The sequence below is a fragment of the Saimiri boliviensis genome, chromosome 1 (assembly GCF_048565385.1).
Source record: "Saimiri boliviensis isolate mSaiBol1 chromosome 1, mSaiBol1.pri, whole genome shotgun sequence".
Taxonomy (NCBI): domain Eukaryota; kingdom Metazoa; phylum Chordata; class Mammalia; order Primates; family Cebidae; genus Saimiri; species Saimiri boliviensis.
The window spans coordinates 120,484,449-120,556,537 of record NC_133449.1 but is presented as its reverse complement, the minus strand read 5'-3'; positions in this window follow the sequence as shown (position 1 = coordinate 120,556,537).

The following is a 72,089-nucleotide window of genomic DNA, read 5'->3' as shown; positions in this document are numbered from 1 at the left end:
AAGATAAGCTGTGAAAAGTTGCAGTGAGGCCCTTTGTGTTAGAGCTTCCCTTTCATATGAAAACAACACAAATCTCCCCAAAGGAATAAAATAACAACTGAGACTATGTATCCAGGCAGGTCAAGATCTCAAGGGACTGGGAGGAGCCACCGAAGCTTTGCAGAGAAGGCAGAATGTAAAATAAGCATCCTGTTATCAGGATGGCCTCTGGCTGGGGCTCTTGGTTCCTTCTCCTGGAGTCTCTCAACTTTCAGATGAATACATACAAACACCCTCATACACATACACACACTCAAATACAGATAGAGCTTAAGTGAAGCCTGGGGTGTGTGCAGTGCATCTAAATTCCAAAGTGTGTTGTGTCTGTAAATTCTAGTTTTAAAAATTTGGTCACCAGAAACTGTCATATTTTTTTTTCAGCTTGAGTTATAATTGACAAATAAAACTATATATTTAAGTACAACCTGATATTTTGATAACATTGTGCATCTTATCTAAATATAGTTCAGCTTAATACTAATTTAATTCAGATAAAACATGGAAATTTTGCTTTAATAAAGCTCAATTTTCTTCCATTTTTGTATGATCATATGTATTACATGTATATATCCTATAAGCCCAACAACACAATGTTATGATTATTTCTTTAGATAATATTACGTCTTCTTTAAAAGTTAAGAAGAGAGGCCAGGCATGGTGGCTCATGCCTGTAATCCCAGCACTTTGGGAGGTCGAGGCAGGCAGATCACCTGAAGTTGAGAGTTCGAGACCAGCCTGATGAACATGGAGAAATCCTGCCTCTACTGAAAACACAAAAAATTAGCTGAGCATGATGGCAGGTGCCTATAATCCTAGCTACTCAGGAGGCTGAGGCAAAAGACTCACTCGAACCTGGGAGGCAGACATTGCAGTGAGCTGAGATCAAGCCATTGCATTCCAGCCTGGACGACAGCATGAGACTCCATCTCAAAAAAAAAAAAAAAAAAAAAAAAAAGCCAGGTGTTATGGTGCGCCCCTGTAATCCCAGCTACTGAGGAGGATAAGGTGGGAGAATTGCTTGAACCCATGAGGTGGAGGATGCAGTGAACCAAGACCATGTCACTGCACTCTAGCCTGGGTGACAGAATGAGACCCCTTCTCAAAAGCAAACAAACCAAAGATATATAAGGCCAGGGATAATAGTCGATGCCTGTAATCCCAGCACTTTGGGAGGCCGAGGCAGGCAGATCACCTGAGGCCAGGAGTTTGAGATCAGCCTGGCCAATACAGCGGAACCCTGTCTCCGCTAAAACATAACAAAAATTATCTGAGCATGGTGGCAAGCACCTGTAGTACCAACTACTCAGGAAGCTGAGGCAGGAGGAACACTTGAACCCAGGAGACAGAAGTTGCAGTGAGTCGAGATACTGTCACTGCACTCCAGCCTGGGTGACAGAACAAGACTGTCTCAAAAAAAAAAAAAAAAAAAAAAAAAAAAAAAAAAAAAAAGATACTCGAAAAGAAGAATTGGTCTCATTTCTTCTCCTGGGTATCTAGAGTAATCATCTTGCAGACTTAATAAAAGTTAGACTGCATAAAAGAAGCCAGGCCAGGCACGGTGGCTCACGCCCAAGCACTTTGGGAGGCCGAGGCAGGCAGATCGTCTGAGGTCGGGAGTTCAAAACCAGCCTAAACAACATGGTGAAATCCCATCTCTACTGAAAATACAAAATTAGCTGGACATGATGGACATGCCTGTAATCTCAGCTACTTGGGAGGCTGAGGCAGGAGAATCACTTGAACTCGGGAGGTAGAGGTTGCAGTGAGCCAAGATTGTGCCATTGCACTCCAGTCTGGGCTACAGAGTAAGACTACATCTCAAAAATAAATAAATAAATAAATAAAAATAAAAAGCAAGCCAAAGGTAGTAGAGCTAACAGACATCATCTTCCAGCCATGTATTCATTAACACAAAACCACACTTTCTCTGGATTTCTTCTTCTGTGAGATAAGACGCCTCTACACTGGTTAAGCCATTTTGAGATGGAGTTTCTTCCCTTGCAGGGGCAAGGCCAAAACGGGAGGATTATCCTGAACATTTAACTAGATAAACTGAAGAGGATTTCATTTTATGCCACACATGGTGCTGCTGGGACCAAGCTCCAGTGCCGAATGCAGCCTTCTAGGGCCACCTCTTCTCAGTGGCTTCTCTGTATTCTAGCAGATCCCGAATGTCATGAGGGGTAACCCTGACTGTAAACTTATCTCTTCACCTTTTCCCATGTCAACGTCTGCCTTCCAGCCCTTCCTGAATTTGCCTGGAAAACTCAGCCATTTTGAGAAATTTCTAGAGAAGCAAAAGTTGACCTCATCACCCTTAACCACATCTGTCGTGCCATGAGGATCCGTGCTTGCAACAGCTGCATTTGGAGTCTGTTCTCAGAGAGTCGGTGAAAGGCAAGGCTGCCTCTGGTCCCCAAAACTTAGCACATGAATAGAAAATAGGCTAGAGACAGACAGATGGACAAGAAGGCAATGGAATGGATGAGCCAACAAATGAGAGATTAAACTTCCCTTCCAAGTAAGAGATTCAATTCAGAAGTCTAATTCATGGACAGTTGTTGCTATTCTTGTAAAAGAGGAGCCATTTTCCGGGCCGGGTGCGGTGGCTCACGCCTATAATCCCAGCACTTTGGGAGGCCGAGGCGGGTGGATCACGAAGTCAAGTGATCGAGACCATCCTGGTCAACATGATGAAACCCGATCTCTACTGAAAATACAAAACAGCTGGGCATGGTGGCGCGTGCCTGTAATCCCAGCTACTCAGGAGGCTGAGGCAGGAGAATTGCCTGAACCCAGGAGGCGGAGGTTGCGGTGAGCCGAGATCGCGCCATTGCACTCCAGCCTGGGTAACAAGAGCGAAACCCCGTCTCAAAAAAAAAAAAGAGAGAGAGAGAGAGGGAGAAGCCATTTTCCATAGACGTTACTATTAGGGAAGGCATGGTAAAAATTTTTGCCGCTACTTTTAATGGCAAAAACTGCAATTACTTTTGCAACAACCTAATTGTTGTAAAGAAGACATAATCCCAGAATGTGTGAGGGCCACCCATGGGAAAGCCTGCCTGAGCCAAGAAATAGAGGAAAGGAAGGAAGAAGAAAAGGAGAGAGAGAAAGAGAGAGGAGGAGGAGGAGGAGGAGGAGGAGGAGGAGAAAGAGAAAGTGGGTCCCTAACCACCTGCTTCAGCTCAACGCAAGCCCATGATATCCCTGGCATTTTCTGGCATATGAACCAGTAAATTTTATTTCTTCCTTAAGCCTTTTTTTTTCATTTACAAACAATAGTCTTAATACAATAATGGGGTGGGCTTTATGCCTGATTTTCTTTTGGAAATACAGCAGAAGATGACTCAGAGAAAAGGTAGGGAAACTGTTTTTATGGCATTTCCACAGCAGTTTATATTCCGCAGTAGTTTTTAAAGGCTTGGGGAGGTAAACAATAGGCGAACAATAGTCCTGCCTTAAATTAGATTAAGCTGCTTTAAATAAGGTGCTCACCCTGGCTCTACTGAAAGTCATCACAGTGGGGAAGGGTAAGGTTATTTGGGAAGGGGCAGCACTAGGGTACAGAAGTGTAATTCTGATTTTCTTTTGTTGGGAGAAGAGGTAGGCTATATTTTAATCCCTAATTAAGCAAATTGGTCAATTGATATCTTTCTTTCTTCTAAATTCATTCACTCTGAAATTCATATCCGTCTCTCCTTGATTTAGTTACTGGGAAAATCCTCTTCTGGCTAAAAGTGAACTAAGATGGAGTATTAGAATGTCTTCCCCAAATCATACCGAAAATATTTCTCCAAGTGGGAAAAAGTGAATTTTAAACAGCTCTGATATTTTCCCCTTTGTTTTATCAATACTGCCTCATTTCAGCGTGGGGAGGCCAAACGGCTCTTGCTTCATCCCATGAATTAATGATTCTTCAAATCAATTTAATCTGGAGCCTAATAAATTTTCTTAATGACAAATCAATGTCAAAAATAATGAAAGAAGGAGTGATTCAATGTGTTTGCCCCCCAATTTCTACTTTCGTAAGCAGAGATGTATTACCTGAAGGGCAGATTTAGCATTTTCTCTTTGTACAATGCATGGCACTCTTTCCTGTGCAGGGTGAATTGTCAACAGCAAGAGTACAGATTTCTTGCACCCCCTACAATCAGACGCTAGTATCTACAACATTTTTCTTTCTCATGCTTTTTAAAGCCTGGTGGGGAGAGTGAGCAACAGAGAATCAACTTCTTAGGCATTATCTGCTTGGGCAAACAAACAAAAGGATGATGAGTGTGTCAGAGTGTGTGTGTGTGTAGTACATATGTCGCTGGAAAGTGTTTTAAACAGTGATGATATGTTAATAGGCGAAGGTGTTTAATCTATTAATATAGTGGAGTATGTAATAAAGAAGATGGCAAGAGGATGAGAAAGATAGCTCCGTGGTTTCTTCCTTCTAACCTGAGTTCTATTGCTAGAGATAAATAAATAGTGACACTATTAAATTAGCAATGTTTCCATCTTTAAATGTTTGGCTGGTAATCACCCCCCTCTAACTTAACTAATGTTTGGTAGGAGGCTGCTAACTATATGTCCATGACTGAGTCAGATACTATTTGGTGGTTAAAGAAATTAAGTTGCAACTTCAGGAAACTCACACCTAAGCTTAGGGATGCAAATCTAATACATGCATGGCAATGAGAAGAAAAGATCTGTGCAGATAATGATGACAGGGCTGCTCCAGCTCAGGGTGAGGTGAAAGGCCAGCTGTGAAGGAAAGTAGAGTGGGGAAAGTCGTCTTTGGGAGGCTGGAATGCAAGACTTGGAAGACAGGGCATTCCTTGTGGAATTGAGTGTAAGCTAAGTGAAGATAAGACCCTGAAGACAAGAAGGTGAGCTCTTTGTCGGTTCTTCCCTATTCTAATTTTGAAGGGGGTCCACTCACACAATGATTTATTTCTTTTTTCTTTTTTCTTTTTTTGTTTATATTTCTTTTCCATGCTGACTCCCGAAGGTGTGCTGGAATGGTAACTTTGTGAGGTCTTGCTTCAAGGTACTCTATTTGTAAAGAGCAGTGGAAATAAATACTTTTTATGCATTTATCTTAATTCTCTAAACTACCTTCAAGTTGGACTGAAAGGTATGGAAACAGAAAAGACAGACCTTATCATCTCAGGAAGATTTCCAGAGGAAATAATTCCAGAAGTCTCACAGGCTTGAACTCAGGCCTTCTCTTCCAGGATCTCCAAGCACAGATCGTATGTCCACAGTAACGGATGTGTTTAATAACACTCATTGTCCTTCTGGGAGCAAGGCTCAAAACAGCTCTACCTTTTTCTTCTTAGAGATGAACATGATCAAATATTTAAGGCTAATACTTGCCTTTGTCCTTGGTCATTGTTTAATATCAGGAGAGAGGAGAAATCCCAGATCAACCCAGGCCACTGTGAGAACTTATTTGCAGGCTGTAGGGGAGTGCAGCTACTTGCATTTGCTTGACCAAAGACTGGTGCTTCTCCATTGGAGTGGTCATTCTCTTCGACCAAGCTCACAGCTGCTGGAAGGACACACATCAAATGTTGAGGGAAGGAGGGGACACCAGCCTAGCTAGCCAGATCAGCCAAATTAACCCTAATGATCAATGGGATGACAGATGTCACAGCCAGATTGCCCTCACTTCCAACCTTGGCCACTTTGAGATGCTGATTTTTCTCTTAGACATTTAAGTAGAAAAGCCAAGTGTTGTGGCTCACATCTGTAATCCCAACACTTTAGAAGGCCAAGTTGGGAGAATCACTTGATCCTTTCCTAAGGCCCAGGAGTTCAAGACCAGCCTGGGAAATATGGTGAGATTCCATCTCTACAAACAACTTAAAAAATAGCCCAGTGCGGAGGCACGTGACTGTAGTCCCAGCTACTTGAGAGGCTAAGACAAGAGGATTCTTTGAGCTCAAGAGGGTTCAAACCCAGAGGGTTCAAGGCTAAAGTGAGCTGTGCTTGCATCACTGCACTCTAGCCTAGGCAACAGAGCAAGACCCTGTTTCAAAAAACCAAAAAGGTATTTAAGTAGGAACAAGTAGGAACCAGGTGGATTTATGACAAATTATAGCAAGGTACCGGGGCATGGGAACTGAACTTGGCAGCCAACCCCTCTTTTATGTAGCCTGACTTACTGAAGAAGAAGACCCACATTGTATAATCCCTTTGATGGCTGACTTTTCCTTCTCAAGACAGTCAAGCAATGTTGCTGGCAACTCTACTGACTGTTTCTGGCAAGAGTGGTCAGTTTGCACAAGTTGAAGGCAGGGCTAACAACACAAATGGGAAATAAAAACCAGAAAAGACCCACATGGACGATTTCCCCTACATCATCAAGTCCCAGAGTGCCATTTTCAGCATTCTCATTGCTTTTCAGATAAATACTCAAAACTAGGATTTGATAAAAGAAGCATATGTCTTTCTCTTTTCTAAATTAAATTCAATTATAATTTATTTTTATTTAAAATATTTGGATGTTTCTTAGATAAGCGTTACTGAGGTGAAATGAATTGAGAATTGAGGCTTACTGGTAAAGAGAAGAGGATTACTCTGGCTGTTGAAAGGTCAATGCCTCTAAGTCAAGCATCCCATTGCCCACAGCCCAATGTAGATTAGCCCGGTACAGGTTTTGAGAAGTCTTGCGGTAAAGAATTCTAGTTTTCCAGCACATCATACATTATGTGACAATGGGACATGTGTATTCAGGCAACATCTCTTCATTCTCTATAGAGTGCACTTTGAGAAATGTGCAATGAGCTACAGCATAATTCTTTGAATTCAACCCCACTCATTCTTAGCACCTTGCACAGTGCTCAGCCTATAATGGGTGCTCATCATATATTTAGAAGTCCCTTTTCAAGGTGCTTTAGCACTCACGACTTTATTTGATTCTTGAAACATAAATTTGTCCTCTTTTTTTTTTTCCTTTTTGAGATGAAGTTTCGCTCTTGTTGCCCAGGCTGGAGTGCAATGGCTCGATCTCAACTCACTGCAACCTCTGCCTCCCAGGTTCAAGCAATCCTCCTGCCTCAGCCTCCCGAGTAGCTGGGATTGCAGGGATCTGCCACCATGTCTGGCTAATTTTGTATTTTTAGTAGAGACGGGGTTTCTCCATGTTGGTCAGGATGGTCTAGAACTCTTGAGCTCAGGTGATCTGTCCACCTTGGCCTCCCAAATCCTCCTGGGATTACAGGAATGAGCCACCGTGCCTGGCCAAAGTTGTGCCCTTATAGACAAGGAAAATAAGGGACAAAGAAGTTCAGTGACCTGGCCAGGGATAACACCACTAGAAGTGGTAGAATAAGGATTCTAACTGATGTCTGCTCTCTCTAAAGCATGTGTGTTTTTCATTACACTGCCTCAGGAAGCATCAGGGCAAGATGTAGAAAGTCATTGCAATTCCCTAAGAATGAATGCCACCCGATGCTATAGTCTTCTCTGCATCCCCATCCTCTTCTAAGACCAGAATGAATGTTTCTGTGTCAGGCTTAGTCTCATTATGCTTTGCTCAAGTCTGTAATCTAAATAATGGCTAAATGGGGCATGTGGTTTCCAGTCTAATCTTTCTTACTTCACCTCCTTATTTTTCTGAAAGTCTTGGCTAATTAACAGCTTGGGCTTTCATAGCAGGCTTGAGCTGCATTGAAGCTGGGTTACACCTGGCTGGAATGCGATGATGTCAGGACAGATACACTGGGATGTATGTGCCCTGGCCAAGGACAGTAGGGTCTACAAGAAATTCATGGAAATAAAACATGATTTGGTACCTACCAAAGAGAGAGATCTTAAAGATTCATGGGCTGGGAAGGCTGGATGGAGCCTTGGTCAGGCAGAAAGGCCAGAAGATTCCAGGAGAATACCAGTTTTTAGTCTTTTCTAGTCCTCTTCATGTTGTCTTTGCATGTGAGCTTCCTCAAGTACCCTTGTATCATGGTCCTCCCTAGCACCGTAACCCGTATTCTTCATAACCCAGGGGGCACACTGGACCTACGCCTGATCTTCAAGGCCTCCCGGAATATAGCACCCTGCCCTCTGCACCCCTATCTGCCTGTCATTTCTCTATCCCAACTGGTATTCTCACTACCCACCTTCCTCTCTGGCCCTAGCTCACCCCAACTGTGTCCTTGTTTACACTGTCTCCTGGAACACTCTACCGGGGCCACTCTGTCTTTCTTACTCCTACCCATCCTTCAAAACCCAGATCTGGTCCCACTTTTCTGAAGTGATCTCTAACAATTCTAGACCTCATTGACTCTGAGTCTGACTTAGGGGGTCTCCTCTTTGGCTATATCAGGTGATAGAGCCCTGAACTAACACTTGACCCTGGGTCACACAAGTTTCTTGATTGTTATCACATATCTTCAAGGTGGTGTGCCACCACTTCCTCGCCACCCTGGTGGTCAGCAGGGTCTGAGGATGTGCTCTAATTCCCCTTCAATCCTTGTTTATTGCATGATGTTCTCCAGATAACCCTGAGGGGAAAGCATTTCTATAAATGAATGTACAAGAGCAGATGATTTCGTGAGCAATTTTTAAGGACTGGTTATTACTATCTTTTTTTTTAAAGGTGCTCACTAAATATCAGCTATTTATACTCAGTACTTCACATAAATTATCTCTTAACAATTTCATGATATCAGGGAATTGAGGGAGGCTCAGAGAGGTTAAACACGCCCAAGCTCACACTGAAACTCGTAAAAATGGGATTCAAATCCTATGAAGAGCATTTCATTGGTGGCAGCTGCCACTCCAGATAGGCAGTTATTCTTTTCCATTCCAGCATCCTGATGCTTCAGTTAAAATCTAATTTTTCCATGTTCCCCTAGCAGCTATTAAATGGACTCTGCTTGTTCTGTGCCAGCCACTTTGAGGCAGAGGAGCCCGGCTTTGACAAAGGACGCTTGGAAGAGTGGCTTCAGTTTGTGCCGCACCACCTCTACCCACCTATGGTCTGGAACCACTGTGATCGCTGCCCTTCCTCCTGCCTCTTCCAGCTCCCACCTCGTCCTCAGCCCCCAACCCCGCCATTAATGAGAATCAGAAGGAGGGAGAGTGAGGACTTGAAAGAATAATTCCTTTCTTATTTATAGGTCTCCACTGGAGGACTAGAGGCGAGGAGTGTGGTCTCTACCCTGAAGCGAGGAGCAAAGTCCTTGCAGGGGGGCTGGGTCCTGGCTGGGCTTGGCCTGTGACCCTTCGTGCCTTAATCTCCCCAGCTGTACAATTAGGTAAAAGTTGGTCTACAATGAAAGCCAGATGTTCCATCAGGAGCGAAGTCTCCTGGGCAAACAAATTAAATAATAAATAAATGCTTTCAGTTTTACTAGCAACTGGCCATTCTGTGCCTCCTCCCAGGCTCCAATTAGAGTACTCCTGTTGTCTTGTGGGGTTTTAAAATCCAAACATGAATAAGAAAGAGTCCTGGAAAGCCAGAAATGTTTGCTAGTTTTGATTTTGTTTTTCTTTGACTGTTGGCGTGGGTTTGGTTTCATGCAATGTTGCAAGCCTGTTTTTCGCAAATCATCGTGAGTTTTAATTTCACATTCTGGTTTGAGGGAGAGGGGGTGGTTAACAAGGTGGTCACCTTTTTTGAGTAATTGGGGAGACTTTGACCCAGGAACATCGAATGTGTGAAGAACTCTGGGGGGATCACAGAGACAGAGTACGTATTTCTCTCGGTCTGCCTGAAATCCAACTCAAACCCAAGCCAGAAGGATTCAAACTCCAGGAAAAGCACTCCTGAGCTTGGATTTTCAACAGCAGCTATTCATTTGAGAATCTCTTTAAAATGTTTATATCTGCCTCTCTGCCTTAGCATCATGTTTGTAAGTAATCATATGTGCCTGAGTGAAGAACTTGAAAGGCCTCAGACACATTACTGTCATTCAGTCTTTTATTAGCAACCTCATTCATTCATTCAACAAATCTTTATGGAGCACCTGTTATGTGCGCCACACTATTCCCGGCATGGAGGGAGCAGCTGCAACTAAGAACACTGAAGTTCCTGCCCCCTATCAATGGAAAACGGAAAAAAATAAAATTACAGTTTCATAAACTGTTGGCATTTAGGGCTCCAGTCATTTCCATGTAAGCCTTTTAAAATTTTCAGGAAAACATGCATTGCCTGATTTAAAAAAATGGTACAATTAGTGCCTATCCTATGGCCAGCCACATTTGGCCAAAAGGGAGCTGAGCTTCCAATCAGTCATTGCAGTTGTGGCTCTCATTTAGTCGGTGCCTACTGTATACCAAACATGGAGGTAAGCATTCCACATAAAATAAGTTACCTCATTTTATTCTCACTGCTTTATAGTCAAGAAGACTGAGCCAGCAAGCCCCTTACCTTGTAAAAGATCTCTCATTTCTGCTAGCTTCTAGGAAACACGAAGAAATGTCTGGGAAAAGTGATCATAATATCTGTGTATTTATTCAAAATCTGCAATTTGGATGACGTCGAACTGGCAACCCTCCATATGTTATCTTGTTCCACCCTCACAACACTTTTGTAAGGTTGATATTGTGACCCCTTTTTTACAGCAGAGGAAGTAGAGGCTCATCAGAGTGAACTTACTTGCCCCATGTCACACAGCTAGTTAAGTATCCAAGCCAGAATTCATACCCAGATCTTTCTGATCCCTAAGTCAGCATTCTATCAGTTTCTTCTAAGCGTCACGTTTTATAAGCAAAAGAGTGAAGACTGGAACTAAGAAAACAAGTCTCGATGGATTTATTTAGCTCTCCTTGACTTTGTAAGGGTCTGACCTCTCGAGATATGCTGTTGAGGTTCCCACGTTTATCCCTGGAAGACGATGACTTTCTCAGTGAGCAGAAGAGTATACTAAAGCCTGGAATGATTGTGCTGTTTCCCTAAGGGCTCCTGGACATTTCAAAGGCAGAGGGATTTCCTGGCTGTGTCCTTGGTGGATTTCCATCTGAGACACTGAGTAGACACATGCTCTGGTACAGCATTTTTCTGGGTGGGACGTGGATAGGGAAGGAGCTGAAGGAAAGTGACGTTAGGGGATTGCCTATGCATCCATCCTTCTGTGTCCTTCTGCACAGCTCAAATTCAGACAGACCTCTGGGTCCAAGAAGGATATGCCTGATTAGCCTATGGGACATTTCGTTCTTCATATCTGTCTTGTTTTTTTGTTTTGTCTAAATGAACACCTCCTAATGCACGTCAATAACTTTTTGGCAAATGTATACACCCATGTAACTACTACCATGAAGACAGACAGAGACAATTTCCATCTCCTCAGAAAGTTCCTTTGTGTCTCCTTGCAGTCAAACTCCACCCTTACCTGCCCCAGATTACAGCCCATATAATTGATATCTTTCCTTTCCTCTCTTCTCCTCTTCCTCTCTTTTATTTCCTTCTCCTGGGATGATTGTGTGTGTGTGTGTGTGTGTGTGTGTGTGTGTGTGTGTGTGTGTGTGTGTTTGTATGAAAGCTGGTGATCACAAATTGTGCACATTCTTGGGTGGTTTTCCTTTTGCTTGTTGTTTGTTCAATGTCCTTACTTAGCAAAATAAAAAGTTCACAACCCTAGGTCTGCAAATTTTACTAGTCTATGAAATCTAGAGAGCTATTTCCAGAAGACGAGAAAGAGTTTGCTTGGTTGGGAACATCAGAGAATGTATGATGAAAAGGATATGGTACTGTGGATAAGGACTCAACATTTTGATAACAAGATGACAGACTCTGAACAAATAAAGTGGACCCAAGGCAGGATCTGAACACCACTGTCTGCCTAAGGAGAGTTCAGGCAGCTAGTTCCCAGATTCTTCCCAGTTCCACCTCTGAGTTCCCAGGTGACTTTAGAAGTGGCTACCCCTCTCTAAGCTCATCTGTAAAGTAGAACTGGTTGGTTAAATTATGTCTGTGGCTTGACTTTTCCTCTGGTAAGATTTGGATTAATTGGCATTGATTTCCCTAGGGCAGTTCAAGGTCTGAACTCTAGGCTAACATTTCCAGCCCAAAACAAACACAGTTCTAAACATCGGGCTTCGAACAAGTTCTGTCTAAAGTTTCCCTCCACCTCTTTCTGGGAAGTAATCAAGGGGTCCCTTTTCTAGGAGACTGTAATTTGTTGAAAAGCATTTGATTGTTGTATTGAAAGGTTACACTGTACGTGTAAAAAGGTGTTTATGAGGCTTCGTACAGTATAGTTAATAACCAACCAAGACCAGAGCCTTTTTAACCGGGACCCTGGCTGCGAGCATCTACACCATGCCTTGTGGAAGCCTGCGAATGTATAATTACAGTGGCTGGTGGTCTGGAATATTAACCTAGGGTGTTTGCTGCAGGCCTGGAGGGCAACCTTCTCCTCTATCAACCGTAGCACTTTCTGTACCTTTTTCAGGGCAGGCAGAATGATGCATCCTTACTCTTTCATTCCAGCTCATTGAACACCTGCAAATTCTAAACAGCAGGTTACAAAGTTGGCGAAGCAAGGTGCATTTTGAGATGCATTGGTAACCAAGAGCCAGGCAACAACCAGTCACAAAACCGGTTCTGGTGTTTACTTACTCTTACAGGAAAACTTATAGCCGAAGGACTGAGTAGAGTTCAAGACCATTTCTTGCCAGGAAGAGGGAAATAGCTTCTTATGGGATCTGATTTCTAGTTTGCCCTTACTCCCCATTCCATGCCCCATACTGAAGGGAGAGCACTCTCTAAAATACATAAGTCTGACCAAGACTTTCCCTCCTTAAAACCTAATGGCATTCCCATTGTTCTGTAAGACAAAGTCCAGCCTCCGAGTGATGGACTCAGGGCCCTGCACCATCTTTTCGTCACTGACTTCCCTGGCTCCCCTGCACCACACTGTCCCTTGTTTTAGCCTCTTTTTTTAAAATTGCATTTTAGGTTTTGGGGTACTTGTAAAAAACATGCAAGGTTGTTGCATAGGTACACACATGGCAGTGTGATTTGCTGCCTTCCTCCCCTTCACCTATATCTGGCATTTCTCCCCGTGCTCTCTCTCCCCAACTCCCCAACCCCCCCCGTCCCTCCCTTATTTCACCCCAACAGACCCCAGTGTGTGATTCTCCCCTTCCTGTGTCCATGTGTTCTCATTGTTCAACACCCGCCTATGAGTGAGAACATGCGGTGTTTGATTTTCTGTTGTTGTGTCAGTTTGCTGAGAATGATGGTTTCCAGGTTCATCCATGTCCCTACAAAGGACACGAACTCATCGTTTTTGATGGCTGCATAATATTCCATGGTGTATATGTGCCACATTTTCCCTGTCCAGTCTATCATCGATGGGCATTTGGGTTGGTTCCAGGTCTTTGCTATTGTAAACAGTGCTGCAATGAACATTCGTGTGCATGTGTCCTTATAGTAGAACGATTTATTTTCTCACTGACCTTCTTTTGCTTCCCTTCTGCCTCTGATTCTCCGTTTGAATTAGGACAGATGCTATCCTCTTGATCTGCATGATCCCTCTTCTCTCCCACCCTCCCCTAATATCTGGTCCCCTTCTCAGCTTGGCAAATTCCTCCTTATACTTTAAATCCCAGATCAAATGGCACTTTTCCCAAGAAGCTTTCCCTGATCTTTTGGACCACGTCAAGTTCCTTTACTCGATTCATTTATTCTTTATTCCAAAATCTTACTTCTAGAGTGCCTACTATATGTCTGGAATTGAGTTTGCGATTTACATGCAACAACTCACTTATGACACAGGTACTAAGAATATGGTCATTTAGCAAATGAGAAACCTGAAACTCAGAGAGAGACAGTTCTCGGCCCAGGCTGTGGAAAATCTGGCAAGCAACTGCACTGAAATCACATGACTCCAAACACAAGCTCTTCTTCATGACATTTTACTCCTGAGTGGAGGGGAAAAAAGGTCGAAATGACAGGTATAAAACTCAAAGATGTAAAATACCTCCTCCTAAAATATAACATTTAAAAATGTAGGAAGACTCCAATGAAAGACACAGCCTATTAACAGCAATTGTTGACTGGTGATGGCTCTTGGAGAGCACTAATTTCACCTTTCAGTTATGCTGTAGTTTCCTAATTTTCTGTCACGAGAGCCTATGTCTCTAATGATGCAAAGAAACTCAACTTTAAGAGAGATTTAAGTATGCAAAAGGTCTATGGCCTGAAATGTTACAACAGCTCAAGAATTTAAAAAAAAAAAGTTACCTATAATAATAAATAAACCAACTCTCCTCAACATTGTGTTTGCCTTCCAGGGCTCCTCTCTTTAAAAATATTTTATTTATGCATAATCATAATCATAGTGTACATTCTGTTTTAGCAGTTTGTTCTTTTCACTTCATAGTTCATCGTGATGATCATGTAAATAGCAGTGCAATATTCCATCAAGGTAAACCTCAGTCTGGAGTCATTAGCGGAATTCTGAATTTAACAAAGCCTCCAAGACTAGCACTGTGTCTTCTACTAATAGAGTCTGCTTGACTTTCGTTCTATTCAATGATTTAGTTGTTCATTCCGGAAGTATTGTTTTGAGTGCTTACTCTGCACCAGGCATTTGCTAGATATGCTTTCACTTACCCATGCTATGTGGTAGCTAGCTTTCAGCAGAAAGCAAAGCAATTTATTTCTTAAGAAATCTTTAAGTGACAGTAGGAAATTTCCAACATTTAAGAGATATCCTACATGAAGCCAATAATTTTGGCCTTCAAGATTTTTCCCTCTCATTAGATACATTTTAAATGGTGGAATTAGGTAGAACTTTACAGTGTATAGAATTCTTTTGATTCCATTATGACTTTTAATTCCCTGACATCTGGAAAGTCGGAGGAATTCTCCACAAATGAGGAGATGGAAATCCCAAGAAGTCATTTGGTTTGCTCAAAGACTTCATCCATGAAAACTAGGACCACACCATACACATTGTATTTTGACTTGATGTTTTCACCTATTAATAGGTCTTTGGAATATTTCTAGGCCAGACACACCTCACTCAGTTTTTTAAATAGTTTCACATTCTTCTACAGAATGGATGAAACATAATTTGTTCAATTTGTTTTCTATTGATAGAAATTCATGTTGTCTCAACTTTTTTATTATTCTAATTCCACAATAAAAATTCTCATAATCCATCTTTGAGTAAACTGGAGTATATTTCTTTAAAACATGTTTTGAAATGTACACGGATCGGGGTATGCACATGATAAATTTTGACAGACAGTCCAAGTAAGGCCTCCCCTCTTATTGTACAATGACACTTATTTGCCAGCAATGGTGTCAGCTCATAAAACTATTAATTTTTAAAATTTTACCAGTATTATGAGACCAAGTTGATAACTTACTGTGACTTCCATCTACATTTTCCTGATAGTCAGTGAGTTAGCTTGAGCAATTTTTCATAAACATAAGCGTCTTTCATGTTTCATCTAGGAAAATTTTCCTAAGGTTTCTGGAAAACCTCTCTATGGAGAGGGCCCTGGGGCTGCAGAAAGCTAGGACAGGCTTTACTCAGGGAGCTCACGGTCTATGCAGTCAATCTAAAGAATAAATTGAAGTCAAAAAAGAAGAAGAAATTTTAAGATCAGTAGATTAAAAATGGAGACAGAGAATGAGAGATGGGGAGAGGTTAACATCTAGGATGTATCAAGCAGTTCATGAAATAATCCATAAAGGCAAAGAAGGCTCTGAACACTCCCTTTCTGTGGTTCATTCTCAGTATGCACCCTACGATCAGTTCTTCAAAGAGCCATACCAGCTTGGGTATGAAGCTTTAAGATGAAAGTCTGAGCCAGGGAGCCCGAGCAGATTCAGATTCTCCAGGAAGTTAATGGAGCTTCGTTCTCAGGGCCTCTTGTTTCCTCAATAGGCCCCTTCTCAGGCCCAGAGATGGGCCCTAGTAGTGAATTCACATAGTCTCATGTTTCTGAAAAAACTTGCAAATTAGGTATTCGAACTTCAATAGGTTAAGACTTGTCTTTTGCCGTTCCAGCTTTCTCTCTAATATACTCTGCGTATATTGAATGGCGATGGACATTTTTAGAATCTGATCAAAGAAACATTGATTTGTGGATATATTTAATTTGTATTTAATAAAATATAGTTGAGGCAGTATGGTCTGGAGGCAGGGAACCTGAGGCTGATTCATGCTGACTTCCTAAAACTAACTAAACAGGAAAATTGTAACTTTCCACACAAAAGCAGCAAAAGGACCAGAGGCTGCTCCCTTTGCAACGCTCTTCACTTTTTCTGTGTCAGAGATGAAAAATGGAAAGTACCTCTAATCCAAAGTCTAAGCAAACCATCAGGCTTATCTCAGTCCAAATCTTTATATGCACGGGATTATAACTTTGCAATTTCACTACAATTCCTGACTGGTCTCTTTCTGCAACCAATCAGGCTGATAGTGGGCCACCACTTCATTTACATAAGACGTACTCCAAGTAACCAATGGGAAATCTTTAGAAGGTATTTAAACCCCAGAAAATTCTGTAAACAGAGCTCCTGGGCACTTGCTCAAGCTGCTCCCACCTTATTAAGCATACTTTAGTTTTCGATAAATCTCTGCTTTTGTTGTTTCATTCTTTCCTTTGTTTGTGCGTTTTGTTCAATTATTTGTTAAAATGCCAAGAAGCTGGACAACTTGCAGTCAAGCCCCTCTATGGGTAACTCCATGGGTAACGGAGTTACCTATGTCCTAATGTCTATGGACAGTGAGCTGTTGCTAGTTGCCTCTGTGTGTGGCTTCAAGAACACTCCTCCTACCCACATGGCCAGCTCACCTGCATAAAGATATGAAGGCATGAGTACAGAGACTGTGTGGGAGCAGGAATGTGTCCTGGGGTACCTGGCTTAAGAATTCAGGCGGTAGAAGAGAAAAAAGAAGTTTGAGAGGTGGAAGGGCAGAGGCAAAGTTATGAAAAATTCTATGTTCATCAGATATGCGCAATTGTAAGTAGAAATTTCTGTTCACATTGAGTCTTAGTCAAAATAGAAGCTCTTTCCTGTCAGAATATACTCAGTAAAGTAACATTTTTTGACTCTATAATTACAAACTCACCATAATTTTAATGAGAATTCATGAAATATAATTTATCAGAAATATTGTGTGTGAAGGGTGCAAATCTGTATCCTTTGGTGAGTACATCTATCTGTGAAATTGCATGTTTTATGCATCCCAAGTATCATATTTTTATGACTTTTGATCAACTATACTAGAGGAAAGATCAAATTATCATTCTTTTTTTCCTTTGGGAAATATTACAAAGCCACTATCATAGGAAGAAGCAGAGAGTGACAGCCAAAATTACAGGAAAAAAAATCACTGTAGAGATATATCAAGCAGTTAATTAAAATATTATTTTATTTTTCTGCATATTGCAGTTTATTCATATTGTCAGCTTTTAAAAATCAGTATTACCATAATTTCTTTTCTTATTCTAAATAAATATTATTTTTATGTCTAAGATGTGTTCATGCCTGTACAATCTTTTACTAGATAAGGGCTCCAAAATGGAAATATTCTGCAGGCCCCACCATCTATAAGAGACTGGAGGGTCTGGAGTTGGGCTCAATGACTTTTCCTTTTTTTAAAATTAAGATGGAGCCTCACCATATTACCCATGCTGGACTCAAACTCCTGGGCTCAGGTGATTCTCCCACCTCAGCTTCCCTAGTAGCTGGGACTACAGGCGTGCATCACTGCAGGATGTCCAGCTATTTTAAGGATGTCTTTACTCTAGACTGTAAGCAAAGATGTAAGCACAAGAAAAGATGGGTTCATGTCTTCTTTTGTTTAAACTCTTGTATTACTAATACACCTTCAGTGATCAGTGTAAAGTAAGCACTCAGTAAACATTTACTGTATGAATGAATGACCCCTTCTCATTCTAAGATTATCCTCTATCATGCTTTTGTTTCCTATGACAGATCCCATTATTATTCAAAAATATTCACTGTTTTCCCTACTCTCACTACCATAAGAACAATATACATTCCCACTCTGCTGATACTGAACGTGGCCATGTGACTTGCTTCGGCCTCATGGTGGGAGGAATACACTGACTGTTCTTCAGCTACTCTGCTGATCCATGGAGATGAGTGGGGTAAACCTGAACCCAGCCTGCAGGCTTTGGGCCTCTGGGAATAACTGGACGCCGACTTCAGCCCTGTTTCCTGTTTTTGTCTTCTGTCTAAAATGTAGCTAGTAAATCATATCCCTATTCAAGCAGACACATGGGTAGGGGTACGATGAACTAGGAAAAGTGAGAGGCAAGAAAACCAGCCTTGCAATGGAGCCATTTAGACAAAGTCAAATATAGATTTAACAACTAATTATAGGAGAAAGCTGCAAAGTGCGTTATAAAATCAAGTGTTTGCACAGAAACATTTTTGCTAGAAAGCAAAGTGGTAGCTCATTTGCATCTTTGGTATTGTTAGCATACAAAGGAGCTGAACTGCTAAAATTAAGATAGTGAGTTGTTTGAAAACCTCATTTTAAAATAGAATAAATCACACCACAGACAGATGTTTAAAAGGGTGCCTGATGCGGGGAGAGCTGGTCTTCAGTGTGAGGCTGAGCAGCATTTGAGCCTTCACTCCAGAAAGGCCAACCTCAAACTCTTCTGGGAACATCAGGGAGCCAGGAGCAGGACTGTGGGAAGCTCAGCATCTGAGGCTTTCTGCTTCTTGGGGATGTATCATAGCTGAAACTTTACAGTCTGACTCTAGTCCAGGAGAGTGAATGTCAAAGCTGGCAAGTCACCAGGGACTAAGAAATGGAGATGGAGAAGGAAACCCTTTTAGAAGTCTGTCGGTGCTCGCCACCCAAGCCTAAAAACAAAGCAAAATCTTGAGTTCCTTCGAGGTTAGGTCAGTTCCAGGCACCTATCTAGCCCCGAGAAGTCAATGAGCAACTTAATAAGCAAAAAGGTGATAGTAGCTTGAAAAAAGGGCCAAGGAAGTGGAAATCACTGGATGTTTGGTTCCCTACAAAAACTAAAGATTACATCTTAACATACGTCCCTGCGTTGTTTGTCAGAAACCCGGACACTCGCTAAATGGATCTGCTGGTGCAAAGACTTCAGATGAGAGGGAACTGAGGATCGAGCTCTGACCTCCATTTTTTGTTCTAAATTTCTTCCTGGGAGGCCTGGAGGAGGTCAAGCCCATGACCTGGAGCTAACATTCTTTTCTGCTGATTCCAAATTTTTAGACACATCTTTGCCTCCTTAACCAATTACAAATCGGAAAATCTTTGAATCCACCCATGACCTGTGTGCCCCTGTTTGAAGATGCTTCACCTTTTTAGGTCAAACCAGTGTAGAGCCTTCATGGATTGACTTTAGACTGTCTGTAACCTCGGCCTTTAAAAACCTTTTCCTGCAAGCCATTGCAAACTGATGAGAGGGACCTGGGTCTTAAGCATGAGCTGCCTGATTCTCTTCGCTTGGTGCCCTGCAAGTAGATGCCCTCCTTTCTCCCACTGCAAACCTCAGTGTAAATATTTGGCTTTGCTGTGCCAGGCGAGTGACGCCAAGTTGGTTTGGTAATAGCACTTCTGCGTGCAAGCTGTATGCCAGTGGTTCTACATGTAGCAGAATGAGGCAGGGAAGGCTCCTGGGACACCCGGAATGTCATGGGTGCCCACGCTTGGGGGCTGCCCCTGCACTTGCGTGGCCCTGTGAGGGAGCACCTCCCGTAGCTCACAAACACTAGTTTTGGCTCTGACGTGCAGGATCAATTTTTAGCCTCACCTATCTTTGTCAGTTAAAATATTATCATCATTATTAAAATCCTGTTTTGCAGATGGAAATGTGGAGGATGGGAGAGCTTCCAAACTATCACTGAAGTCCGATGGACAGTAAGTGGCGTGGCTCTGAGGCAACCCAGGTCTATCTGCAGAGATTAGTCAGCATCAAACTTTTGAAATTACCCCCGTGTGGTAGGGCACGTGTCTGTGGTCCCTCCCAGCTACTTGGGAAGCTGAGGTGGAAGGGTTCTTTGAGCTCATGATTGCATCACTGCACTCCAGCCTGGGCTGGAGACCCTCCAGAATGAGACCCTACCTCAGAAAAAAAAAAAGAAAAGAAAAAAACAGTTTTTTTAATTGTCTGCCTTATTATGAAGAAAAGTGAACATACATTTCCATCTATACCTACTTATTTGTTTTAAAAGGATATGCATGCACAGCTATCTGATTTATATAGCATGCCCAACTACTATGTCTTTCATTCGTTCTTCTAGGCTAGGGGGACCTTTATTATAAGAGTTCACAGAATGTTGTCCCCCATTTTTATTGATGTACAGTATATTACTTTCCTATTTTTGCTATAACACTCTAACAAATTACCATAAACTTAGTGGCTTAAAACAGTATATATTCATTCTTTTTTGTTTGTTTGTTTGTTTGTTTTGAGAGGCAGTCTCACTGTCTCCCAGGCTGGAGTGCAGTGGTGCAATCTTGGCTCACTGCAGCCTCTACCTCAGGGGCTCAAGTAATTCTCCTGCCTCAGCCTCCTGAGTAGCTGTGACTACAGGTGTGTGCCACCTGACCATCTAAGTTTTTGTATTTTCAGTAGAGATGGGGTTTCACAGTGTTAGCCAGGATTGTCTCAATTGATCTCCTGACCTTGTGATCCTCCCGCCTCAGCCTCCCAAAGTGCTGGGATTACAGACGTGAGGCACCGTGCCCAGCTCCATGAAGTTCTGGAGGTTCAAAGTCCAAAATCAATCTCGCTGAGCTAAAGTCAAGGTGTCAGCAGTGTGATTCCTTCTGGAGGAAGCAGCCTTTTTAGCCTGTAGGGGCCACCTATGCTCATTGGCTGTGGTCCCCTTCTTCATTTTCAAAGTGGATCAATTCCATCATCACATGTTCTTCTCCTTCTCTGACGTTAGGTCTCCTGATGATCCTTCTTATTACACTGAACCCACACAGATAATCCAGGATAATCTACCCATCTTAAGACCCTTAACCAAATCACGTCTGAAAAGTCATGTTTTCCATGTAAGATAACATTCACAGGTTCAGAGGATTTGGATGTGAAGATATAGGCCATGGGTCATTATTCAGCCTGGCATAACATCTCCCATAATTCTTGCCTAATTACGGCTTCCTATAGATTCAAATCTCCACAAGAACATAGGTCACCACCTGGAGTGACCACCTGCCCTGCTTCACCTGGGACTTTACTGGTGTTTGCCCTGAAAATCCCATGTCCCTAGAAATGTTTCAGTCCCAGGTGCACTAGGATGCTAGGTAGGTCCTATTACTCCCACCTGTAGGTGCAATACCTTATTTAGACTGGGCACTTACTGAGTGTTAAATTGACTCTCCTTCAAAATCTCTCGAGACTTTTCTAACCCTTTTACCTCTTCTTTCTGGCCCAGGTCATCTCAGAATCATGAGCATTCATCCAAGCTCTAGCTTCATTTTATAACCTTTATATTCCTATGTAGATGGTACATTATATAAATTGTTTCATGAAAGCAAATCCTGATGTCTCACTTAACATATTAAACCCATGAAACCACACATCAAATGTCTTCAGTTTTTATCCTCTTTGAAATCTAAAACTGTTCTAACAGTCCTAAATCGCAACAAAAATTCAGAGTAGGTACATTCTGCCTCGCCAGCAGTACTCACTCAAGATAGCTACACAAAACTGCTGAGTAATAAAGTGGTAAATAGAGATGGAGAAGGAAACGGTGTGAGGATCTTAAATGGTGACCAATTGATGGAAGCGGTAAATTCAAAGTCATGGCCTAAAGCAGCTGTTTCCAAACTTTAGTAATTTTTCTAGTATGTGAAATACCACGCCATACCTGCATCAACTGTACTATTATTCTCTTATCTTCATGACAACTCAATTTTTTGAACTTAAATACATTGACAAACCTAAAATAGTTACTAAAGATATTTTTTTTTCCAATAGGCACAATAATAAGTATGAGATTATTGGAATGAAAATCTTTGTTTATATATTAGTTCTGTATTTTCTGTGTAATGAGTTACCCCAAACCTTAATGACTGAGAACAGCAACATTTATTATCTCACTATCTCTATGGGTCAGGAAGTCAGACATGGCTTAGGTAAGTCTTCTGGCTCAAGGTCTCTCAAAGGTTGCGATCGAGGTGTTAGTCAGGGCAGCTCACATCTCAAGGCTGGACTGGGTGAGGACCTGATAGCAAGCTCACTCAGTGACTGTCGGCAAGATTCTGGTCCTCACTGGCCATTGACCAGAGGCCACCTCCATTCCTTGCCATGTAGACCTCTCCACAGGGCAGCTCACAACATGGTGGCTGGCTTCATGAAATTGAGCGAGCGAGATAGTGGGAGGGGGTACACTTACTAGACGATGTCTTAGTCCCCTAACCAACTGCGTCTTGGAAGTGACATCCCAGCATATTGGAAACAAGTCACACTGCCCCAGCCCAAACTTAAAAAGTGAGAATTATCCAAGGGTGTGAATACCAGAAGGTGGGAAAGTCAGTCCACTGTAATATTCCATCTGAAATCCACCCACTCTTAACATCCCACGGTGCTTCTTGGAATTGAGTTGGAACAAATGAATGGATTAATGAGCATGGGGTGAATTGCATTGCCCCGGTCATTGATACCATAGTTATTGGCTTTTTAGGCATTAGGAGGCTTTAATGTGCCTATCATTGAAAATCCAAATCAAACTGATAATAAAATAAATGTATTGGTTCACCTAGAGAAAAAGCACGATAGTGTTAGACCTCAGCCATTGTTTTATCAGGGATCTGCCTCCATTTCTCCACACCTCTCTCAGCTTTTCCCTTCCTTGTGTGTCAACCAAGACCTCTGTTTCCCTTGTGGTTGCAGGAGTCCATCAGCAGGAGCTGGAGCTAGATGCTCCACCATAGAGTGAGACACCTTTACTTCCCACAAGCATTGAACAAAGCTCTGAGCTTCATTCTGACCTCACTGTTTTAGATGACAAGTCCATTCATGAACCAATCACAGTGCAAGAGGGTGATGTGCCTCTAACTGGTGTAGGGCATCCAGGGTCCACTTCGAGATCTTGGAAAAGATCAGTCTCACCCAAATCACAGCACTCACTGTGGAGGAGGGATGGAGTTGTCATGGATTAGCAACTGCAGCATCTATTACTTCAGCATCTATTACCTCTACCGGCCAGGTGAGAGGCAAGGGAAGCCTCCTTTCTCCTTTTCTTTTTCGTCTCCTATGGATGCACATCTTGTTTACCTTGAACTGGTTTTAACTTCCCAGAGCTGTGGAGCAGCAGACACTTTCATTCCCGTGCTCCTCTCTGGCCATGGAAACATATCCTCCCTCATCTCCAGGACTCAAAAATGAGCTGGCTTGTGTGGGAAAGTATTCTGTTTCAAAAGGAGTGGCCTAGAGTGGACTTTTTCAAAGTGCAACCCTTAACCCTTGTGATTAGAAATGTCTGGGATACTTGAATAAAAGAAAGGTCTGGAAAACTGAACTCTATGTCTCAGGTGCCAGCTCTCAGTAAAGCATATTTCCAACACAATTCCCAAGTGATTTCACCTACTACACTTTTGAGAACTTGGGGTTTTGAATATAAGAAATATGTTGTATTGATTAAGAAAGCTTTGACATTCACCACTGCTACCATCACCATAATGTCCAAAAAAGTGGCTTCTTACCTATTACCAACCAAACCTTACCATGCCCATGAGGGACAGAGCAGGAATTGTGATATCCATTTTCAGAAAAAGAAGCAGAAAGCCAGAAAAGAAGCCCAATATAGGTTAGCAGGGCAAGTGACCTTTCAGTAGTAACCACTGTGTTGTTAATATTGCTTAAAGTCACATGGTTTACAGGCATTTTACACTTCTGGCCAAGATAGATAAAGTAAGAGATTTACTCCCCTGCTTGAACAATCAAAATAAACAGACAATATATGAAACAATGGTTTTCAAGACATTAGACATAATAAAATAAAAGACAGTTGGCTGGGCACAGTGGCTCAGGCCTGTAATCCCAGCACCTTGAGAGGCTGAGGTGGATGGATCATTTGAGGTCAGCAGCTCAAGACCAGCCTGGCCAACAAGGTGAAACCCTGCCTCTACTAAAAATAAAAACATTAGCCAAGGATGGTGGGTCACACCTGCAGTCCCAGATACTCGGGAGGCTGAAGCATGAGAATTGCTTGAATCTGGGAGGTGAATGTTGCAGTGAGCCAAGATCATAGCACTGCACACCAACCTGTGCAAGACTCTGTCTCAGAAAAAAAAGAAAAGAAAAAAGAAATATAGTGATTCCTGAGAAAGGAAAAACAAACAACATGGGACTACAATCGCTCCAGCTTACTGTCTTGAGAGGTTTGCAGTCCATGGCATGGAGAAATAAAACCCAGGGAGAGCCCAGCAGTCTCCTTGAGTTGAAGAAAGGAAGCTGAGACTCTAGGGACTCAAGAAGGTTGGAGTTCACAGGACTTAGTAACAGAGAAGAAAGAACTGACCACAGCAAAGCCTGGACCTCTTCAAAGAGTCCCCTCTGAATATTCAGCATACTAGTGACTTGCACATGCAAGTGAGGAAGCTACTCAAGGCTGGGGAAAGAACCATTCAATTAGAGGATTAGAGGGAAGAATGTTGAGTGCTTACACAGCGATGGGCACCATGCCTGTTCCCACCGCCCAGAGAAGAAAAACTCATAGTCCATGAAACACTGGGTAAAATACTCAGAAAAGTGGAATGGTATTGACTCAGGAATGAGAAATAATTAACCTTGAACTTAGTACTATGCCTGACCCACCTAAGAAACGGTATAGAAATAAATGCAGGATTCAAAAGGAACAAACTAAGTCCCTTAACTGTATCCCAGAACAAAATTCAAGAGTATTAATAGGAGTACAAAAATATCCAGCACTCAAAGTTTACCAGGCATGCAAGCTGAAAACACACTGTGGTATTTCTACATCAAATCAGGCTAAGTGTTGGTGATGATGTGGAGGAACTGGAGCTCTTATGTCCTGCTTATAGAAATGTAACCACTTTGAAAAAAACAATCTGGTAGGTTTTTAAGAAGATGAACTTGTACCTACCATATGAACCAGTCATTCTACTTCCAGGAATTTACCCAAAAGAAATGAAAGTGTATGTCCATAGTAAGATTTGTCCACAAACACTTATATGGGCTTTATTTGCAACAGCTGAAAGCGAGAAACAATCCAATGTCAATCAAGTGTTGAATTGATAAACAAATTTTAGTGTATCTACACAAATCAGCAATAGAAAGGAATAGAAGGGAATTATTCAACAATAGAAAGGAATAAACTGTGGGTGCACGTTATGACAGTTGTGAATCTCATAATAATTATAGAATGAAAGTATATCACACCAAAAAGATTACATGTAATATGACTCCATTTACATGAAATTCTAGAAAATAAAAGCTAACATAAAGTAGCAGAAATTAAATCAGTGGATGTATGGAGAGGAGGGGGAGAAGGGAGAGATTACAAAGAGACATGGAGAAAGTTTTGGGGATGATTAATTTGTTCATTATATTGATTGTGGTGGTGGCTTTGGGAATGCATACATGAATCAATATTTATCATATGATAATATGATAAAAACATAAATGCATAAACTTCACAATTCATATATGTGCAGTTTTTATATGTCAATTATGCCTTAGTAAAACTGATTTTAAAAGTTGCATATGAAAAAGCTCAATATTATTAATCTGTCAGTTCTCTCCAACTTGACCTATAGATTCAACACAATCCAAGTATAAATCACAGAGTGCTCTTTTGTAGATATGAACAAACGGATTTTAAAATTTATATTAAAAAAGCAAAAGACTGAAAATAGCCAACACAATGCTGAAAAATAAAAAAGTTGGAGGAATGACATTATTCAACTTCAGGACTTAAAATAAACCTACAGTAATCCAGACAGTATAGTATTTGAAAAAGAATAGACATATAACTGAATAAAACAGAATAGAAAGCCCAGAAATAAACCCACACAGATACAGTCAACTGATCTTTGACAAAGAAACAAATGTAATACAACAGAAAAAAGATAGAAGGTAGCCTTTTTAACAAATGGTACTTGGGACCATTTTGCCTTTAATATGCAAAAAAAGAAGACAAAAGGAAGAGGAAGGAAGGAAGGAGTGAAAGAAGGAAGGAAAGAAAAAATAATTTAAACACAGAACTTACACCTTTTACAAAAATTATATCAAAATGGATCATAGACCTAAATGAAAAACTCAAAACTCTGAAACTTCTATCATTTCTAAATTTCCTCATGAAAAAAATTATAACACTTTGAGAAGATAACATAGGAGAAAATTTAAATGGTCTTAGGTTTGGCAATTCATTTTTTGATATAGCACTAAATGCATAATCAATAGGAAGACAAATTGATAAGTTGGACTTTATTAGAGTTAAAAACGTCTGCTTTGCAAAAGCAAGTGTCAACAAAATAAAAAAGATAAAGCACAGATTAAAAGAAAACCTTTGTGAAACATGTACCTGATCCAAAATATACAAAGAACATTCAAACTCAACAAGAAAAAAAAATAAACAGCACAATCTAAAAATGGGTAAAAGATCCAAACAGACACCTCTCTGAAGAAGATATATATATATACGGCAAATAAGTATATAAAAACTTGTTCAACATCATTTATCTTTAGGGAGTTGCAATTTAAGTCAACAGTGAGATACTATGGAACACTTTTAGAATTAGGATGTTAAAATTCAAAACACTGAATATACCAAATTCTGGGAAGCATGTGGAGAAACAGGAATACTTCTTCTTCATTTCTTTGAGAATGTAGGAAGAACAGCTACATTAGAAGATAGTTTTCCAGTTTCTCATGAAGCTAAGCACAGTCTTGCCATGTGATCCAGCAATTGTGCTCCTAAGTATTTATTCAATTGAATTAGAAACTTTTGTCCACACAAAAATATGCACATAAATGTTTATAGATGCTTTATTCACAACCATCAAAAACTGAAAGAAACTAAGGTATACTTCAATGAGTGAATAAATCAACTTAGGAACATTGATGCTATGAAATATTATTCAGCAATAAAAAGAAATGAGCTATCAAGACACACACAGACATGGAGGAAATGTAAATGTGTATTGCTTAGTGAAAGATGCTACTTTGAAGAGATTACATACCATTTGATTCCAACTATAGTACATTCTGAAAAAGGAAAAATTATAGAGAAAGTAAAACAGTCAATGATTGCCAGGAATTTGAGGGAAGACAGAGGGATAAATAGGTGAAGCACATGCAGAGGGTGTGATACTGAGAGAGAAGATACATTTCATTATGCCTTTGTCAAAATTCATAGAACTTTACAGTGCAAAGAGTGAAGCTTAAAGTATACATATTTGAAATAAAAATTTAGGATGTCAGGGGATCCCAGGAAAAATTGCAAACTGTGATAAGAGTTGCTAACTGTAGTACAAATGTCCGAAATAACATCACTAGAGGCGACAGGGTTAAAGGTACTGATTGAAGTAATTTTGGAAACAAATAGTGTCTGTAAGATTAAAGGTAAGAGGAACTGCATATAAGCACTGTACTCCCATTGATAAAGTTGTTTCCCATGGGGACTAGATTAACAATTTTGATGATGCTGTACATGTATACTAGAATGTTATAATAGGGATTTATATAAGTATGGGCAGGAGACCAGAATGATCTGCGTGATAATAAATCCAAGTCGAAGACCTCAATAAGAACTCATATTTATCTTAAAACAGAGATGAAAACCTATAGAAATATTTATAGATATGCATACATATATACATGGGTATTATACACACATATGCAGTATTTCTTTTCTCTATTAGATAAAGGGGTCTAGATTCAAAGATAGCTCAATAGCAACAAACACACTTATTGGCTAGCTCTTGGTTCCTAATATTATTCTCCAGTAAAAATAACCAGAGTTTCTTGAAACAATGCCTGATTGTAAGACTGGGTGAGAAATAAAGAAGATGAACAAGAGACATCTTATAGTGCTAAAAAGAAGGAAGTCCTTAAGAACAGCAATGCCGTATCAATGAGGGTATGTCAAAGGGGCACGGAAGCCAACTGAGAGAGGTCCTAACAGTCAAAGCTTAAACAATCTGAGCAACAAAATAAACAAGGTCATATTGGGTTATAACCCAAAATATGAAATAAATGTTCATGAGTGCATACTGATATAAATACATAATTTTATAAACTAATACAGGTGGAAGAAGAAGCAAGTCTCCCATGTGACAAAATTCCAAACAAATTATGTAAATATTCCATCCTCAAAGAGGAAGTACATAATTGCCTCTGCTATAAAGTACTGTATGGAAAGACGAAAGTCACTTAACAGTGGAAAAAATGTGACTAACAAGGTCAACATCAACAGTGATAAAACACCTTGATGTACGAGGTGTCCTTAATATGATATACTTGAAATGGTACTTTTCCTCTGTAATCCTCATCCTCAAAAGATAGTCGCATCCAATTATGAGAAAAACATCAGACAAATTTCAATAGAGCGACATTGTAAGATATATCTGACTAGTGTATCTTAAAGCTGTCAAGTTCATCAAAAACAAGGAAAGTCTGAGAAACTGTTACAGCCAAGAGAAATCTAAGGAGACATGATGACTAAATGTAATATGACGTCCTGGGTGGGATCTTGGAACAGGAAAAGGAGATTAGGTAACAACTAAAAAAATCAGAATCAATTATGGATGTTAGTTAATAATAATGTATTAATATTCATTCATTAACTATAACAAATATATCACGCTAATGTAAAGTGTTAATAAAAGAACTGTGTGTGTGTGTGTGTGTGTGTGTGTGTGTGTGTGTGTGTGTGCATGGTAATAGAAAATAATCCCTGGACTATCTGCTCAATTTTTCCGTAAATCTGAAACTGTTTCAAAGGATAAAATCTTGCCAGATGCAGTGGCTCATGCCTGTAATCCAAAAAGTTTGGGAGGCCAAGGCAGGTGGATGTCTTGAGCCCAGGAGTTCAAGACCAACCTGGGCAACTTGAGAAAATCTTGTCTGTACAAAAAACATAAAAGTTAGCTGGGCATGGTGGTGTGCACCTGTAGTCCCAGTTACTGGACAGGCTGAAGTAGAAGGGTTGCTTGAGCTCAGGAGGTTGAGGCTGCGGTGAGCTGTGCTTATGTCATTGTACCATTGTACTCCTGCCTGGGCAACAGAGCAAGCTTGTTTAAAAAAAAAAAAAAAAATTCTACGAATTAAAAAACAAAGTCACATGACTTGTGAGGTTTGGAGATGAAGCCCAGCCCCTAGGTGTCTAGACTCTGAGATCAGGGTCCTTCTATTACATAAAAGTTTCCTTGCCTTTTGCAATTAGTGACTAGCAGGAAATATTTCAGTCATGGCCAGTACAATGTGGAGATGAGCTGGAGAGCCTGCTACCTAAGTCACTTGAAGCTGGGGCAGTTCTGTGTGTCCCGCCTCTGTCTCAGAACGGTTAACGCTGCTCATATGCAGGAGGGGGAAGGGGCAGGTTTACCTCCTACAGAGTTTATGGAAGCCCAGGATCTCATACCATATACAACTTAAGCCTCATGTTTATGTCTGCGAATATATTAAATGCCATCTGCCTAACCATTTGCCATGTTATAAATTAAGGCGACATCAACAGTGCTGTAACACTAAGGAGCACTCTGCTGTCTTCCAGTTTGATATTAAATGGGTTTTGTTACCAAACTCTTCTGACAAACATGAAAAGAACAGTTGCAAGCCTTCTGGAGGAGCAGATGGTCCTGGAGTCTTCCCGGCACAGGCTCTCTGTGAAAGTTCCAGGGTTTACATTTTCTCTGCTGCAAAGAGTTGGCTGTGTTATGGTTGCTATTGAGGAGAGCAAACACTGCTGTGGAGGAAGGTGAACCCTGGTCCCGCTGCTTTCTTGCTGTGTGACCTTGTGTAGGTTATTCAACATTTTAGAATCTCCGTTTCCTTACTTATAAATGGGGATAACAATGCCCACTTTAGAGCACTGTTATGAGACTGAAATGAGAAAACTCCATCTTTCTCTACTTATTCTTGACACACGGTGACAAATATATTTTACACTGTGACCTAGTGTTCACACATGTGCACTTACACACACCCTCACACATGTAATTAAAACAGAGTTTTCATCAAGCCAAACTAATCCTTGTGATGGATTATACACTTTGCTATTTTCCACTGGAACAATATCTATTCTAGTCTATTCTGTTGTGTTCTCTTCTGTTTCACAGGCAACCGAGTATATTAATTTAGGCTTACTACTAAAGTCTTTAATCTCCAGATTAAAAAACACTAAGGTAGTATCTTTAAACACATAAAAATGTACTTGGCACATGAAAGATATATAATAAATGTTGGCTGTTAATATCATTATTGATAATATCATTATTATTATTATTAATTGTTGTCAAGGTGATGTGAAAAGTTGAAATACAAAGCATCAGCTTTTCTCCCACTGTTTCCACAAACCACATCAATGGGCTCATTCTGTTCTAACCCTGAATAGCATCTGCTACCCAATACAGTAGCATTTCAGTAATTCAAACATCCAGGGAAATGTGCTTATTGAGCCCAAATGCCTGAACTCAAGCAGGAGCTTCTGTCTCTCTCGGCCCCTTTCTGTCTCTAGCAAGGTCAGATTCTTTCTCTTTCTCATTTTTCTGCCATTCCAGAGTCCCTAGCAGGACCATCCCCCAGGTGCTCACAGCAGTAACCTGCTCATTAACATGCCCTGTGTTATATTTCTTCCCTTAACGGTCTCACTTCCTATTCCCCTACCTATTCACCAGTGTTTCCTCCAAAATAAACTAGGTGTAATTACATTCCAATCTCAGCGTCAGCTTCTAGGAGAACCCAGCCTAGGGCAGCCCTGTGTGGGCTCTCCATCCTTACCCTACCTACCAGGTCAGCTCACCTCAGGCATGGGGGTATTAATGATACAGGGCAGGCAAGCCCCCAAATTGGGGGTTAGCCTGAGAAGGTTCTTGGCTTCACTCAGAAAGAATTCAGGAGCAAGCTGGCAGTAGAAGAAAACAGTTTTCTTGAGGCAGTAGTGTTATAGCTCTGTGACTGCTCCTGCAGAGCAGGGCTACCCCATAGGCAGTATGTGAAGAGAAGTGGCTCAGGGCAGTTCGGCAGTGATACTTCTACCTGCTGTTAATTACGTGCAAATTAAGGCATGGGTTATTCCAAAATTTCTAGAAAAAGCATGGCAACTTCTGGATTGTTGCCAAGTGAAGGGAGGGAAGAGGGCAGCTTCCTGGTGTTGCCGTGGCAATGGTAAACTCATGGCACTGGTGGGTGTGTTTTATGGGGAGTTGCTTTCAGTGACTCTTACTTGTTTCAGCCAGTCTTCAATTTGGTCCAGAATTAAGTCCCACCTCCTACTTCATCAAGACCTATAGACTTACCAGTGTTATTTCCACTCATGCAAATTCCAAAGTCAGTTGGAAACAGATAAAGATGGTCTACCAGTCCTCAGATGAATAGGAACCAAGCTTGAGCACCTAGGAGCTTTTCTTCTTTGTCGACATCCTCTTCCTCTAGGTGAAGTCTTCTATCCTACATGGGTCTGTGTGCCTAAGGACTTCTTCAAATAGCACATGACATCTATCTGCCTCTCTTCTCAGTTTGTTTTTCAACCACATAAACAAAGTACTCTGATCTTAAACATGGAATAGATTTATTTGCCTAGCTTTCTTAAAACATATCTAATATCCTCCAGGTCTAGAAGGGCCGCCTTGCTGTATAACTCACATGAGCGCCCACAAAACTACATTTTCTTCAGACAGAACATATCTTTTATTAGGCTTGTGTCTGTGGTAATGATGCAGGTGAATTTTATCATTCCTTTCACCCTACTAGTAATGAACAAATTCACTGCGTATTACTTTGGACTTGATCTCTGGCAAAACACTACTGGAACAAACAATTTGATTTGTCAACACCTTTACAAGGGCTCCTCAATCAATGTCACAAATCCAAATTTAAACAGCAAAGTACATTTGACTGCAAGACCCTGGACTGATTAGAGCTCCGAGTTCAGAGAATTGCTCCAGACAGGGCAGCAATCAGATTATTAACTCCACTTGAAAATACTCTCTGCTGCCTGGGATTAGCATGCATATTTTGATATAGATCGATAAGCAATCTCCTTTCTATAAGAAATGCCTGCAACATTCATTTGGCTGATCAAAGGTAGATATCAGCTGGCTGTGACAGCTAGCTATTGTTTCTCCGCTTTCTTTACAGAAGAGCCTCTATTAAAAAAAAAATTCTCTGGCTCTTTCTCAGCTAATAGTGGAAGCCAAGAGAGAGCCACAAAATTCCATCTCCTTCTCAACACTGAAATACAATTAGTGCAGAAGGGGCTTGAGTCTTTTCTGAGCTAACTTAACCCATTTTCACTGTGTACACTGACAAGAAATGCCAAGTTTTTTCTCCCTCTTTCTTCTACTCTTCTCCACTCTGATTTATTTTCCACTGGAGTGGTGGTCCCAGTCTGAAAGTGTTAGAAGGATGGCACCCACCTTTTCCCACCTGGATATTTCCTTGGTGAGACCAGAGCTCACAGATTAAGTCCCCACTATTATTTGAAACTAGTTAGCTCAGATTTGGATTCTGGGTGGGGACAGAGCATTGACCTACGCCTTTGAGGCTATTATTTAAGCCCCTCACCCTTCTCTCACCGGGATTCTGTTACAAAATACCCGTTTCTTTTTTGAAAACCATTTCTTACTTATATTCTTTGCCTATTTTATCCATCTCAAGCTCTTTTCCCCTCACCTAAACCTTCTCCTATCAACCAACTCAGAAATGAAAACCTAGCTTAGCACCAACCAATTCCTCTCTTCTGTCCAAAGACCCTAATAAATAATAAAACAAGATGTGATGTTACTCTAAAGATAGGTTACAGAGAGATAAATGCAAACTACGGAATAGTTTACACAGCATGATTCAGCACTTATTTTAAAACAAATATATGCTGTGTTTTATGTATGTATATACATTAACCATATAAAGACATATTCATTATATATGCATATACACACATACATGCATGCACAAACACACACAGAGGATGTACTATACTCCTGTGGTTAGTGGTCATAGAAGGGTAGATTAATGGGAGATTTTAAAATTACACATAGCTGTCTTTCTGTTTTGTTTGTTTGTTTCTGTTTGTTTGTTTTAGACGGAGTCTCACTCTGTCGCCCAGGCTAGAGTGCAGTGGCACAATCTTGACTCACTGCAACCTCCACCTCTGGGTTCAAGCAATTCTCCTATTTCAGCCTCCCAAGTAGCTGAGACTATAGGTGCCTGCCACCACATCCAGCAAATTTCTGTATTTTTAGTAGAGACAAGGTTTTCACTTTGTTGGTCGGGCTGGTCTCGAACTCGTGACCTTAGGTGATCCACCCACCTTGGCCTCCCAAAGTGCTGGGATTACAGGCGTTAGCCACCTCGCCCAGACTTTCTGTTTTATTTAAAATAGAAAATCTTACTTTCTATTATGTTTTAATTGAGGAAAACAATTACTTTAAAAATGAGAATTGGAGATGTCTCCCACATACTCTCACCGTGTCTATGCTCTGATTTGTTCTTAAACTTCTTTCCATGACATGTCAGGGTGTTTGTCTTAGCTCAGAGGGTCCATGAAAGCCAAGATGGCACATTGTCATGTCTTGGCATGTAATAGGCTTGTGTCAAGATTGTGGCAGTTGTTCAGTGCTTGCTGGGTGGGTGGTGATGTGCTTTTCAGGATTATTTGATTTGTTTTAAAACCTCACTGATCTGAATTGATGGTGGGGGAGTACAGTCTCAACTAGTGAAAATCTGCATTTTAATTTTGTTTAAAATAAATGCACTTGGAACTGAGTCACTTTAGGTGTGCCTGAAACCACACAAATAGAGAATATCCTGATAGTGGCTGTTGAATACTGTTATCATTAAAAGGTAAAAATACGCAATAACTTCTAATTTTACAATCCTTCAAGTTTTGAAGTGCTTGAAAGAGTATTTTCTTGAAATAATTTGTTTTCTTTCTGAAGAGGGGTTTGCTAAGCCTATCCCTTTTTCAAGTAACTCCAACTTTTTTACATGCGGGATTTTGAAGCATCCTTTGAGTTACTTAGATAGATAACATTCACAGGTTTCTACATGATCTCACTGAATCTTCACACAACATGATGAGCTAAATTTCTATATTTCCATCTTCTAGATTAGGAAACTGTGTTTTGAATAATTAGAAGAATTGCCCAGGAATTTTAACTTGTAACTGACCATGAGGCTGGAGGGGAGAGATTTAAATAGCATTGAGATCATCTCATGGTAGAATGATATAATCGATTTGAAAAGCTAGAGTCAAAAACTGTTGATCGTAAAAGTGGTATTCATGAAACTAATCTTTCCCAGGAAAACAATGGAGATTATTCTAATGTTTGATGTGGATGGAATTTTGCTCATGGGTCTGACATCCAGCTAGAAGTTAGAATTACAAGGGAAAAGGTTTTTCATACATTCTTGCAATGCAGGACTCTACTGAAGTAGAAACTCAGCCCCATTAGCAAGTATTAATGTGCTCTTGAATTTCCTGATGCCAATTTACACGCCATTTTTCTGGATGCCTAAGTGCCAGCCCCTCATGGTGTTATCCCTAAGGGACCAAGGTCCATAGTTGGGGATAATAGAGCATATTTTCTTTGCCATTGCACTTAAGTTTTGCCTTCTTGGCATTGCCTTCCCTGCCTTGGGCATTTTTTTCTAAGTGCTTTCCACTACAATATATTGTATAGAATGACATAGCAAATGTTTTCTCTTTCCCTGACTAAAAAAGAAAAATGGTTTTCATTTCTAGTCCAATAATCCAGGACTCTTGCAGCAAGAAAAGTGAATCAAACTTTTTGATCCACCTAGTCAAGCCAAAAAGGACGTTAGGATGACGTTACTAAGCAGCCAGAGCGAAGTCTTATTTCAAATCACTTCTTCGTTTTTCTTGTGTGAATGATGCTGTTGATGAAGATTCAGACAATTTAAGGGCATGTTTGATGAAAAATCTGGTTTTTCTCCTTGGCTTGCCACAGATAAATCAAATGCAAAGTTTGTGAAATGCACTGTGGGTGTCCATTTGTGAGGACAATTTCTCCTTCTGAAGTGAAAGATTGAGTGCAAGAGGCAATCCAGATTATTGGATGGCTGTGAGAATCAATGAATGAAAAATATTCTTCCCTATTGAATGGGGTAATTTATTCTCATTGATGGGACAAGGGGTCAGAGGATGGTTCTGGCTTCATTAGCTCTCTCACTGGGAGACAGTTCTGACTGGGGCCACTAGTGAGAGTTTCTACACCAGCACATAGTCAACATCCTTGTCTTGTAGTGCTGTTGGAAGCAAAACTTAAGGAAAAACAGTAAATAGCTATACGTTTTCTAATACTTAATGATTTCTTTATTGTGTAGGGACAAATACCATCCTGATGTTATTTAGTTTGATTTGGATAATCACAGTGATATATGAGTCTGTTAAATAAAGGTCATTTAGTAAGGTCACATCACCTTACCCTTAAGACTTACTTCCAAGTGTATTTTGGGGACATTTTCTATGTTCTGTCCCAGAGCCTGACACGTAATAGTTATATATAAATGTTTTTTAAAATTGCCTCTACCTTAAAAATGCAATGAAAATTATTGTTTGTCATATAATAGTAATAACAAGTGCTAGTTATCATTAATAAATAAAATGCAGCATATATTATTAATTATAATAATGTGATTTTTACCCAAAATTCTATCTTTGTTATCTAGTGAGAGAAGCAGAAAAGCTATACATATATATTTAACATACTGTGACACAAGCAAGGATGAATACATTTACGAAGTGTTATACTCATGCAGAGGAGAAAGGCATTTATTTTGTGTGGTTGAGGAAGGTGTTATAAAGAAGATAGTGGCGAGTTGGGTTTTGAAAGATAAACAGGAATTAGCCGGGTTGGGTGGGATGGGTGGAAAAGGAAAGGCGTTTATACCAATGAAACATCATTTGAACAAAAAAGCATATACACTCAGAATTTGTGTGCCAATTTATAAGTCAGTCAATTTGGAAGGTGTATTATATTATCTTGGTAAATGTTCCACATGTGCTTTAAAATCCTGAGTATTCTGCTTTTATCAAGTAGAGTGTTCTATAAATGTCACTTCTGTCAAGATGGTTGATTGTTTTGTTAATATCATTTGATATCCTTTGATATGCTTTGGATTTGTGTTCCTACCCAAATCTTGTCAAATTGGAGGAGCGGCCTGGTTGGAGGTGATTGGATCATGGGGGTGGATTCCTCCCTTTGTGTTCTTATGATAGTAAGGGAATTCTCATGAGATCTGATGATTTAAAAGTGTGTGACACTTTCCCCTTCATTCTCAATCTCTCCACCTGCCCCACCATAGTAAGAAGTACCTGCTTCTTCTTTGCCTCCTCCCATGATTGTTAGTTTCTTGAGGCCTCTGAATCATGCTTCCTGTTAAGCCTGCAAAACTGTGAGTCAATTAAACCTTTTTTCTTCATAAACTACCCAGTTTCAGGCAGTTTTTTATAACAATATAAGAACTTACCACTACACCTTAATAATTTTTTATTTGTTCTATCAATTATTTAAGGGGTTATTAAAATCTCCATATGTCACTGTGGATATGTCTATTTATCTTTGCAATTGGATCAGTTTTTGCTTCGTGTATTTTGAGGCTCTATTATTAAGTGTATAAACACTTAGAATTACTGGATCCTCTTGATAAAATTACCTTGTGTGTGTGTGTGTATTTGGTTATTCTTCACTCTGAAATCTACCTACCTTGTCTGATATTAATATAGCCACTCCAACTTTGTTTTGATTAGTGTTAGCATGACATGCTTTTGTATCCTCTTGCTTTTTAATATTCTTTCACATCCCCTGTCAGTGAAATATATCTTTATATTTAAATTGTGCTCACTGTGGGCAGTATATAGGTGAGTTCTTACTTATATATTCAAATGACAATCTCTTCCTTTTAATTAGGGTATTTAGACCATTTATATTTAACATGAATATTGATATTGTTAAATATAAATATATAGTGTTTCGATTTGCTTTATATTTGTTACATTTACTCATTTAAAATTCTTTTCTTCCTATTTTGGATCAAACATTTTAATAGTTTCTTTTTATCGTTTTTGCTTATTTATTAACTACAATTGTTTTATCATTTAAGTAGTTGATGTTGGGTTTATAGTATACATCTCTAACTTGTTATCTTCAAGTGATGTTACGCCAACTTGTATATCTATAAGAACTATTGAATATTATACTTTGATTATTCCTTTCTCAGTCATTGTGTTATTAATGTCATTTTGTTTCCATATAAGTTATGCACCTTATGTTAGCAAGTTTTGTTTAAAGACTAAATTATCTTTGAAAATATTTGAATAACAAGAAATACAATATTTATTTGTCCATCTAGTTACCACTTCTAGTACACTATATTCTTTTGTGTGAATCAATATTTTCAATTTGTATCATTCTTCTTCTGTCCAGAGGATTTCCTCTAACATTTCTTACAGTGTGGATCTTTCTTGGCTCTTATATCTGGAAAAATATATATTTCACTTCTTAAATTAAATTTTCTATTTTAAGATGTTTTCAGATTGACCAAAAAATTGTGAAAGTAGTATGGAGAGTTCCCATATATTTTTCATCCAGTTTCCTCTAATATAGACGTCTTATTCTAGCATTTACCTTCATTTTTGAAAAAGTATTTTTGTTGGATTTAGGATTCTGGATTAATAGTTTTTTTTTATTTTAATCCAGGATTTTATTTATATATTTATTTTTTTTGAGATGGAGTCTCACTCTGTTGCCCGGGATGAACTGTCATGGCATAGTCTTGGCTCTCTGCAACCTCTACCTCCTGGGTTCAAGCGATTCTCATGCCTCAACCTCCTGAGTAGCTGAGATTACAGGTGCCCACCACCAAATCAAGCTAATTTTTGTATTTTTCAGTAGAGAAGGGGTTTTGCCATGTTGGCCAGTATGATCTCAAACTCCTGATCTCAGGTCATCCACCCACCTTCAGTCTTCCAAAGTGTTGGGATTAGAGGCATGAGCCACTGTACCCTGCCCATTTCAGTATTTTAGAGACACTGCTCTACTGTCTTCTTGCCTGCATAGTTTCTGATGAGGAATCTACTATAATTATTTTTCTTTTCTGTCTGTGACATGTCTTTTTTTTTTCTGACTGCCTTAAGATTTTCTCCTTATAATTGCTTTTGAGCAATTTGTTTATGATGTATTTTGGTATTTTTTTTAAGATGTTTCTTATGGTTGGGGTTCATTGAGATTTTTTTCTTCGTCCTGTATCCAAAGCAGTAGAGATTCTTGTATTTGTGATTTTATAGCAATCAAATCTATAATCTGTGCACCAAACCTCTGTAATTTACCTACACAACAAACCTGCACATGTACTCATGAACCTAAAATAAAAGTTTTTATAAAGGAAATTAGTGGAATTTACAAAATACAGATAGACTCTGAATTTTTAACTTATTTATTACGTAGATAATAGTATTGAGTCACTGTTAACTTTGTAGTATGGTTATATGAGTTGATAACATTGGGGGAAGCTGAGTGAATGATATACAAGAACTCTGCAATATATGTAATGTTTATTATAAAACTAAAAAATAAAAATTTCAAAAATCAAAAACAAAAGAAATCTGGAATATTTTCAAATATTCTTTCTTCAGATTTTTTTTGTGTGCTGTCTTCTCTCTTTCCTATCCTTCAGGGGCACACATTGTACATACATTAAGCCATTTAAAATTGTCCCACAGCTCTTTGATATTATGTTCTTCTTAAAATATATTTTTTTCTTGGTATGCTTTATTTTCGATACTTCCTATTGCTGTGTCCTCAAATTGACTAATCTCTTCTTCTGTATTGTCTATATTTCTGTTACTTCCATCCAGTGATTTTTTTAACCTTTAGATATTTGATTTGAGTCTTTTTTCTACGTGTATCATTTTTAACATATGCAATACTATAATAATAACATTTAATTACTTTATGATATAATTCTAACATCTGTGTCAGATCTAGGGCAGTTTTGACTGTTTAATCATTTTTTTTCATGGGTACTGTTTTTCTTCTTCATTGCAAGCCTGGTGATTTTTTAAATCAGATATTCATATTGTGGATTTTACCTTATTAGGGTTTAGACATTTTTGTATTTCTATAAATCCTCTTTGTCTTTATGTGGGCTGAAGTTAACTTCCTTGGAAACAATTTAATCTTTTTGGGTATTGCTTTAGGAAGTTTGCGTTTTGCCTAGGGCTAGTTTTCTGCAACACTGAGGCAGGACCTTATTTAGTCTTCTGCCCAGTGTCCCATAAATTAGAAGCGTTTCATTCTGGCTGGTGGAAACAAACACTATTCTTAGCACTGTGTGAGTTCCTGGGGTCACTTCCTCTAGTCACTCCTGTGGTTTTCCCCCTGGCCCAGTGGCTTTTGTTATACATACACACTGATCAATGCTCTGCTGTATACTCGAGAGTCTCTTCTGACTTCTAAAGCTTTCCCTCTATGTATTTCTTTCCTGTCTCGTATTCTGACTGTAGCCACCTTTCTGTTCCCTAACTCTCAACTCTATCTTCTCAACTCAGAGAGTTAACTGGGCTCCACCTGTGATTCGGTTTCCTTGCACAACAATCTAAAAACTTTCCAAAGGCAGTAGGCTGAGGCAATTGTAAGACTTGCCTAATTCATTTCCCATCTCCCAGGGATTGATGTTCTCAGTTACCCGATGCCTAATGTCTTGAAAACTGTTGTTTTATGTATTTTATCTTGATTCTAGTTGTTTCAAGAGGGAGATTATATCCAATTTCTGTTTCTCCATTTTAGCTAGAAGGTGAAATCTAAATTCAGTTGTGTGTCAAACAAAAGAATTTTATAACCTATTTACTTTCCAGGAAGTTTCCTTTGGTGTACTGTGAAGGATCAATTTGGCAGAAGTGGGCTGGGCGCAGTGGTTCAAGCCTGTAATCCCAACACTTTGGGAGGCCGAGGCGGGTGGATCACGAGGTCAAGACATTGAGACCATCCTGGTCAACATGGCGAAACCCTGTCTCTACTAAAAATACAAAAAATTAGCTGAGCATGGTGGCACGTGCCTGTAATCCCAGCTACTCAGGAGGCTGAGGCAGGAGAATTGCCTGAACCCAGGAGGCGGAGGTTGCGCTGAGCCAAGATCGCGCCATTGCACTCCAGCCTGGGGTAACAAGAGTGAACTCCGTCTCAAAAAAAAAAAAAAAAAAAGAAAAAGAAAAAGAAAGAAAAAATTGGCAGAAGTGAAGAAAGAAGGGAAGGGGAAGGAGAGAAAGAGAGAGAGAGGGAGAGAGAGAGAGACAGAGAGAGAGAGAGAGAGAGAGAGAGAGAGAGAGAGAGAGAACACTTGTGTGAGAAAATGCTATTTGAGTTGCACTAGCAATAGTCCAGAAAATCCATTTCAGGCCAAGTGCATGGAAATGCTAGTGAGATTGGAGAAATTATGGCGTTTAAAGATGCTTAAGAAGTGTACACAACAGGAATGATGAATTGGAGGCCACATAGTTGTTTGTGGTGGTGGTGGTGGATTTATCAGTTCATGTCCCAGCAGGAAAACAGAAACCAAAAAAGTGAGAATGATTTAATTCAAGATATCAGTTACAGAATTTTTGGAAGAGCTGAAATAGCCAAATGGGAAATGTGTATTACACAGAGACTGAGAACATGTATTGACTCTGGGATGGAACTCATGAGCCAACATTCTGCTCTTGCTACTGGAAGCACAAGCTTGTGGTGCTAACCAGTGGCCTATGGTGTTGGCACTAATGCCAAGATATTGCTGGAAACCCAGATGTTACTGTTTTCAGAGGTCACCAGAAGTAGATGGGCTTCTAGCCTCCCTCCGTCTTCTAACCTGTTGAGACTGCTGCCTCCTGGCAGAACCTATCTGGAATCCACTTGGCAAAGAAATCTGGATGATAAAATTCACAGGATTTAATACAGAAGGGTGGGTGCTGGTTGGGAGCCCACAACATATTTGTCACAAAGAGTGAGAGAGGAGGAGGAATCGGGGTTAGCCCATGGTTTCTGATTATGCTGGAGATGGGGATACCAGCAGACCGTCTGTGGTTTGCCAATTGTATCATGGTTCCTTGTTATACAGTAAGACCGGGATCATCCCTCAACTCAGAAAGACAAACCTGATATCTGGCCTTGAGACATGTATAATTCCTGATCAGTCAGAATCCCATATGTGCTTTCCTGTCATAACGGTTCCCATTATTGTAATTAAACAAATAATTAGTTGAGACTATATACTCCAAGAGGGCAGGGAATATATCTGCCAGGATTGCCCGTATAGCCTTGGTATCCCGAATGAACTCAAATATAATCAGTACTCAATAAATGTGGGTTGGATGCATGCATGACTGGATGGCAATTGAATCTTTTTAGGGAGAACAACACATGTAAAACAAGAAAACTGCAACCCAACAATAATTCCGCCAGAAATTGCAAAATTGTTGGGTGGTCAGACAGATCTGGAAATGTGGGAATGTGTTGATTTAGTGGGGATTTAAGAAGCCCTGTGGAGAACGTGTCTGTTTGGAGCTGGTCAGGAGGAGCAGGAGAGAGAGGCAAGACTCCTGCCTTTCTCCTTGGTAACCACCAGGAAGGAGAGCCCGTGAGGGGGGCTCTAGGCCTCTGCTTGCAAGGGCATCTGTATTTTTGTTTCTGCCATCTGGAAAAAGGGGATTTTCTGCCTTCAATGGGGAAATACAAAGACTTATCCAGGGATGAACGGGCAGATGCTTTGGCGGGTGGGTGGGGGCAGAAAGTCTTAGCCACAGAGATGATGATGGATATACAATAATGAAGATCATAAAAAACTGATAAGAAATGTTTATTTTTCAAGCACTGAAATGTGAAAGCCCATGCTCCACTGAAGGGGGAAAAACACTTAATTAAAAGCAGAACCTTTGTAAAGGGCAATCAGACCTAGTATCCACATAAAATCTGCACACTGGGCATAGGAGACACCAACAACCCAAAGGCCAACAGTAAACGAACCCTGTAAAACTAGAAATAAAATAAGCTCTCTGTCTGAGGCTTGAGGCATGGGGAGGGCTGGCCCCTGTGGCTGTGTAATTGTCCAGCTCTTACCTCATTTAGGACAATTAGAAACTGACCTGGAGGTGACCGCTTGTGCTTTGTATTGAAAACTGCCCAAAAGACGAAGGCTGGAGGTGTGTCAGGACTGGAGGCGTGGGCACAGAGGAGCATTCCTGTTCTTTCTGTCCTAATTCTCTCAGGAGATGCACAATGGATTTTCTGACTCACAAGGTGATGAGACCAGCAATTCCAGCACCCATTGGCAGGACCTCGTTGGCCAGAGCCATGAACTGGATTTAAGCCTCTGAGCCCCGGACTGAGGCAGCACGGGAAGGCAGCAGGATGAGGGTAAATGGGTTAAAATCCTGACTCCAATATGCGGTCCTGAAGCATCAGCTGCATCCTGACCTGAGAGCTGGTTAGAAACATCGTGGGCTTCTCCCCAGCCCTGCTGGAGCAGAATGGCAGTTTAATAAGATGCTCAGGTAATCCATGATCACATGCCAGCATGAAAACCCTGGCTTATTTGAGGCCCAAAGGGCACACATGTACTGTGCCCAGCCTCTAGAGCCTGGCTGCAGCCACATTCACTGCTAAGACTAACTTTCCTTTCAGAATCTGTAAAATGGAGAGTGTCATCCCTGTCCTGCCCAACTCTCTGGAGAGAATGTTGAGGAAGGAAAATGAGATGCATTCATCAGAAAGTGCCTTCAAAAGGTACATATATTAAATGTTAAAAAAATGCCAAAGATATTCCTATGGCACAGATAAATAAGTTGCTGCAAAAGGACACCCAGGGCAGTCTCTCACCTTCCAAAGAGCACACATCCAAGGCAGATGTAGTCATATAGAGAGATGGCTCATGTGGAGCTTGCAAGTATGGGCTCTGAGTCAGGCTTCTCTGGGATGCATCATCTACAAAGTGGTGGTATTATAGGATGTTATGTGAGTTAAGACCTACAGCACTGAAAAGGCTGCTTAGTCCAGACCAATGGTAACCACTATTATTAGTTCATCATAGTGTGTTAGAGGTTGAGTGAGCTAATGTACCAAAAGGAACAACAGCACTACTTACGTCATGGAGTTGCAAATAGTGAATGAGATACAGACCCGAAATTTGTAAAGTGCTCCTCTTGCTGCCTAAGAAGGAGTGAAGATTTAATAGCTTTTCCCAGCAGTGATTTTTGCTGCTGGTACTGTTATTATCAGCATTATTTGCAGACCATGTCCACAAATTTTCTGCCTTCAGATCTTCCTTGAGCACACACAATTCCTGACTGAAGCTCTGCAGATTCTCAGCAGAGTTACTATGTAAAAGCAAGCCCCACCTCTGTGCACTTTCACATGTGCATGCGTGCATATGTGCGTGTACACACACACACACACACACACACACACACACACACACCCCGCACCTTCAGCTTCCCAGCAAGTAAGTGCCAGGTGGAAAGTGGCCTTCATGGGAAGGGCTGAGATGACAATGCCCGCAGGTAGAGGCTTTGCCCACAAAAGCCCAGGAAAGCTAACTTGGAGCAGCAATTCTACAGCAGTCCTACTGCTCTGGGACTGCCAGCCTTCAGGTGGGCAAAGCCACCATTGAGAAGTCACACCTGTTTCTTCCCAACAAGGGCTGTATGTACATCCAAACCTGCTCGCCCTCTGGGAAAACACCTGGCTGAAAACTCCACTTAAAAAAATCCTGAAAGAAAAAGGTATATTCAAAGAGGTCACCTGGGTCTTCGGAATCCCTTACCTTCCTCTGGGTCTTTTCCCTTCTAAAGCTCTTTCCACGAGTAGAAGCTCTGATATTATCCTGGCAACCACTCAGAGCAAAGGAAGTCAAACCCACTGTACACAGATGCAGAGATGAAAGCACCAGCCGGGGTTATGGTACAGGCTGGAGCTCTGGCTGCCTAGAACCCAGGTGTTTCCACCCCTCGTCTAGGAGTAATGCATGCCCCACACTAGTGTTTGTACAATTATCTGTTCAGTGCCTTGCACCACTGATTAAGCTCTGTGTAGGAAGGAATTCTGTTTCCTTCCATTAATGTTGTCCCCAGCACCTAGCACAATGAGCAATACTCAACAGGTTCTTAATGCATATTGGTTGAATAAATGTGGGAAAAAATTTTAAACTGGATCCTATTACCAAGAAGAAAATCTTGACATCACCCTTAGAAGAGACTCTAAGAATGAAGAGATACTTGGTAGAGCTGTCAGGCTTGTCTTTATCCAGCAGTGGTCCCTTCAAGCAGACACCTGCTCCTTTGACCATTGTTCACATCTGTGGGATTAAGAGTATTTATACTACTAACTAATATTAATATGTTCTATTAATAATGGCAGTGACTCTTGACTGAGCACAAAGCCCTGTGCTATAAAGAAACATACCTTTGGTCTCATTTGGCCCCCTATGCTACCTTGAACTAGAGATATTATTCCCATTGTTCAGATGGGGATACTGAATTTCTAAGAGGTGAATAGTCAGAGGTCATAGAGTTAGTAAATGGCAGATCCCCAGTCTATCTGATTCTAAGTGTTTTCTCGCCATTGCATGAGGCTATCTTTGTAAAGGGGCTGCCACTGCTGGGCTTTTTGTTATCCTCCATCGAACCTCCTTAAATCACAGGTGAAGTCTTTCCACACCAGCAGATTGCTGTGGGAAGATGGCCTCCCTCAGACTCCGAATCCTGATGAATGTAAATTGCAGGACACAAAGGAGCAACTCACCCACTCACCTACCTCTCATCCACCCAGCTATCTACCTTTTACATAAACATTTGGTGACACTTCCCAAGCAACCTCTGTCTGTGTGTGTGTGTTTGTGTATGTGTGTGTGTGCTGTGAATTAGGAAGGAGATGCAGGAAAAGCAAAGACAAAGTGATTCTTGCCCTCAAGAACCCTGCAGTCTAGGGGGAAAAAGATAAACATAATCAACTGTAATAATATCAGGCACAGTGATACGGTTTGTCTATGCCCCACCTAAAATCTCATCTTGAATTGTAATCCTCATAATCCCCATGTGTCAAGGGAGAGACCTGGTGGAAGTGATTGAAATCATGGGGACAACTTCCCCTGCACTGTTCATGTGATAGTGAATGAGTTCTCACAAGAACTCAGAAGTTTTATGTGATGATTTTATAAGGTGCTCTTGCCACTTCACTCATTCACAATTCTCTGTCCTGTTGCCCTGTGAAGAAGGCGCCTTGCTTCCCCTCTGTCTTCCACCATGATTGTAAGTTTCCTGAGGCCTCCTTGGCCATGCAGAACTGTGAGTCAAGCCTCTTTCCTTTATAAATTACCCAGTCTTGGGTAGTTCTTCATAGCTGTATGAGAATGGATAAATAAACACAGTATAATGTGGGCCAAACAGGTTCTTCCCACGGGAGGAAATACTACTTGATTTTCTCATGGGCTTGAAGGAGAATTCCTGAAGTGTTGGCATTTGAATTGGACTTGGAAGAACAATTCAGATATCGGTAGGTAGAGAAGTGTAAAATGATGATGATAATGATAATGATAACGATAATAAAGAGCATTCTAGCCAGAAAGCATGGCGCAGGCAGACATGTGGAGATGGGAAAGTGAATATTTTGGGTGAATCCCAGTTATAGGTTATGGTTACCTTGCTGGCCTGCCTCAGTCCATGACATTGTCCAGCTTTAATTACTCTTTCAGGTGAAGAATGGGAAGTTCCATTTACAGTACTGGTCTAGAACCAGGGAAAGATGCTACATTCAGACTTATAAACCTTTGGGCACTTTATAAAGGAGCTATGAGGAAATGGGGCGCTGAAGTGTGTAGTTTTAAGGTGGAAGGAAGGGAGTAGAGCAAGAATGACATGTCTGTGGCATGTGTGATGCTTCTCCCTCTTTCTCAACTCATAACAGACATTACTAATTAATAACAACATTTCCTCAGAATTCTTTCAATCTGGCACTTTCCCACCCACTGTAAACAGATTAGAGTTTATGAATGAAATGCAGTCAATTTACCCTCCTTGGGATAGTACCTAGAGCCGCTAGGTAGAAGTCTCCAGTAATCAGGTGACTTGAGTTTGAGTCCAAGTTTCACTACTTCTTGGCTGTGTCACTTTGTATTATTTGTCTGACCCCTTCTGAGCTATTGCTTAGCTACCCGTAGATGGGAAGGAAAGGAACAAACATTTTGTGGAGGCTTCAACATAAGCAATGCTACATCCTCACTTCATCTAATTTTCGTCTCTTCCTGACTACATAGTAAAGGAGCATTTCCCAAGCAGTTCCTCTGCAGTTAGGTGGGACCATGTGAGTGATTTGGCAAATGGAATACAGATGGAATTGGTATATACAACTTCAGGCTTGATTCTAACCACCATGCTCCTCCACATCCTCCATCTCTTCATCTGCAGAGGGTTCCATGGAGGACTCCAAGACCTTAGGGTATGTAGAAATAACTAGATGAAAGAAGCCTGGATCCCTGAGTCACCACATGGAAACTGCCCATCAAAGTCTCCATTAGAGTTCATGTAAATGAGAAATCTGCTTCCATTTGGCTCAACCACTGTGATTTTGAACCTGGTTATGGCAGTTACCATTACTCATCCCAATTATAAGAGTAAGCACATGATTTCATTTAAATGCCTTAACAGCCTCTTAGAAAGGTACAATTCTGCCCTTTCTCCACCATTTTGCTATTTAACTAATGACAAAACTGTGACTCAAAGTTAGATAAATTCACTAATATCCCACTTTTGGAAGATAAAGGAGGTTGAAAAACCCCTCCTCATAAAGGCCCCTAATCTTTATAAAGCATCCAGAATCTTTTGAAAATTCTAGCTAGAGTGCAAGAGTTTGAGGAGATTTTGAAGATCTGATGAACTCATGGAGTTAAACAGATTTATAAATATTTAAAGAAATGTACAGAAGCTGATTATGTCAATGATGATGACAGGACCAGGCAGGACAACTTCACCCTTTAAAGAAGCAGCCCAAGTCAGCTCTTTCAAAAGCTCAGGCACCCAAAGTGAGAGGGGCTGCCCTCTTGTGCTCCCTAGGAGGAAGCATTGGCACCAGGAACCCTGTTCCCCTGAGGAGCCCCAGGGTGGGGTGGGGAGAGGGCAAGCAGAATAATTATAATGGCACAGCAGTCAATGAGCATACTTTTAAATATGAGCCTGATTTATAGGTTCCGCCCACTTAATTATTTCTTTCATAAACTTTGGACGATCCATACATCATGGGAAAACATTAAAGAAAGATCTCTCATACAAAATATTAAAGGCAAATGGCTTCTTCAAAGGACAGCCACCCACTGCTTCCCTGTGTGGCCAGGTCTGGGTTTTAGACCGGACACAGACATGGTGTGAGAGAATCGCCTCTTTGCCATCTCACTGAAGCTGGCCAGCCTGTGCTCCAGTCTAAAGAAACAGGGAGGACACCCCTGGCCGTTAGCTGCAGCCCTGGCTTCTGGCTTTATTCCCATTTTCCAAGATTAATAAACCCTCTGAAACAGATAAGGCTTTGCGGGGGGACAGTGCATCAAGTCCAGCCCTGCAATTATGAGAAGGGGATTTTACCATAAATCCCCCAAGGAGATTACAGCTTACAGTAGGGGAAACCTTGCTGAGATGTTCAAAGATTTTAAAGAGGCTGCCGAAAGAGGTTTTTGTTTACTTTAAATTGTAGTAAAACTGTCCCTTACATCTTGATTTTGCGTTTCCAGATACTGTCAACCAGAAAGAAATAGAAAAGTGGATTTTCTGCTTCAAAATGGTGGTGTTATTTAACTCCTTTCCGTAACTAATCCATCATGAATTTTTATTGACCAACTATGATGTGCCCAGTGTTGTTAGGTACTGTGGAGAATGTAACATAGATTCCCAGCTTTCAGAGTGTTTTAAACTTGAGTGAAAAGATTAAAAATATGTGATAGCATTCAGCATTCATTCATTCAACTGTTGAAGACCTACTATGTGCCATATTCAGTGCTAGGCACAGGACAGATGTAGAAATGGGTAGATGGATTGATAGCTATAGCTGGATAAAATTAGTGGTGTGCCGTTCAACTTTTAACAACCAGTTCACAGGAGGGAAAAAAAGATCCCTGTTTTGTTATATTTGCTGTGGTGTAAATACTCCCAACATGGCCAATTTCAAGCTACCTAAGTGGCATCAGTGAACTTGGCAGCTAGAAAGAGACTGCACAATAGACAGACCCTTCCTGGCCAATATGAAAGAGCCAGTTCTGGAGCCATAGCAGACCACTGAATATACTCAAAATCTAGAGTGCATGGTATGAGCAGTAAATGTCTTGTCATTCACAAAATGGGAGAAGGAAGGCAGAGTATCCTATCTCATTCAGGAAAGGGCTTCCTAAACAGGAAGAATGTGAGCAGGCATCCAGAAATAACAAGGTTTGGAGAGAAGGAAGAACAGGACATTTAAGCCAAAGATGTTCAAACAAAGTCACAAAAACAGGAATGGGTAAGAGAAGTGTGTTTTTCTGGAATTAGATTGCATTGACAAGCTAGAACATTGTGAAGCCAGAAAGCAGACTGTCTTGGAAGTAAGGCCTAGACTCCGTGTGCCGTCTTGGGCTAGGGAGGAGACTTGGGTATGTAGTCAGCCCAAGGAGGTCTCCATCCAAGTCAGATCACGGATGCCTGCACTGATACCGCAGATGTGCACCTAGTGGCACAGTCAGCTTCAGGGCAATTCAAAGGTCCATTAAATAAAAGTTACAATAATAGCACATGCTTATTGAGAGCTAACTTTTCCATGCCAGAAATATAACCATCACTTTCCATCTATTAGCTCACTTCATCTGCACACCTAATAAGGTAGTTGCTCTACTGAGCCCATTTTACAGATTAGGAAACCAAGTAACCATAAGCTTAGGTAATTTTCTGAACTGCTTTGTTTGAGATCACACAGTTAGTCATGACAGAAACAAGATCTGATCCCAGGCAGTTTGGCTCTGAGCTTGTCCTCTTAACCTCTCTGTTTTTTTCTTTTCCTTTCTTTTATTTTTTCTTTCATTTTATATTCATGACCAATCTTTTATCTGTATAGTACTCTTACTCTTTTCTACTCCCCAATTATTTTGAAGCAAATCCCAAGCACATATAATTCCATCCATAAATAATTCAGCTTGTATCTGTAAAATATAAGGACTCATTAAACACACACATACATCCCATTATTGCATTTAAAGTTAACAATAATTTTTAATATCATCCAATATCCAGTCAGTGGTCACATTTCCCCAATTATCTCATAAATGCAGCATAAAAATAAATAACCATTTGTTCAAATGAGGATCCATGAAAGATTCAAATATTGCATTTGATTGCTCTTTAAGTCTCTTTAAACTCCTCTCCTTTTTATCATGCAATGTATTTGTCAAAGAAACCATATTGTCTGACCTAAGATGTTTTCTACAATTTGGATTTTGTAGTTTATGTGCTCATGGTGTCTTAGAACATGTTTCACTGCTCTCTGCATTTCTAGTAAATTGGTTGTGATTTCCAGAGGCTTGATTCGGATTCAATGTGAATTTTTTTTTTTTTGGTCGAAATTGCTTCTCAGGAAAAATCATATTTTTCCAATAGTGGCACCTAAAATCTGGGGTCTTATTGTGATCAAACAGCCATTGATGAGTTATTGACTGGACACACTGTCTCACTAGGAGCCACCAAATGGTAATGTTCTAATTTTATCATTTCTTCTTAATTTATTGTAGAAATTGAAATACTTCTATGAAGACAAATTTCTCTTTACTATTAAGTATATGGTTACCTCAATGAATAGTTTATAGATGACATACAGGACAGCTCCTCAAATGTTTTGTTTTGTTTTGTTTTTGTTTTTGTTTTACTATTTTTCAAAATAGTTTGCTTCCTTTCAATGTCCAATATTAACATTGAGATTGTTGTTGTTACTGCTGCTTATATGCTTTTTTGTATGTTGTTTTTTTTATCGTTTTGAACTCAAGGAATTGAACATATGATGTATTTTAATCTATTGCACTTGTTTTCAATTTAATGCTTTCCTTGTTCTATTTTTGAGCCATGGGCATCTTCTGAGTTCTTTTGGTTCCTGAGTCCTTTTGGCATTGCAGTATTTTATATCTTCTTTGCTTTCTGGAATGACAAGATATTCCCATTTGCCTTGTAAATTTTTCCCAGACCTGTAACCAGCTATTTCTCCAGTGGGAAATGGTGTTTAGAAAGTGCACTGTGGGAGCTAGAGATGTCTTCCATGATTCTTCTGGAGGTAAACAGTGGCATAAAAATGCCAAGCTGCAGCTCAGTCAAAAGACTTTCCATTTGGGTTTAGTTTCTTTGAAGCAAAGAAGGGACCCCCGAGGTACATCTTCAAGTTCAGCAAGTTGCTATGAGGTGTCCTCTTTCACCCTTTGCTTTACTATTAAGCCCTCCATGAAAAAGAAAACAAGGCAAATAAACAAAAATTAAATTCTTCACCAAGAAAACTCTATTAATTTCAAAAGTCAAATTTTAAAAGTTTTGTTCTGCAATCTCCACCTCCTAAAAAAGAAACAGAAACTAACCCCTTGATTCTGTTAGTATTGACTCTGGTGCTGCCTGTTAACTTGGGATATAGGGAAAAGGTTTAAAAATATTATTCTCAGCTTTCTTTACGTATTTTCTTAAAATAATTGCTAATATTCTCCAAACAAAACTGTTCTCTAGAGTTCAGAATATAACCTTGCCAGCGGATGCTGCTGTTACTAAAAATGTCTTCCAATAATACATTTTAACTCAATTTCTAATCCTCAGACCTTTTCTGCATATTTTAAGATGGTCTGAGGACTGGCTATGCAACAAATAGTCTGGGAAAAGCTCCCTAATTCTAAGCTCTTTAGTGCCAAGAAAAGGGAGAAACGGCTAGCTGCCACCAAAGTCCTTGTTCCTTATTCTTCCGGGGAACCCAGCAAGCTCACATTTTCCAGTCTCTAGTCAATGGACTATTGGGGGAATGTGATGAGTCACTTCCAGGTTTGGCCCATAAAATTCTCATCTGTGGGTTTTTCTACGCTTTTACTTTCTTCTGGCTGGATGAGATGGAGAAATCATAAGATTCTTGCAGGCAACATGCTGAAGATGAAGGAGACTCCATCTGTCTGAATCCTTGAATATCTGCATGGAAGAGAATTGCTCCCTTCCACCAGGAATACTTGCATAATTCTATTTGAGAAAAAATACACTTTTATTAAATTTCAGTCATTTCTTATGACTGGGTCTACTTGTTACCAAATGAAGCTCACTTATATCAATAGAAAGCAACTCTGTCAGGGCCAGGTGCTCTGGGTTCCTGTGATCCCCACCCATACTATCCACTGACTATCAAAAATCCTCTTGAAATTAAAATTTGAAGCACATTACAGAGATAATAGATTTTCTACCCATAAGATTAAATTGGCTTCAGAAAGTGAAATTGAGCTTTCAGAAGCATAGCCTCTCCTAGGAACATGAATAGCCGGTATACTACTTAGTTCGAAAAATGATACATTAATTAAAAATGAAACACAAAGCAAAAACAAAACCAAAAACAAAATGGTGAACTATTTAGTCAGATTGCCTGGGTTCATAGGGTGGCTCCAGATTTTACTACTTACAATAGTAGTCTTGGTTTTCTCACCTGTAAAATGTAAATAAAGTTTTGAGTTAATTTATATAAAGTACTTAGGTCAGTGCCTGGTGCATAAGTGCTGAAACCTATATGCTACTATTCTTGAAATTCCATGAATTAATGAATCTATTTAAGACCTATGAATGTCATGCCTCCTGTGGTCCATCTCTATGGTTGCCACTGGGCTTTCAGGGAAGTGGGTCTTAGATGCAAAGGAGTTCTGATCATCAACGTCAGACCAATTGCAATGCAATTCTAAAATGGAGCCTCAAGTAATAAATTTCCATGCACCTATGAGGGGTAAACTTGATCATCCTCAGACGAGAGTCTCGTTCACTCATTCATCCATTCAACAAATCATAAAATACATATAAGGCATAAAACTAGACACCATAGCTGGGGTTGGGGAGGGCAAAGATAAGTAAGTTATTACTAATTATTATGACCATAAACATTTTTTCTAGGAGAATCAGAAGTCCTCAGTCCCTTCTAAGGGAGCATGAAACAAATTGAAACTCAGACACCCATTGCTCAACCACCTGCCAATTTCAAAACAAGATTTCTGATAACATGTCTATAAAACTGGTTATTGCAGGGTGCCAAATTCAGAAACTAGGATGGGACCAGGCAGGTGCCTCAATGATGGCCACCAGCCTGAACAACTGACCTGCATTAGGATCCCTTCCTATGAGGAGAATTGCCTTGGCTACCAAGTGGAAAGGTGGACACAATTTGCCAGTTCTCCTAAGTTTTCAAGAAAAATATCCTCACACAGTAGTTTCCATGTTCAGGGGAAAATCCATCAACTGTTCTACATACCTAGATTTTTATATAAAATTTTCCAAATTTTAAACATTAACCAATTTGTTAAATAATGTCTTCCAACTGTGTATGTCTGCCAAAACCTAACTGTAGGCCTAACCTGGCATGTGAGCCATCAGTTTGAGACCTCTGATGAGTTTACTGGACAGGAGTTAAAGGAATCTGGGCAGATAGAGAGTGAGAATCACTAGCGGCAGTTTTTTTGTTTGTTTGTTTGTTTGTTTTTGAGAATAAAACAAATTAAAACAACAACAGGGAGGAGTCCTGGGCTCTGGGAAGGAAGCCACCCCATCCCCATTCTGTTGAAGGAAGCCGGCAGCATGGCAGGGAGCCCCAGCCACAAAACAGCACCCTTCACCCTAGGCGTGTCATATAAATCAGAAGTATTCGCAGAGGCAAGAGCCCTCCAAAGCCATTTCCCAGTACGAATATTGTCCGAGTGATTGTTGGGGGGAATACACAAACAGACTGCAATAAAATTAAAAATAACTTCTGAAGGAAATAGTATATTGGAAGGATTCATTACAGAAGTTCAAACAACAGCCCATATGTTTCCCTCCTCTTTATGGTAGAATATACAGAGGGTCTGTAATAAAATAAGGGCAGGGAAGGGGGGTGAAGCAGGACTTGCTTGTTGAGGCAAAGGATAAGATCCAAACAGCAGATAAATAACCGAGATATCTTTATGATTATATAGGCACTTGCCTCCTGAGCTAGCAGAAATTTCCTTACTGATATACATTTGCAATGATGTTTTAATTAACACTGGCTGACTGTGATAAGAAATGAATAGTTTGCCTGTCTATTTTTCTGTCCATCTCCCACCCCCCACCCTCCATTTGTCTTTAAGTAAACCTATGAATTTAGTCCCTCTGTATACAAGTCTCTCTCTAACTTTATTGTTTAGAATCAAAAGTCCCTTGTGATTTTCAGGTTGACTGAAGGTTACATGGCCATGATACAGGAACCTACCCAGAAGTTATGGTTCCTTATAATTTAAGAGAATTACATTTATTCTCAAAGTCTGTCTTAGGCTGTATACAATGTAACATTTCATTTTATCTTTAAGATAATAAATTTTCCTATAAATCCCAGAACATATTAACTGTTGTAGACAAGTTTTTGAGGGCCTGAAGGAATGAAAGGGAGAGGAGGAACTTTTTCATACACACACACAATTGAGCTCAGGTTTCAATTTTCATCACAGCATATATATTAATGATATTTTAATTTATGCTTTGTCCTACAGGCTTTGATTCACTGGAGATGATGCCAAAAGCTTAGAATATACAGTTCAGGCTTACTGAGGGATAAAGAGAAGTTGAGATTAGTTGTATCCTGAATTATCAGGGTAGTTAATATTCATTAATTTACTTTTGTAAAGGAAGACAGCATCTTTCCTTTAGAAGTTTGTGTTCTAAAAAGCCCTGGATGGATACCATATCAGACATTATTGAGCTCAAAAAGTTTAAGAAAGTATACATATGAAGAGTGCACATTTATAAAGAGGAAAAAAGGGAGATAAAGAACGAAGAAAGGAAGGAAAGAGGAAAGACAAAGAGGGAAAACAAGAAAAAGAAAGAGAAAGAAACAGAGAGAGAGAGAGAAAGGAAAGAAGGAAAGAAGGAAGGAAGGAAAGAAAGAAAAAGAAAGGAGGGAGGGAGGGAGGGAAGGAAGGAATGAAGGAAGGAAGGAAGAAAGACCTTTCTATTGTCATCTCTGCTAGGGAGATAATGAGATGCTGCCACGATCTTTCTTGGACCACCGTTAAAGTTTTAGGCTCTTTATTTCCTTCACTTCCTGGTTAACCTCAAGTTTAAGCCCTAATAAAATCCAAATTTATGGGGATCAAGCTTGTCACCAGCCTTTCATTACTGCCAGTTTCCCTTCAATTCCATCTAACTCAGTTTGGGGCATTTAAAAATGTTTTATCACACTTGGTAGAGACGTTTGGGGTAGTCACCAGTAAGCCAAATAATGAGTGTTTTGAAATAAGCCAAGACCTAGGACTCAGATGAGGGACGAAGATATGGATAGTGCTTTACAGAGGGGGGTCTTTGCTAGGCCTCAGCCCCTCATGTTTTAATCAGGAAAGGCGGGTGGCAGGTCACAGAGATTAGGTTTAACCTTCCTGATATACATCAGATCTCTTGCCCTTTCAACCTTCCAGCAGTGTGAGGAGGCATTCTTTCTGAAACCCATAAATTAGAGACCAAGGTTTCTTTGCAAAGTATAATGACAAGATGACAGAATCCCCATGAAGCCTAACTCTTTTCCCTAGACATGAGATTTTTATTTATTTTCTTTGGAATGTTAAGCTATGATCAGTGGGTCAATGGGAGTGCTGCTTTAAAAATAAAATAAAATAAAAAATAAATGCTCTGGTAATGAATGCATTCTGCTAAGATTTAAGATAAAACAAAAAACAAAACAAAACAAAAAAACCAAATGACTCTTCCTTCTTTACATGCTTGTTTCAAAATCCACTAAGTAAGTTATGTAGGTTCTGAAAGTTGTATACAATGTAAATCCATCCAGGCTGAAGTTAAAAAAAAAAAAATCAGGAGCTGTAAAGCTGGTTTCTATATTGTTTGGACATAATACTGTTCTCAAGTGAAGTCATAAGGGAATAGGGCACTTAAAATAGGGTGTCACATTTCAAGGTAATAAATAGCAGATTGATTCTACCTCCCTCCCAATTGATCCTGCAGTTTACTTATACACAAGATGGAAAATAAAGTAACAAAGCCACTGTGATTTACTTTGTAGAAATGAGACACTCAGTATTAGCTTAAGTGAATGCAAAGGACCACTCTGACAATTTATTACAGGCTCAGGCCAAATGCAGTTTGGATCAAGTTGCACTATTGGCATTCATATATTGCCATGCTTTAGCATTTCAAAATTAAACACACTTTAGGTCTATTTCTTAACATATATTTTGATATGCTCTTCAAACTAGCCTTGTCATCCAACAGTAGAAATCTGCCCCTTTTCTTTGCTTAACATAGACTCCCTTAAATACTGTGACATCATCTTGTTCCTGTCTGTGTAGGAGTGGTTCTCAATATTTGGAAATTAGGATGTGATCTAGATGTTTGGTTTTGAAATTCCCTTCAATTCTTTTCTGCCTTCCAAGCACAATGTTTCATATTGTGGCTCTTCTGTATTATGAATTGAAAACACTTTTATTCCAGGAGGGTTTGGGGGATTTTCCAGCATCCTTTGGGGCATCCTTATCCACTAGTGTAGGTTTAGAAGAGTTGATCCTGGCTTCTGAATGGCTGGCTCATATTGGAAGGTTCTGACTGGGTATATCGCTTCATCCTGGACAAAAGTACTGAATCACAACAATGATAGAACTTATGATTTTTTTTTTGAGTTTTCACAATGTATCATAAACTGTGGTTAAGTGCTTGTCTATTATTGTCAAACACAGTTTTGTCTATTGTCACAATAGCCCTATGAAGTAGGTGCTAATACCTGCCTTATTCAGATTGGGAAATTGAGGCTTACAGAGGTCAAACAACAGAATAAGGGATTCACACCCAGACCCATCTTATTCCAGAGTCCATGATGTGGGCCAGCATTGTATAGTGTCTCTAAGAAGGGCACATAAATATTATCTCAAATTCTAAATTACTAATGGCTAAAACTTCATTGGAAAGCTATTGTTTATAATTCTCCACTAATTTGTTTCATTGAATCAAATTACCCATCCTAAACAGAATCCTGGTGTGAGCGCTCATGATATTGGAATGCAATTTATATTATCCTGTATCATCTCCTATTTTGTATCTTTGATGCCGTAATAGGGTATTTCAGTTTTGTTTCTAATCAGTATTTTTTTTTGGTCTTTCCATGGACTTAGAATGCAAAAACAGCTTCATAAACTATTTTTTTTAATGAACATACTGTTGAGAATACATGAGAGTTTAATTTTTCTCCATAACTCATTGGACAAATGAGAATACATGAGCATGTTTCTACGTGGTATAAGAAAATAATGTTAAACATTGTAGTGCAAGGCATACTTTCAAAAAAGATAAAGAAATATAGAGAATAATAGTCTTTCTGGGTTTCTGATTCTATAAATATGATGAAGTAGATTACCCACCACACACACACACACCCTACACCAATATTCACACAATTTTTAAAAAGACTGCTGAAAAAATGGGGAAAAACTTCTTGTATTTTTTAATGCATTACCGAGCTCTGCATTTTTGTTTAAGTAAAGAATCCCCAGGGAGAAGAAAACAAAAGGAAAAGGCAAATCTAGAGAAGGAAGGTAGTACTCAAGTTGGCTTTTGCTTTCTAAATGGCTACAGAGGACACAGACACGCAAGAATACAGAAACATTAATTCAAAATGGATCATGACCTAAATGTAAAAGCTGTAACTATAAAACTTTTGAATAATATTTAGGAGTAAGTCCTCATATTTGTGGATTTGGCAATGAATTATTAGATATAACACCAAAAGCATGATCAAAAAATATTTGGTTGCATCAAATTTAAAAACTCGTGCTTCCAAAGTTGCCATCAGGAAAATGGTAAAACTCCGGAAGCCTTGGTAACAAAAGCAAAAATTGACAAATCCTTTTGCACAACAAAGGAAAAAATCAATAGGGTTAGGGACAACTTACGTAGAGAGAATATCTGCAAATCATATACCAGAGAAGGAGTTAATATCCAAAATATATAAGGAACGCAACTCAGTAGTAAGAAAAGAGATAATCTAATTCAAAATGGACAAAGGAACTGAACAGACACTCCTCAAAGAAGACATTCAAATGGCCAACATGTATATGAAAAAATGCTTATCCTCACCAGTCATCAGGGAAATGCAAATTAAAACCACAATAAGATAATATCTCATGTTTGTTAGAATGGCTTTTATTAAAAAGACAAAAAGTAAGTGTTGGTAAGGGCATGGAGAAAAGGGAATTCTTGTAAACTTTCAGTGGAAATGTAAATTAGTGCAACCTTTGTGGAAGGCAGTATAGAGGTGTTTCAAAAAATTAAAAACAGAGCTATCATATGATCCAGCAATTCCACTTCTGGCTCTATATACAAAGGAAATAAAATCAGTGTATCAAAGAGATATCTATATTTCCATGTTCTTTGCAGCATTATTCACAATATCCAAGATATGGAATCAACTTAAGGGTCCATCACCTCATGAATGGATAATGAAACGTGCTGCATATACACAGTGGAATACTATTCAGCTGTTAAAAAGAAAGGAGTCCTGTTACTTGCAACAATTTAGCTAAACCCCGAAAACATTATGTTAAGTGAAATAAGTTAGACATAGAAAGAACACTACTGAATAATCTTATTTATATGTGGAATATAAAGAAAATGAACTCATAGAAATAGAGAGTAAAATGGTGGTTATCAGGACTGGGGAAATATTGGCAAAAAAATTCAAAGATTCAGTCAGGAAGAATTTGTTCTGAACATCTATTGTACAGCATGGTGCTATACTTAATAATGTACTGCATATTTGAAAATTGCTGTAAGAGTAATTTTAAATGTTCTCACCACAAAAATTGTTAAGTATGTGAGGTGATAGCTGTGTTAATTAAATTGATTTAATCATTCCACAATGTATACACGTATCAAAACATTAATTTGTACCCCATAAATATATACAGTTAAAAAAAAGAAAGTGAAAAGACAACCCACTGAATGGAAAATATCCTTTGCAAATCACGTATTTTTTAAGGAACTTGTATCTAGACTGTAAAGAAACCTTGCAACTCAATAATAAAAAAGACAAACAACCCAATTGATAAATGGACAAAATATATGAATAGATATTTTTCCAAAACATATACAAATTGCAAATAAGCACATGAAAAGATTCTTAACATCTCTAGCCACCAGGGAAATACAAATCAAAGTTACAATGAGATACTATATCACAACCCATAGATTGGCCGTAATCAAAGGAAAGTTAAGAGCAAGTGTTAATGAGGATGAGGAAAGGTGGGAAAAAACAATCTCAAATGGCTAAACATGTCATTCCTATAAGACCTATCACTGCCATTCCTGAAATAGAAAGTTAGAACAGTCATAATCACTGAATAATCTGAATCCATAGTTAAACATTGCTCCTTAAAAAGACTCCAGTTCTGGACAGGGTTCTGGTGAGTCTACTCACTTTTAAGAAATAATTCCAAACAAACACAAAAATTTCCAGAGAAGAATAAAAGAAAAAATATACCCCTGCATATTTTATGAGATTCGTAAGTTGTGATTCCAAAACCAAAGAAAATATGATAAAGTAAAACATAGCCCAATCTCACTAATGAAAAACAAACAAATATCTAAAGCAAAATATTAGAAAACACAATCTAGTTATGCATAAAATAGATAATTCATCATGACAAGTTGGATTTATCCCTGGAATTCAAGCTTGAATTAAAATCTGGAAATCAAAAAATTATTCACCATGTTGATAAATTAAAAGAGAGAAACTATATGGTCATCTTATTAGATGCAGAAAGTAAGTGTTCAATACAATGTGTTACTGTCCATTCAGTTAAAAAGTGCTTAGGAAAAATGAGGAACTTCTTAATATGACAAAGGATGTATTAAAGAAAACATTAAGACAAGCATTTTACTGAATGTTGAAGTGACAAATGACTTCTCTTTAAGATCACAAAGAAGATAAGGCCAGCCCCTAGCACAATTTCTAGTCAATATTACATTAGAGTCTAGAAAGCGAAGTAAAGCAGGGAAAAAAATATGAAAGGATTATTAAGGAAATAAAAATGCCATCCTATATGGATGATGTAGTTTGTTTATATAGGAAAGCTGCAATTATCTACTAAAAATTATGAAAATTAACAAGTTTAGCAAGGTTGCCAGTTTAAAAAACAACCAATACATAGAGGTCAGTAGCATTTATAAACACCATGAACAGTTAGAAAATAATGATTTATAATAGCAATTTAACATAAAATACATAACATTAAAAGGTTTCTCACTTTTCTATATCTGTTTGGAAAGTAAGTTGACTTTCAACTTCCATTGGAATTTTGAGTGAAATTGCAATGAATCTATAGAAAACTCTGGAGACAAATTATATTTTTATGGCTTTAATATTTTTTGTGACTAGCTACACATTAATACTGATGAATTTCAATATATAATGCTGCAGGAATAAATTCACTACTGATTACCTAATATAAAATACTTTTACTCAAAAACATACAGGATTGAACAGATTAGAAACACAAAGGACAACAAGAGAATGATCACACAGCATTCAGAATATGGGAGTACCAAACACATTGCTAATCTATTTCTCAATAGGTTGATGAATATACAAATATATACTTTATCATTTTCCTTTTTTAAAAAAATTCAATATAACTATTTTGAATTATTTAATACAAACATTTACAAATGTTTTATAAAAATTATTTTATACAAACATTCTAAAGAAAAAAGATGTCAAAGATAATCTGCAGTGATTCTCAAATGATGCATTAACAGTCAGTTGGAATGATGACCATGATGATGATGATGATGATGATGACAATAATAGTGGCTTTCGCTATGACACGCTATTAAGAAGTTTACTTCTGGTAATAATATACCAAAGTTGGCAAATAGTTTACCTTCAAAAATTATCAATTAGAGCAGAATCAATGTTCTTTCTGTTGTAACATCATTTTCACAAACTGGCTTTATCATCTGCTTTGAACAGGGCATGAAGACAGCCACAGCAGGAATCATGCCTAACCTAGGGCCAATTCAGCTCTGCCTCCCTTGGAATGACCTACCATTACTGGTAAAACTTGAACACCTGAGGTGGTTAGATGCATAATTAGATATGATTTCCTAAAAGTATTATTTTTTTAATTTTCTTAGATTCTGGGTACATCCATGAAAGTGTGTTACATGAGTATATATTAGCCATTTTTTTTACCTTGACGTAACAGTAGTCATTTAGAATGGGAATAATATTTATTGAATATCACTCAGGCAGTGAAACGCATGATCTCATTTAATTTTTATGATAGCCTAATGAGATAGGTATGTCTACCTAAAAGGAAGAAGTTGAAGCAAAATCAATATAAGTAGAGATTTTATTTGGGCCAAGCTTGAGGATTGTAACCTGGTAGCACAGATTCAAGTTGCCCTGACTATATACTCTTATTATATTTGGAGCAGTTACTTATAGCCTACTCAACTTACGACCAAATCGTGTTACGACCAGTCTGTCGGAACCAATCGTGGTCGTAAGTCGAGCACTAGCTGTAATTTATAGTTTCCTGTCGCCATAGCAAGCGGTTTCAAGAGATGAATACATGGCTCAAGGGAAGCAGGATGTGACTGCTGTCTTATTTTAATGTCTCGCTGAGCCTGACAATTTAAAAGGACTCATATTCCTTAGATAAAATTTCTTTTCACAGGTACTATTAGTCTCTTTTTCATATTGGTGAAGAAATGCAGTCCTTAAAATGTTAAGCAATCTACCAAAGTTTTCTTTGCGCAAGAGTTACTGAGCTGGGGTTGAATTCAGGTCTGGCTGGTTCTAGAGTCCACTTGTCTGGTCCTCATCCCATTCTTCCTTTGTCAGGAGTTGAAAAGCTCCATTCAAATACAACCTCATTATTTTGGAGATGAAGACACTAAAACCCTAAAATAGGGGTAATTTTGCAACATAGGTCATTTTAAGACCCCAAAGTAGATAATTAATGATAAGCATAGCAGGAAAAAGGGATTCTATGAAACTGGGAGAAAGCATTTCAGCTGATTTCTGCTGGTTTATCTGAAAAAGAGAAGAGGACATCGAACTATCATTGCTTCTTAAGCGTTTAGGCTATAATACCTATCCCCCGAAGAAAGTGCATGTAACACATCCACGTACAATTTGCACGATGCCAGGGATTATCTAATCCCTTGAGCTCCATCTTCAAGTCTCACCAGGAAGGGTAAATTCTTCTGGATCTCATAGATCTGCGAAATCCCTCCCAGCTATTAATTCAGTGATTCTAAAATATCTCTTCCAATAGCTGCAAAACGGAGACCTCCCTGCCAGAGGAAAGAACAGGCACCTTTGGTCTTCAACCCTAAGCTATCTGCAAACTGAGAAACTCAGTGGGGCCTCTCCGATATTTTAGTGTGTCTACTGAAGAGGGCTTTGTGTCAGGCTTGTGGGCAGTTACACAGGAAATGAGGACGGGGCATTAACAGCCTTTGTAAACAGCACCTTCAAGGTCTTCAATCACCAATTTGAGGGTGTTCACCACCAGGGTGGAAAAAAAAGAGAAGAAGAGGTAAAAGCCAAACAGGAAATGCAATGAAGGGAGATGAAAGAAGATCAATAAAGAGAGAAACATTTGGTTTGAAGTCTTAACTTTAAAATAATGGGAACCCCCTGGCCACCCCCTCCAGAAAGTAATTTGGGGCATTACTGCAGGTCTGGCCCTTAGGTGTAATTGCCCCAGATTCCAGGCCTGCAGAGGTTTAGAATTCCAGGGCTTGTGCAAAGAACTCGGTTTGGGGATGTAGATTTATTGCCACCTTTTAAATAAAAAAAAAAAAAATTAAAGATTACTTAATGTTAGAAGAAGGTTCTATGGATTTTATTGTTTTCCCTTCTTTCCAAATTAAGGAGAAGCAAAAGGAATTTTCCTTAGAGTATTTGTTTAAAAAACAATGCAATGCCCTATTATAGAAATAAATCTCTAGTTGAATTTCTGGAGTGGACAGGAAATGGGATTTTCCAGGGCCAGGGATCCTTCAGATCATTGAGTGTGACACTGGTCCCTGTGGCCTCCTAGGCCATTTAGAATTCAACAGCCTCTGCAAAGAAACATGGAGCATCATCCCTAGAGACGCTAGGACTCTTGAAAAACCAAGTACTATGGAGTACGTTAGAAATTCCAGGTCCAACTGGTGGCACGGGGTGAGGAGAAAATGAAAACACATTGCGTCTCAAACCTTTAATTTTCTTTTAGGCACATCTTGTTTCTAAGATCTTGAACCAAAAGCCAGTTTCATGATCACATTTTCCCTTTGTGTTTTGGACAGAGAAGAACAGACAGTTGAAGATATTCTAGAAAGAAGGCAAAAGAATGGGAGATTTAAGAGAAGAGAGTAAGGCAGACACAGGATTCCAATTACATGACGGCAGTGGCCATTATTTTGGGGCATGAAAGGATGAGCAATTCCAATCCCATCCTTAAATCGTTTTTCCAATTCCACCATTTAGAGAGCTCACCCTAACTCTGTAACTTGGAGAGTCTTGAGGTGAAATGAACATGCCAAATGATTTTCCAAATTGCAGTTTGTAAATTAAATAGCACCAAGTTAGCCTTTCTGCTAATTTTATAACAGCTGTGTTTAAAAGTAAACACCTGTCTTTCCTTATTATTGTTGCTCAGCAAAAGAAAGAAGACCCATTATTTGGAGTAGAATTGATTTACTCATTAAATAATGTAAAAAAATTTTACTTTGATTTGATCTCTCATCGAAGCACTCAGCAAGTAGTGTGGATAGCCCAGAATAACTTTTTTCTCCCACCTTCCCCTTTCTTTTTCATAAATGCAGAGTTCTAGGCAGAAAATGAATCCCTGCAACATTTTAGGCACACAGAATGACAGAGAGATATTAATAAACAGGTACTTTTACTCTTATTCTCTGATTTTTTGTTGTTGTTGTTTTTTTCTCTTTTGGGCAGGGTAAACATTTTACAATATATGCTTTATGACATTGAAATTACTTATCTCCTCTATCTAAATCCTAGTGATTTATAGGTCTTAATTTAGTAGATACTCCGCCATGATTCCTCTCCCCTGAGACCTCATACTTTTCTTTACATTCTTCTACTTGGGTCACAGTTTCTGTGGTCACCAGGTCACAGAGCACTAACTGTCACCATAAACCATCAAGATTGTTACCTCTCTCTCGGGCCCCTTTGAGGGAAGCCAGCTTTGATCAGGGCTGTGCATCCCATCAAAAACAAACTGACCACTGGTTCTCACTCCTGGTGGCATGCTGGACTTACCTGGGGACTTCTAAAAAATACCATTTCCCAGTCCTTACTTCCAAAGACTTTGTGATCATCTGGTATTTCTAAGCATCAGGATTTTTCTAAGTTTCCAAGACGTTTCTACATTGCTACCAAATTCAAGAAATACTGCTTTAGAGTCTTTATCTTTTTTGGCTGCAGATTTTTTTTTTTTCCTGCTCCATTGACAGAATTAAAGTAGCTCCAAATGTGGGAAAACTCTGTGCAAATTTCTTCTACAAACTTCTGAGACTGGGACTTTTAATAGCCATCAAATGACCTCTCCTTTTCTCACCCTGCTGCCCCTAGCCCTGGAAAAGCGGCCCATAGGGTTATTTATGAAAGTAGAATCCATGCCGAGATGCAAATTGCAACTGTATCCGTAGAACCAAATCAGCTCTTTTAACAAAATGTATGCTCTTCTCTGATTCCCTAAAGTCTGTATCAAAACCCAATTCCTCAAATATTTTGATGGGATTTGGCACAAAAGGAAGATTCCTCTCCTCCTGCGGTTCGGTGCCTGGGTTTTGTGGCGTCTGGTGGCAACTTTGTAAGTAGTCTCGGTCTTTGTCAGCCTGTGATTAAATCAGTGCCGAAGAGGCTTTATGTTCAGAACCTGAACTATGTGATGTTTTAAGAAATGATTGTTCAAGCTTAGTGGGAGTGGGAGAAATCTGATGTTTAATCATAGAAAATTTCACTTGAAAAGCATTCAGCGAACTCATAAGGCTCTTCCTTCCAAAACGCTCTTCTTTATGCCAGGTGCAAAGTGGCTTTAACACTCAGAGGCAAAGTATCTCTTACACCATAAAACACTGTTCTGGGTAAACATGAAGTGGTTTACTAGAGAGAGTGTAAACTTCCCAGAAAGATTAGATAATGGCTCCTCAGCAGGTGCAGCCTCAGACATCTATGGTCGTGAATGGAAAATCTGGGCGTGATTTGATTTAAACACAACCAAGAAGCCTTCTCTTCAAATTAGGAAAGAGATAGAGGAAACAAGAGAATTGGATCTAAATGTAGGATTTCATTAGATCCTTGGATACCCAGAAAATTCTAACATCGATTTAAACGCTGAAAAATCTAAGAGCATGATGGCAAATGAATTTGCAATTGAAACGTGAAAATGACATAGTTAGTAACCATGGAAGAACAACGCCGGCTGGAGCACACTCTTCTCAGAGTCATGAAAGATGCAGAAAGTGGAGGATGCTGTTTCTCTCACTTGCAAATGGTTGGGCTCAGTATGAATAGGCTCTGCATGGAAGCTCTGGCAGATAAAGCAGGTTAAAATTGTGCCCTTTGCTTTGCCCAAATTTCCATGACCTTTGAGTAGACTTCTGGGGCACATGATCCAACTCCCTAACCCCTCACCACATACAAGATCTCAACCAGAACCTCTGTTTGGGTGAAAATGCCATCCTTCACGAGCCTGAGAATTTAATCCAGTAAAATAGCTCTGCAAAATGACTGCACTCAGCTTTGATTACTTCCTTCTGGTTTCCTTTGGCATTCTGCTCATTTGGGGTGAGTAGAAGGAGTGACCTATTCTGTGTGAAAGATGCAGTTAAAGAAGTAGGAGAAGAAAGGGAGAGACACATTCTCCAATCTAGAAAATACTGCTGTCATTGTATTTTTAAAAAATATTAGCAATGGTATAAATGGAGGGGAAGAGGGACTAAAATTGACTTAAAAATGCAGCAATACTTTGAGAAAACTGAAGTTCTTTTTTTGACACTGGGGAATCAGTATTCTACAAAATATTTGTTTATCTATCTGAACATTCTGATTTGAATTTATAGCCCTGTTATCTTTCCATTTTTCTTTCATTTAAACTATCTTAAAAGAGGAAGGCATTTGCATAGAACCAAATATGAACAGAACAGAATGGTATGCAGTTAAAAGTAGGTGACTTCCCATGCATATTCTCCAGGCATTGTCTTCCATCCCAGGATCTAGCACCTTGATCTTGAAATCCAGGCTGAGAGCATGGGGCTAGATGCAAAATCTACGCAAGGATCTTCAGATTGCTGATGACACAGCATGGGGCAGCTTATGAGGTATTTCGACAGCCTAAGGAGAGAAGTGGTATTATTTACGGTGTGCCATGAATCGTGTATTTGACACCACATTTAACTCCATCAATACAGTGTCAGGACCAGCTGCATAATTTGTGGGACTCAGTGCAAAAAACAAGAATTGCAAGATGGCAACAGCAGAGCACTAAACCATGGCTGCATAGGTCCACATGCCCCCAAAGCCCACCTGAAGCACATATTAGTGGAGTGTTATTATCCCTAAAGGACAAATGAGGGAATGAGGCCAACAGAGGCAAAACGACTTTCCCAAGGTTGTTTGGCCAACAGGAGTCACATTCAAAGCAGACTTATTAAACCCCCAAGGCAGCAGCCTGTCTGCAATCTTGACTGACTCAATCTTTCAACTTTTCAAGAACATCTTCCTGAGTAACAGGGTCAAATCACGATGCAATAATGCTTGGAGTCTGCCTGGGAAACATTTAGGATGACCAGCACATTATGATAATTCAAACCAAATTACAATCCTTATCTTGGATTATGAAATGGCATTCAGAATGTGATTTCATAAGATGAATCAGGCTTATTTATAATAAGTATGTCCAGTCAAGTAGGAGAACTACTTAACATTATAATTAAAACTGATACATATCTAGTTGAAAAACTATCCAGACCCTGAAACACTTCCACAGGAGATGGTTACATATTTTGGCACAAGATCTCCACATCTCTTCCAAAACATTTACTTTTTTATTCTGAAGGGAAGACTTTAAGTTTTCCCACAATATCATATCCAACAAGAGTCCAGCATTATATATTCAGTAAGCCTCAGCACGCAGCACCCCTGACATCAAATGCACTTGCGTTGTAAGCTGAGACTCAAGGAAACATTTATTTATTTAAAATATTTTTGTCCATAAGTTAGACAAACAGCAATATTTTATTTCACTGTGTTTTAAAACAGCCCTGTAGACAGAAATCCTATAGACCTCGTCTATGATCATGCTCACATCTGTAGACAGATTCAATTATTTTTTCTTTGAAGTCAGATACCTACTGATAATTTTACATATGAACCGAGTTCACTTGGAAGTGGGCTGAAGAAACCAACTATAGAAAATTATACAATCTTTTTGCATCATATTCATTATTTTCTCTAAAAATTTGGCCAAGAGCATAGCAACTCTCCTGATGGCAGATACAGAAGTGGGAGTCAGTGGCAGACAGAGCTTTATGGGTATTTTCAAGGAGACCCAAGCAGGACAGATGCAGATGGCTGGGTGATGTTACGGTCACTACTGGGAGAGACTGGAGTCATCGCTTACAAGTGGTCCCATTTTCAAAATTGTCAAAGGAGGAGTTTTTACAGTGTCACTGCTGATTACTTAAGGTATCAAATATTCATCTTTAAAAACAACAGAAATCTTTCAGTGTTTTATTCTAACTTCTTTCATTCTGTAAAGAATCGACATCTCCCTCCTCCTCCCCTCCCTCATTCCTTCCTTCCTTCCTTTTTTTTTTTTTTTGATAGTATCTCACTCTGTCACTCAGGCTAGATCACAGCAGCATGATCACAGCTCACTGCAGCCTTGACTTCCCAGGCTCAGGCAATCCTCCTGCCTCAGATTCCAGAGTAGCTGGGACTACAGGCATGTGCCACCACACACGCACACACACACACAAAATTTTACACACACACATATATATATAATTTTATATATATATATAAAATTAAGACTGACTTAATTATAATTAAGATTATATAAGATTTTATAAGTGTGTGTGTGTGTGTGTGTGTGTGTGCAGTAGAGACTGGATCTCTCCAAGTTGCCCAGGCTGGTCTTTAGCTCTTGAGCTCAAATGATCCTCCCACTTTGTCCTTCCAAAGTGCTGGGATCACAGGTATGAGCCACTGTGCCTGGCCTACTTTTATTCCTATTAGCAGTGAACATGAGCTAGACTATTGGTTCTCAAATTATGGCCCCTGGAACCTAGCAGCATCAACTTCCCCTGGGCACCACAGAATCAGAAACACTGGAGTTAGGGCCCAGCAATCTGTGTTCTAACAAGCATTCCAATTGATTCTGATGTGGGCTAAGATTTGGGAACCACTGAGCTGGAAAATGAAAACCTAATTTGGGATGAGTTCTCTGGAGAAATAATAAAGTTTGGTGCTGTTTCAATTCTGTCACAAGGAGAGATCTTGCCTGGCCTCAAAGTGAAAGGCTTGGCCTCGGACAATGAGGAAGGTGCATATTCACACACATCCCATTGTTTTTTATGTGCCTTAAAAACAGGTGTGTTCTAAAAGCAAGCATGACTTCTGGGTATTAAATGACCAGTCACAGATTCTATAATAGCTAGGCCTTAAAACCATTGGGTCTCAACCCTCACTGTGCACCAGAATCGCCTAGGGGAACATCTGGAAACAGCCAGACACCCTCTATCCCCTTATCATTCACATTTAATTGTTCTGTAATAGGACCATATATTTTTAAAGTTCTTACATGATTCTAATGTGTATTCAAGGTGGAGGACTCCAAACTCATGGCATTCCTGCTGCTTTTATTAGCAAATGTTACTTGGTGCCATTTTTGGTTAAAAAAATCTGAGATTTCAGTTATCCCTTTACTATAAAGAAGACCTGGGCTGTGATTCTTTTTTTTTTTTTTTTAAACTTTTTGAGATGGAGTCTCACTCTGTCACCCACGCTGGTGTGCAATGGCGTGATCTTGACTCACTGCAACCCCTGCCTCCCAGGTTCGAGCAATTCTCCTGGCTCAGCCTCCTGAGTAGCTGAGATTACAGGTATCTGCCACCATGCCTGGCTAATTTTTTTGTATATTTAGTAGAGATGGCCTTTCGCTATGTTGGTCAGGCTGGTCTCGAACTCCTGAGCTTAGGTGATGCACCCGCCTCGGTCTCCCAAAGTGCTGGGATTACAGGCACGAGCCGCTGTGCCTGGCCCCTGGGCTGTGATTCTATCTTAATATTGATGTGAAAATTCCTTTCCCACCGGGTGTGGTGGCACGAGCCTGTAGTCCCAGCTACTCGGGATGCTGATGTGGGAGGATCGCTTAGGACCAGGAGTTCTGGGCTGTAGTGCGCTATGCCGATCGGGTGTCCGCACTAAGTTCGGCATTAATATGGTGACCTCCTGGGAGCGGGGGACCACCAGGTTGCCTAAAGAGGGATGAACTGGCACAGGTCGGAAACGGAGCAGGTCAAAACTCCTGTGCTGATCAGTAGTGGGATCGGGCCTCTGAATAGCCTCTGCACTCCAGCCTGGGCAACATAGCGAGACCCCGTCTCTTAAAAAAAAAAAAAAAAAGAAGGAAAAGAAAAGAAAATTTCTTTCCTCTTCTGGGCCTCAGTTTCTCTCCCTGTCCACCGATGATCTTGCCAAATGATGTTCTCTGGTTCTATGACCCAGATCTATCTTCCCAGCGAGTGGTCCAGAGACTTCATAAAAGGGAGGCACACTGGAGGCTGGTGTTGGCAGTGCCCATGGACAGACAGCCTCAGAGTAGACAGGGCTCAGTCCTTATCTGCTACTGGCTCCAGCTGAATTGAGGCCATGTGTCCCAAAGATGCATGTGAAGAGGGAGTAATGTAAACATCTCAGTCTCCCTCTTCTACCCGGATGTTTGGCATTAAGAATGCCTTAATAAATGACAAATTATTTTCTGAGACCTGGGTAGTCCCCATTCCCCATCCCAGCAGTGCAGATTGAGGGCCTCCATCATTAGCACCCCCATTCAGTCCTCTGATATTTAAGATGATCCTCCTCCCTAGACATACTGTACCGAGTCCACTCAACCAGGAGCTCCCTCTGGAAGCCCCCTGAGAGAGAAATCATTGTCTTAAATTTTGCTAAAGTCTTTATGAGGTGGTGGTGTTCAGTTCCTTTCCTGAAACAAATGTTCAACATATTTGTTGACTTGGAATTCAAGGCAGTAAGTCAACATATGAATAAGGATTAAGTTATGTTTTTAAAAAGAGAGTGAATGAAAATAGCTAATAAAATTCACAACAGTGGTAAAGAAAGCTAATATTTGCTAGGAATAATGTGGTGCTGTGTAGATTTACACATCTCATTTAATCTTCACAACAAACTCATGCGGTGGGTACTGTAATCCCCCACATCAAACAGGAAAGGAGATTGGAGCTCCAGAGGTTAGGTGACTTGCCCATGTCACCAAATACAAGATGGTAGCTCCTAGGAGCTGACAATACACCAAGTCTGTGTTCCTCCTGCGAGCCTGCAGCAAAAATGACAGCAGTGGGATCTTTGATATGACACCAGAGCCTTCCATGGATGGGACTTTGATGGAGTAAGTAAGGTGGAATGTGAGAGTGAGCTGGCCCAGGAAGCACTTCTGAGTAAGTTTTGAAAGCAACCTCCTATAGGTATGCCCTACTCAACACTCTACTGTAGCTGCAAATGGTAGCCAGTTGTTGTAAGCCAGACAAGTCAGAGCCAGTAAGATTCCATCCTGGAATTTTGTTTTGAAGGAGAAATTTTCTTTCTGCTCTACTTACTGAAAAGAGTACTGCTAATAATAGCTTCCTTGCTGCAGTATCAGTTCAAAAGGAGATCCCCTTTGGCCCTAAGTTGGCATACCTTTGATCCTATGGATTAACTTTATGGAAATGGATTAATTAGGACTCTTGCAAATGACAGAAACCAGTTTATTGGCTCAAACACAATCGTCACGACTTGGTTGCTTGTCTCGTTTTTGTGATCCATTTTCCTCTATGTGGCCTCACTTCAGGCTGGGTTTTCCCCATGCAGTGGCTAGAGGGTCACCAATAAAATAGGCTTATACCTTATTATTTCATTAAATCCAGCAGAAATAAATTTCTTTTTTCACTAATAATCCGGAATTGAGTCTCACTGACCCTTGCTTGCCTGTGGTCAATTGATCAACCCTTACACAATGTGATGGACAGGCTGAATGTGACACTCCGATTAGCCAGGTCTTGGTATCACACACACCCCAGAAGTGCGAGCTTCTAGTGGAGCTGAAACCCACTGGACAGACAGGAACTAAAACCTGGGAAGAAATAGCTTTGCTGTTATCAGAAGACAAAAAAAAAAAAAAAAAAAAAAAAAAAAAAAAAAAAAAAAAAAAAAAAAGAATCCTGGGCAGAAACGACCATGAGGAAACAAATTTGTTTCTGAATAACCTTCATGGCAGAAATGCTTGCCCAGGTGTAGATATCAAACAGTAGGATTTTACTTTACTATTGTTTAAATAATATTCAAAAAAAAGGGTGAACTCATGACTCTCATACACATATACAAGGAACACATGTCAAAATTTATATTTAAGTCATTAAACAAAATGAGGAAACAAGGCAGATGTCACAAGCAGTTCAAAGGAAAATCCAAAGAACATCCATGGTATTAGATTGGGAATATTGAAATGAACTTGCAAATGAATGCAAAACAGTTTTTCCATAGCGAAGGAGGGCTGTTCCTCCACGAGACCGAATGTAGTTGCATGTCCTTAGAAAGAACCGTTTGCACTGCCATGAGTTCGCTAGTCCTTACAATTCAAGTACAAAAAAGGCTAGAACTAGAAAAACAGGAAGACTGTGCCGAAACAGTACAAAATTTTCCAGGAGAGATGCCCCGTGATCTTTTTTACTTCAAATTTCTTTATATTCTTCCTGTAAAAGAGAGATTATTCTGATGACCAAATAAGGTTGATTTCATTAACACTGGCCTGATTATTTATATACATGGAACAAGAGTAGTCATTTGAGACCGGAGAAGCGGGTTTGGAGGCAGGGAACCTAAGGCCCTTTCATTCTGACTTCCTAGAACTAAATTGAAAGGAAAACCCTAACTTTTGATGCCTAAGTAACGAAAGGATCAGAATCTACTCCCTTTGCGAACCTCCACCTTTTCTGCACTGCACATGGGAAATTGAAAATATCTCTGATTGGTTGCTTTTGCAACCAATAAGACCTTTGCATAGGAGTGTAACTTTGTAACTTCACTCCAGCCTCTGATTGGTTGCTGCCCACAACCAATTTGTATACAAATACATATGTATATTTCTAACAAAGACACAGAAATTAAACAATACATTCCTTAATGACCACTAGGTCAATGAAGAAATTAAGAAAAACATTGAAAAATGTCTTGAAACAAATGATAATGAAAACACAGCATACCAAAAAGTAGGGGAAGGATAGAGCAAAGACAGTACTAATAGGAAAGTTTACAGCTGTAAGTGCCTACATCTAAAAAGGAAAAATACTTCAAATAAACAACCTAATGATCCATCCTAAAGAACTAGAAAAGCAGCAGCAAATCAAACCTAAAATTAGTGGAAGA